Genomic DNA, 72,089 nt, shown 5'->3' on the forward strand with positions numbered 1-72,089 from the left:
GGAGAGGGTGGGATGATTTGGGAGAATGGGAATTCTAACATGTATACTATCATGTAAGAATTGAATCGCCAGTCCATGTCTGACGTAGGGTGCAGCATGCTTGGGGCTGGTGCATGGGGATGACCCAGAGAGATGTTGTGGGGAGGGAGGTGGGAGGGGGGTCATGTTTGGGAATGCATGTAAGAATTAAAGATTTTAAAATTAAAAAAAATAAATAAATTTAATAATAAAAAAAGACATTTGTCAGGTATATGATTTGCAAATGTTTTCTCTCAATCTTCTTTTATCTACAGATTATTTGGAAGTGTGTTATTTAGTTTAAAAATGTCAGGATTTTCCAGCTATTTTTCTGCCAGTGACTTATAGTTTACTTCCTTTTTCTAGAAAAAGTCGTTCATTCATTTGTTTCTGGCGGTGCTGGGTCATTGCTGGTGCACAGGCTTTTCTCTCGTCTTGGTGAGAAGGGGCTGCTCTCCAGTTGCGGCGCAGTCTCATTGTGAGGGCGCCCCTTGTCGCAGAGCAGGGGCTCTAGGGCATGCAGCTTTCAGTAGGTGTGCTGGGTGGGCTCAGCAGTGGGCTCCTGGGCGCTAGGCACAGGCTCAGTAGTTGCAGGGCATGGGCTTCGTTACTCCAGGACATGTAGGGTCTTCCTGGATTAGGGATCGAACCTGTGTCTCCTGCACTGGCAGCTGGATTCTTTACCACTGAGCAACCAGAGAAGTCCCGTCGTTTACTTTCTTTCTGATCAGAGAATATACTTCCTTGTTCTTGTTGTTAAATGTACTGGGGCTTGTTTTAAGGTCTGGAATATGAGCTATATTTTGACTTTGCACTTGAAAAGAGTATGTTTTCTGCTATTGTTGGGTGGAGTGTCCTATAAATGTCAATTAGGACAAATTAGTTGACAGTTGTATTAGTTTCCTAGGGCTACTGTAACAAACTACCACAAACTGGGTGGCTTAAACCAATAGGAATTTATTCTCTGACGTTTTTGAAGCTAGAAATAAAAAACCAAGACGTCAACAAGGTCATGCTCTCTCTAAAGGCACTTGGGGAGGATTTCTTTGGCTTTTCCTAGCTTCTGGTGGTTGCTGGCAATCTTTGGTGTTCTTCTGGTTGAAGATGTATCACTCTAGTCTCTCAGGTCATTATCACATGGTTTTCTCCCTGTCTATGTCCTAGTTTCCCTTTTCTTATAAGGACACCAATAATCGGATTAGGACCCCCCTCATATAGTACATCTAGGACAACCTCATTTTAACTTGATTATATCTGCAAAAAATCCTATTTCTAAAATAAGGTCACATTCATGGGCATTAGAGGCTAGGGTGTGAACATATCTTTTTTGGGTCACAACCCACATCAATAACCTTCTTCCATGTTGTTATTGCTTTTTCTGTGTACTTGTTTTATCAATTTTTGAGAGAGGGATATTGAAATCTCTGAAGATAATTTGTGGATTTGTTTATTTATCCTTGCAGTTCTAACTGGCTTTGTTTCATGAATTTTGTTCTGTTATTTGGTGCATAAAATTTTGTGATTATTATGTTCATTGAATTAAATAACTCAATTATTACTATGAAATGACTCTGTCCTGATAACATTTTTTGCTCTGAATTCTACTTTGGTGTTAATATAGTCACTGAATCTTTCTTTCTTTGTGATAATACCATCCCATTTATTTATTTAAAAATTTTTGCTTTATATTGAAGAATGGTTGATTGACAATGTTGTCAATTTCAGGTGTATAGCAAAGTGATCACTGAATCTTTTGACTAGTGTTAGTATTGTATATTTCCCCCCCATCCTTTTATTTTTAACTGATTTATGTCTTTATATTTAAAGTGAATTTCTAGTAGGCAGTTTTTAATTGGTTGTAACTTTCTTATCCAATCTTCGAGTTTACTTGAAATTTTTATTCTAGAATGTCTAATTTGCTATTAATCTTAGCAGTGTATTTTTTTAGACATTGTGGTTTTCATTTTTGGAGTTATACACATATATCTGCGCTTCCAGGTGGCTCAGTGGGTAAAGAATCAGCCTGCAATGTAGGAGACTCGGGAGATGTGGGTTCCATCCCTCCGTCAGGAAGATCCCCTGAAGGACAAGGAAACCCACTCCAGTTTTCTTGCATGGAGAATCCCATGGACAGAGAGCCTGGTGGGCTACAGTCCACAGGGTTTCAAAGAGTCAAAAATGACTGAAGCGACTCAACGTGAACGCACACACATATTCACATAATCTAGAATAATCCCTTTATTTCAAAGTAATCTGGTTAGTAATTTTAAATCCATTTACAACTTTAATTCCCCTTTGCCATATATCCTAACATAGTCACAGGTTCCAAGAATTGGATGTGGATATTAACACCCATGTTCTTCCTTCCACAAGAAATTAAATCCTTCTTCCTGGGGCCTGTGGAATAGTCATGTATCTCCATGTATCGCCTATCCTAGGAGACTGTCTTTATAGGGTCAAATCTCACTATTCTGACCTTAAAGAATGCAGACTTGGACTTCCCTGGTGGTACAGTGGATAGGACTCTGCCTGGCAATGCAGGGGACATGGGTTCAATAGCTGGCCCAGGAAGATTCTGCATGCCATGGACCAAATAAACCTGTGTGCCACAACCACTGAGCCTGAGCACCAGAGCCTGCGAGCCACACTACTGAGTTCCTGCACCACAACTACTGAAGTCCACATGCTCTGGAGCCCACAGGCCACAACTACTGAGCCTGAATGCTGCATCTCCTGAAGCCCGTGAGCCCTACAGCCCATGCTCCACAACAAGAGCAGCCATCACAATGAGAAGCCCATGCACTGCAATGAAGGGTGGCTTCTGCTCACTGCAGCTAGAGAAAGCCTGCTTGCAGCAACAAAGACCCAGTGCAACCAAATGAATAAATAAAGTAAAAGAATTTAGACTTTATTAAGTGCCTATGTATAACATTCCACAGCAGCCACAGCAAACACTTTGCTACCATCACTCCTTTCAAACTCCACCAGAATCTTGCAGTGCAGCTATCATGCCCATTTTACATGAGATCCATATAGTCAAAGCTATGGTTTTTCCTGTAGTCATGCATGGATGCAAGAGTTGGACTATAAAGAAACCCGAGTGCCAAAGAATTGATGCTTTTGAACTGTGGTGTTGGAGAAGACTCTTGAGAGTCCCTTGGACTGCAAGGAGATCCAACCAGTCCATCCTAAAGGAGATCAGTCCTGGGTGTTCACTGGTAGGACTGATGCTGAAGCTGAAACTTCTTTGGCCATCTGATGCAAAGAACCGACTCATTGAAAAACACCCTGATGCTGGGAAAGATTGAAGGCAGGAGGAGAAGGGGACGACAGAGGATGAGATGGTTGAATGGCATCACTGACTCGACGGACATGAATTTGAGCAAGCTCTGGGAGTTGGTGATGGACAGGGAAGCCTGGCATGTTGCAGTCCATGGGGTCACAAAGAGTCAGACACGACTGAGCAATTGAATTGAACTGGACTTACATGTGAGGATACACAAGCTCAGCAGTTATGGAGTGGATCCAAGTTCATTTAGCTATTGTGTGTTAGTTCCCTTTGTGACATAGTAAATTGCCGCAAATTTAGCAGCTTAGAACAATGTCCATTTATTAGCTTATTGTTCTGTAGGTCAGAAGCTTGGTCACAGTGAGGCTGGGTTTTCTGCTTATGTTCTCAAAGGCTGAAATCTCGGTGTTGGCCAGGATTTTTTTTTCCCTTGGAGTCTCTGGGGAAGAATCTGTTTACAAGTTCATTCTTGCTGGTGAAATTCAATTCCTTGTGGTTATAAGACTGAAATCCCTGTGTTCTTGCTAGCTTTCAGCTGGGCCAGTCTCTACCCCTAGAAGCCACTTGCATTCCTTGCCACGTCGTTCCTTCCCTCTTCAAAGCCAATAATAAAGAGTCTTCTTTGTGCTGAATTCTTTTCATGCCTTAAATCTCTTTAGCCAGGAAAAGCCCCATCCCTTTAAAGGGTTTACCTGATTAGATCAGGCCCACTAAAGCTCTTTTTAAAAGTCAGCTGTGTCATATAGTTAAAAACTAATGAAGAAACTAATATCCCTTCCTATTCACAAGTCAAGGGGGGAATTATAAAAGGGTGTGAGTCACTAAGAGTAGGTTAGAATTCTCCTACCTCAAATGGGTAAAGCTAGGCTTGAATCCATGTGTAGCAGATTCTAAAGCCTGTGCTCTTTTTTCTTTAAATTTTATTGAAGTATATTTGATTTACAATGTTGTGTTAATTTCTGATGTACAGCAAAGTGTCTCAGTTATACATACACATATATTTTTTTTCATATTCTTCTTCGTTATGGTTCACTGTGGCCTTCCCTGATAGCTCAGTTGGTAAAGAATCTGTCTGCAATGCAGGAGACCCTGGTTTGATTCCTGGGTCTGGAAGATTCACTGGAGAAGGGATAGGCTACCCATTCCAGTATTCTTGGAGGATATCGAATATAGTTCCCCACGCTATGCAGTAGTACCTTTTTATCTATCCATTTTATATTTGATAGTTTGCATCTGCTAACCTGTAACTCCCAGTCTATCCCTCTCCCACCTAACCCCAACCACGAGTCTATTCTTTGTTTGTGAGTTTGTTTTGTAGAAAAGTTCATTTGTGTCATATTTAAGGTTCCACATATGTGATATCATGTGATACTTCTTTCTCCTCTGACTTACTTCACTTAGCATGATATCTCTAGTTACGTCTATGTTGCTGCATGATATTATTTCATTCTTCTTAATGGCTTACTAGTATTCCATTCCATACACACACACACACACACACACACACACACACACACACACAAATCACATCTTCTTTATCCATTCATCTGTTGATGGACACAGGTTTTTTCCATCTTGGCTATTGTGAATAGTGCTTCTATGAACATAGGGGTTGCCTATTCTTTCAAATTATAGTTTTGTCTGAGTGTATGCCCAGGAGTGGGATTGCTGGATCATGTAGCAACTCTATTTTTAGTTTTTTAAGGAACCTCCATACTGTTTTCCATAGTGGCTGTACTAATTTACATTTCCATCAACAGTACAAGAGGATTTCCTTTTCTCCACACCCTCTCCAGCATTTATTATTTCTAGATTCTTTGATGATGACCATTTATTATAAAGTGGTACCTCACTGTAGTTTTGATTTGCATTTCTCTAATAATTAGAGATGTTGAGCATCTTTTTGGGTGCTCATTGTTCATCTGTATGTCTTTGGAGAAATGTCTGTTTAGGTCTTCTGTCCATTTTGGATTGAGTTGTTTTTTTGGGTTGTTGTTGTATTGTATGAGCTTCTTGTATATTTTGGAAATTAAGCCCTTGTCAGTTGCATCATTTTCAAATATTTTCTTCCAGTCTGTGGGCTTTTTGATTTTTTTAGAAAAAAAAATTATTTGGCTGTGCTGGGTCTTAGTTGCCTCATGTGGGGTCTCTGATCTTTGTTGCAGCATACAGGATCTTTAGTTGTGGCATGCAAACTCTTAGTTGGGGCGTGTGGGATTTATTTCCCTGACCAGGGACTGAACCCAGGCTCCTTGCATTGGGAGCACAGAATCTGAGCCACCGGGTTATCAAGGGTGTCCTGGTCTTTTCCTTTTGTTTATGGTTTCTCACCAGTGGGGTAGAGGGCAAAGAGAATTCCCTTAGCGGGGTGGGGGTAATCTAGGCTCCTTGTTCCCTTGGGATCCAGACTCCTCTGCCTTTCAGGAGCAGAAGGTGGTTCTGTTGGCTCCCAAGGCTTTGGCATCCAGTGTAGGACATCTGGTGCGAAAGCCTTCTGGTAGAGGTTGATGTGCTGTGTGTGGAAGGCTCCGCTGTTGGTGGAAGGTGGGGTCCTGAGACATGAATTGAGGCCAGAGAAAAACATTGCAGCTGTGGAAGTATGGTAATGACCCAGGTCCCCCAAGGCTGCTGTTCAGTTTTCGATAATTCTGGAATGGCTTTTAGTTCTACTGGGTGTCACTCTGCTTGCCCCAAGCTAGGGCCTTAGGGCACTAAAGGGCAGGTAAAGGCTGCAAACAAGTGGCATGAAAAAAAAATTTGTAAGTTTTATTAGATCCCATTTGTTTATTTTTGCTTTTATTTCTATTGTTAAGGCCTGTATTCTTTTTACTGGGCCAGTCGGCATGTGAAGACCAAGATCCTTGTTTTTCCAGCACCAGTGGTGGAGGTGAAGCATTGGGCTTCATGTTCAGAGGGCAGTGCAGGGTCCAGAGTGTTGCTGAAGGCCCTGTATATTGTCTGATGTGTTGGGTCCTCTAGTTGCTGTGGGACAGCGGGGCCCGCAGCTCTTCCAGCTCTTACCAGATCTCTTCCTTCAACTTCTCTGAGTCTTGGACCAGGAATACATGTGTTCCTTGGTGAAAGAGATCAGTTTCTTACACACAGTGCCTGTGTTGTGGGTTAGAGACAGATGCTGGTTCTGCTTTGTATGTTTCAGTCTTCCTTTCAGGTTCCTGTTTGTCTTCAGGTTCTGGATTGTTCTTGCTCTCCCATGATTTATGTCCAGGATTTTTCCCCTCATCTGTCAACTCTTTTGACTCACAGTGACTTTAGACTGACTACCAGACATAGAGGCAATTGCTTTCATTTCTTTCTTCACAAGCCCCCGTTTTCATGGTCTCTGCCAATTTTTTTCTTTGATTCCTCTCTTCCTCTTCCAGGCTTTTATTTTTCTAACTACAGTTGTGTAAGGTTTCATCTCTATGACAAATCATCAGTCACTGTGATTCTGCTTCCCTGATTGAGCCCTAACTGAGTGTGATAGAATGTCTCTAAACCTTCATATACGCTGGGTTACCATAGAGTTAAGAATATTCACCCTCCACATTATAATTTCCTTTGCGTATACCTAACTTCTTAGCAAAGTTTGATCTGTCAGTACAGTGGAGAATCAAAGGATGGGGCAGTGAAATGGTGTATGGCTTGCCCACAGTCACCTCTGTTCTGAGACCTACTAGAAGCTCAGCATCCTATTTAGGGGGCCTGAGATCCATCAGTGGTCCCACTGTGCCTAGAGCAGAGGGAAGGAACATGATTAATGAACACACATATTTCACACACATTTCAAGAACATTTCTTTAATGTAAGCCTCATGGCTCTAGATAGCGTGAATATGCTGCTGCTGCTGCTAAGTTACTTCAGTCGTGTCCGACTCTGTGTGACCCCTTAGATGGCAGCCCACCAGGCTTCCCTGTCCCTGGGATTCTCCAGGCAAGAACACTGGAATGGGTTGCCATTTCCTTCTCCAATGCATGAAAGTGAAAAGTAAAAGTGAAGTCGGTCAGTTGTGACCGACTCTTCGCGACCCCATGGACTGCAGCCTACCAGGCTCCTCTGTCCATGGGATTTTCCAGGCAAGAGTACTGGAGTGGGGCGCCATTGCCTTCTCTGTCGTGAATATGCTAATGACTCCTAAAGTCCAATTTCTAATCCAAATGTCTCCCCTGTATTTGACACTTGTATATCTACCACTTAGCAAATATTTTTGAGCTCCTATTAACTAATGGACACTAGGCTAGATCTTGGATAAACAGTGATAGGCAAAATCCCATCACTGATAGTGAGGTTCCTATCCTCAAGGGGTTAGTGATGGATAGAGTTAAACAAGTAAACTCACATAGGAACATATCTTTCAAAACAGTGGCCAGTGCTTTGGTGGAAAAGAGAGGGGGAGTGGCAAGAGAAAACAGTGTGAGAGATGGTTTCACATCCAGTGGACGGGAAAGGCCACTCTAAGGAAGTTAACACACCTGTAGTCTGGGCTAGAAGGATGCGGAGGCATCCGAGAATGAGGTGGAGAGAATGATGGCTTTGACATGGGAAAAAGCTGGAATGGTTGAGGGACCAGAAGAAAGGCAGTGTGGCTGGAATTTTTGAGTAAGTAAACTTTTTTTTTTAATGCTGGCAATAAATAAAAGCAGTCAATTTGTTGGGAAGCGGTGTTGGGAGAGAAGGCAAATTGGGGAACTTGGAGCTAGTTTAAGGAGCCAGATTTATATATATTTATATATTATTTATATATTTAGGCTTTCTCTAAAACATCATTTTTTCCCTTCCTGTAAATTCTGTCTGTACTATTATCTGTCATTTGATCAAGGAAATAGTTAAATACTTTCTCTAGGTAAGTATTCGAATATTATCTGAAAGTGAAAATGCTTTCTCTGAGTAATCTTGCTCAGTCATCTGATTGTAGGAGAACATTTTGTATCGCACAGTTATTTGTGTGCTAGCTAACTTCTGGCTTGGGTTATTTAGTATTCACAACAACTAATGAGATAGTTTGTGCGCTTGAAAAAGCAGAGTGGGGAAAACTATTACAATTTTATAATTAACTCTTGGTTCTTTGTAGTGTTCTCTTTGCTAAGATACTGTTATTAAAGAAATTAAGAGATTCTTATTTGTAAAGCCTAGTCTGATTTTTCCTAATTATTTAAAACCTTACTATGACTCATTAATGTGTTGCACCATCATTAATTCAATTCATCCGTAGTTATAACATTTTGCATTGCTATGTCTATCTTAACTGTCATCAAATTTCTTTGACCAAAGGATTTTGTTTTTATTTATTTACCAAGATTTATCCTTTTCTCAGTTTTGGTGCCTTCTATTTGAAGCTATGTTTTTCACTATTTCAAGAGCATTAATTGGTAGAGCCCAGTATTTTTTCATTTTTTTAAATTGGAACATAACTGCTTTGCAATGTCGTGTTAGAAGGGAGGTCCAAGAGGGAAGGGATATATGTAAACATAGAGCCCAGTTTTTAAGATCAATGTAGTATGACTTAGCAATAGAGTGGAAATAGCTTTGGCCTTAGTGTTGGACAGACCTGGATGTGAATCCCAACCCCACTATTTACTTAGCTATGTCATCTTTGGTTAGTTCCGTAAGTTTTAAAAGTAATTAATTAATTGATATTTCATTGTGCTGGGTCTTCGTTGTGTGCACAGCTTTCTCTAGTTGTGGTGAGTCGAGGGTGCTCTTGATTGCGGTGCATAAGCTTCTCATTGCAGTGGCCTCTCTTGTGCAGAGCACATGCTCTCAGTGCAGTGGCTTCCGTAGTTGCAGCTTGAGGGCTCAGTAGTTGCAATACACAGGTTTAGTTGCCCTGCGGTATGTGGAATCTTCCCAGACCAGGGATCAAATCTGTGTACCCTGCATTGGCAGGCAGATTCTTACCCAATAGACCACCAGGGAAGTCCTAGTTACATAAACTTTTGAATCTTACTTTTTCATGTATAGAATGGACATAATGATCTCTTCCTCTCACAGCTGACAGGATTAAATGAGAGGATGACTGTGACACATAGCATATACCTATCACTTGGTAGGTACTCAACTGTGTATGTGGTCTTTGGCAGATCAGATCAGATAGACTACTTAGAATTGTATTTCAATTAACAGATCGATTTGCATTGGTTCTTCTACCTTTGCATTCAAGGATACTTTTATTTCTCACTTGAAAAGTGTTAGTCTCTGCTATTCCCCTCATAGTGGTAGAGAACATAGTGTTAGTCACTCAGTCCTGTCTGAATCTGTGCAACCCCATGGACTGTAGCCCGCAGGCTCCTCTGTCCATGGGATTCTACAGGCAAGAATACAGGAGTGGGTAGCCATTCCCTTCTCCAAGGGATCTTCCTGAATCGGGTTTCCTGCATTGTAGGCAGATTCTTTACCATCTGAGCCACTGTGTTAGATTTCTCACTTGGGACAGAGAAAAAGTTGCTGGTGGCACAAGGCTGGCTATGGCCAGGAGGGAGCAGCAGGCTGTTTTGATCAGAATGCTCTACAACTGGTTGGGCTCCTAAGGGAAGGCCAGGCCAGAATTTAAGTAAAAGGTCCAAACCATGGGGAAGAAATTGTGGTTGGACGCTAAATTCAAAAGTGCAATTCAGGGTTATAACCAAGAAACCAGATCATTCATTCAAAAAACACTGACTAGAAACTGCCATGTGTCAGGCACTATGCTAAGCAGTGAATTCATTGCAGTGATCCAAACACAGTGTCAGGGGCTTCTGGTGTAGAGGGGAGCCCCACAGTGATACTGCAGTGAGGTAAGTGCTATCATAATGGTGCTAAGCAGGAAAAGGGTGCAAGGGTCTGGGAGTTTGAAGGAGACAGGACCAGTTATACTTCTGGGAGAGGCATAGGAAACAAAGAATTTAAGAAACTCACACCTGAGCCAAGAATTAAATCAGTAGTTTAACAATGATGAGGATGGGAAGGTATGTTGTGGGTGAGGCAGTGAGGAATAGTTCCAAATGATGTTTCTGGTTCTTAAAGGGACCAGGCAAGGAAGCAAGGAAACAAAAGACTTTGGTTCTGATAGTATCTGTGGGATGTCCTCTAGAGGGTTGAACACTGCTCAGAGAACAGAGATGCTGCCTGATCCAACAGGGGGCTGAAAACTTGACCTTGTCTTCATTAACTTGAAGTAGAAATGATATAAATGACTCTAGTGACCTGAAATGGTTCATATGTAATTTCTGTTGGGTGTGGTCCCAAGCAGGATAAGATTTACCTAGTGAGTAATCAAAATTTTTGCTGATTTTATGAAACAGAAGAAATGGCAGTGAGCCACTTACTTTTTACCCCAGAAATTCCAGTGGACTGCTGTGCTAGGGAATATTTTTGCAAGTTGGTTAAGTATTCTAAATCTTAGCTGGAAATCTCACCAAAGATTTTTTTTGTGGTAGTTCTAGGGGCTCAGAATTTATACAAATTGGGTTCTTCTGTTCACCGTGTCTGGCAATTTCTAACAGTACACATACAGCATAAATGTGCCTCCAGATGCTGACATGTCTGTCAGAGAGCACAGAGCTCATCTAAGGAGCTGGAGACAGTCATTTGTTCAGTTCTGCTTATTGTGTTTTGTGTGTTTGTGTCTATGTGCTCAGTTGTGTCCAACTCTTTGTGGCTGCATGTGCTGTAGCCTGCCAGGCTACTCTGTCCATGGAATTTTCCAGGCAAGAATACTGGAGTGAGTTGCCATTGCCTACTCCAGGGGATCTTCCTAACCCAGAGTTCCTAACCCAGAGATCGAACCGACATCTCTTGTGTCTCCTTCATTGGCAGGCAGATTCTTTACCACTAGTGCCACTGGGAAGCCCTGATTATTGGAGTTGCATTAATTCCCTTTTCTTTAAAATGCACTCTCAGAAGACCCATTTCTGTGACTGTCTGGGAAAAGATGCAGCTGAGAGAGTTATGCTGGAGAGACTAGAAGTATTTGCCATCTTTTGCTGCAGCCAAGGTTTGCAAGCCAAGATTGATTTCCTAGTAAGGATTCATTTGAGAATAAGCAGCAACAATGTCTTTTGTTAACAATATGATTTCAGAGTAATGATGTTCCAAAATTTTCTCAAGTATTGTACTATGGGAAAGTGAGGATTTATATAGGACATATTTTACCTAATTCACACTATAGTGTATTCCTATTGTTCCTACAGTTTCCCATTCCTACAGTTCATAGACATAACTGTTTAAGTCAACAGAAGTCTGGAAATTATTTGCAGAGTGAGGCAGAAAGTTCTCACTGGTTCAGTTCAGTTCAGTTCAGTTTAGTCGTTCAGTTGTGTCTGACTCTTTGAAACCCCATGAATCGCAGCATGCCAGGCCTCCCTGTCCATCACCAACTCCCAGAGTTCACTCAGACTCACGTCCTTTGAGTCAGTGATGCCATCCAGCCATCTCATCCTCTGTCGTCCCCTTCTCCTCCTGCCCCCAATCCCTCCCAGCATCAGAGTCTTTTCCAATGAGTCAACTCTTTGCATGAGGTGGCCAAAGTACTGGAGTTTCAGCTTTAGCATCACTCCTTCCAAAGAACACCCAGGACTGATCTCCTTTATTTATTTATTTATTTTTTAAAAAAAATTTTAAATTTTAATATCTTTAATTCTTACATGCGTTCCCAAACATGAACCCCCCTCCCACCTCCCTCCCCATAACATCTCTCTGGGTCATCCCCATGCACCAGCCCCAAGCATGCTGCATCCTGCGTCAGACATAGACTGGCGATTCAATTCTTACATGATAGTATACATGTTAGAATGTCATTCTCCCAAATCATCCCACCCTCTCCCTCTCCCTCTGAGTCCAAAAGTCCGTTATACACGTCTGTGTCTCTTTCCCTGTCTTGCATACAGGGTTGTCATTGCCATCTTCCTAAATTCCATATATATGTGTTAGTATCTCCTTTAGAATGGACTGGTTGGATCTCCTTGCAGTCCAAGGGACTCTCAAGAGTCTTCTCCAACACCACAGTTCAAAAGTTACTAAAATCTGTGACTGTCTTAAAAATCATCAGGGGATTTAAAAATCATTTGAGCATATTTCTCGTTTCTGATTGTTGCATAGTAAACTCTGTTAATCTAGGTTCCTGTCTTAAGCCAGTGTGTTCTGGGGTAATTTGTTTTGCAGCAATAGGTACCGTTAACAGTGGATCCAACAGATGATGATGGGTAGTGAGGTCTTGCTGAACATTTAGTCTCAACTGGCCCAGGAGTAAGCTAGGAGATGTTATTTTTAAAAAGGTGAGTAGTTAGCAACAGATGAGGACCCTAAGGGTCTTTGCTGTTATTCTTTTACTAGGGCTTACCAGTGACTCCATACCATTTCTCTATTTATCCTGGAGCTCCCTGAATTTACTGATGATGAGCAGTGCGTGGAAGGTGGCAGTGCATAAAAACCTGGACCTTCTGCAGAGAGGAGGTCTTTTCATTTAGCTATAGTCACCATGTTGAACATTAACATCCCGACTTATTTATTTTATAACTGAAAGTTTGAACCTTTTGTACACAATATCCCTTGTCTCTGGCAACCACCTGTTTGTATGAGTTTGTTTTTGTTTTTTACATTCCGCATATAAGTTAGATCATGCAATATTTGTTTTCTGTCTGATCTATTTCACTTAGCATAAAATCCATTCATGTTGTCACAAACAACAAGATTTCATTCTTTTCTTATGGTGGAGTAGTATTCATATGTATACATATATCTCACATCTTTATTCATTCATCTGCTGCTGCTGCTGCTAAGTTGCATCAGTCACGTCTGACTCTGTGCGACCCCACAGACAGCAGCCCACCAGGCTCTGCCGTCCTTGGGATTCTCCAGGCAAGAACACTGGAGTGGGTTGCCATTTCCTTCTCCAATGCATCAAAGTGAAAAGTGAAAAATGAAAGTGAAGTTGCTCAGTCATGTCCGACTCTTCGCAACCCATGGATTGCAGCGTACCAGGCTCCTCCATCCATGGGATTTTCCATGCAAGAGTACTGGAGTGGGGTGCCATTGCCTTCTCCGATTCATTCATCTATCCATAGGCAATTAGATTGCTTCCATAGCTTGGCTACTGTGAATAATGCTGCAGTGAACATGGGGGTACATAAACATTTTTGATTAGTGTTATTGTTTTCTTTGGATAAATACCCAGAAGTGGAATTACAGGTTCATAGAGTAGTTCTGTTTTTAATTTTTTGGATGAAACATCATACTATTTTCCATAGCAGTTGCTGCAGAGACTTCTTTAATTCTGGGCTCCCCTCAAACTAGTAGCCTAGGAGTTATTTGGTCAACGGGTCAGAGCAGCACACCCAAATGTGGTATGAGTTCTTCCAATCCAAAACAAAGCTGAACTGCTTTCCAGGGCTTATAATTTCTATCCCCACTGGCAGTTTATGAGAATCCTCATTCCTTTACATCCATACCTATGCTCATTATTGCCACACATTTTGGTGTTTACCAATCAGCCAGATATAAAATAAAATCTCACTATGGTATTAATGCAATTTTACTAATTACTAATGAGGTTAAACTTTTTTACATATTTATAATTTTTGTTTCTTCTCTTTTGAGACATTTGTTTGTGAATATCATCCATCTTTCTGTTAGGTTTTTAAATTTATCTTAAAACTCTTTTGATGTTATTTCTGTAGTTTGGGTAGAACCCTCCTTTGCTTGCTTTCTTTTGGCTAGAAGGAAAATGGTGAGCTTATGGCGAAGATTCTCATATCCAGGAATCCCCTGGATATTTCTCTGGCTGTTATTCTCCCTCTCCATGGACCTCTTGCATCACTGAAAACTGGTGCACTTTGCCCAGGCCTTTGTCACCTCACCTTGTATCACATAGGTTGCTTGAAGAGTGGGAGTAGGGGGTGGCTGAGGATGAGAGTGTGCAGGAGAGGAAACATACCTTGATCCCTGGAATCTTCTATTTCTCTATCATCCAGTCACTATTTCAAATGTTGTGTTGAAGCTGCGTTCCTTCCTTTGAGGGCTGCTGGTTCTTAATCTATGTCTGCTATTCTCTTTGTTAAGTTTGGAGTGGCCAAGGGCCTATGTTCTGGCTTCATTCTGCCATTTCACTCGGGGAGTCTCAAGGCAACTTTTAAAGGCTGCCCTTGCATTCATTTTTCAACTGATTTTCTCAGGGTAACAATGTTGGAGAAAAGATTTATCTACCCTTGACTCTGTGTTTCTCTACGAGGGCCCATTGTAGCAAGATGAGCCCTGCTGGAAATGGGCTTAACATGCCACAAAAATGAAACATTTCCCTCCCCCACAACTGAAAATTTCTAGCCTGAACCCCTACTATAAGGCAGATATCTTACTCCCAACATTTAGGAATAAATTCAGATACTTCTGACATTTTGCTTACACATGTCAGTAAAATTTAGCATTTTTATTTTTAAAATTTATATAAAAATTAAAACAATTTTATTTATTTAAAAATATTTATGTTTATTTTTATTCTTACAATTTTCTTAACATGTATGTTATAAATTTGGATATAATTTTCAGGGTTTTATATTGAATTTGTCATTTAGGTACACACAACTTTGAGTTCTTCTTTTGATTTCTTTGCTAACCTGAAAATTTAGGATTTTTAACTGCACCTTCCACAACTTTCTTGTCCCTGGAGTTACGACTAAGATTGACTTGTGGAGAGGTGCTAATGCTGTCCCCAATAGGTAGGAGAGTTCTGCACGTCTAGGTCTTTGTTGCCATCCCCTGAGAAAGGGCTTATCCTGTTGAGCCTCTGGCTCTCCCATCCTGGCCAGCATCCACAGAATTGTTACCCGGTTGTTACCCATCCAGTCTTTAGCCTCATGGTACAAGCCTGTATGCTCTCATACCTGGCTATGTGAATTAGATTTTTATTGCTGGATAACAAATGACCACACATCTAGTGGCATGTGGACTGCCCCCTGCAAGCCTGCAAGCCCTATAATTGCCCAGCTGTAAGATGGGAAAAAGAGCTGGGAGTTAGCAGGGGAGACGTCATGGTTTATTGGATGGGGCTCTTACATGCCTGAAGCAAGTTCCTGAAGCAACACTCCACCATCTATAGCAGATTACAGGCAGATCGTGGCAGCAGTCTCAGCCTTCTCTAGCTGGGGGAAAGAGAGGTTACCAGTTACAGGGAAGACTGACATCAGGATGGGGCTTCTCAGGTGGCTCAGATGGTAAAGAATCTACCTGTAATGCAGGGAATGCAGGTTTGACCCTTGGGTCAGGAAGATCTCCTGGAGAAGGTAATGGTAACCCTCTCCAGTATTCTTGCCTGGTAAATCCCACGGCCAGAGGATCCTGGCAGGCTCTGTCCCTGGGGTCGGAAAGAGTTGGACATGACTGAGTGACTAACACTTTCTTCTTTCTGGCTCATTGATTACCAGGGAAATCGGCAGAGGGGCATGTCCCTCACTGCCCCTTTGGTAAACTATGATGGTGGAGACGTTCTGATCAAAGATTAGAACAACCACCAGCAGGGGTAGGTGGTGGAGGGGAGTTACTGATGCGGCTCTATGATTAAGAAGGAAGGTCAGCTAGGAGAGTAGGGTGTAGGTGAAGCAGGAACTGGTTGAGCACAGGGTGTACAGAGGGCAAGAGAATAGCCATCTTGAGTGGCCTGTTCATACAAGATCCATGTATTATCCAACAATTTCTATGACTCAGAAGTCCAGGCAGTCTAGTTGGGTCTGCTGTTCCATGTCTTCCAAGGCTGAACTCAAGAGGTCAGCCAGGCTATATTCTCACCTGGAGGTTCTGGGGAAACATTTGCTTCTATGCTCATTCAGGCTGTTGGCAGAATTCATTTTCTTGTGGTGTATGACTGAAGTCTTCATTTTTTTGCTAGCTGCCAGCCAGGGACCACTCTCAGCATCTAGTGCTGCCCCTGAGTGTCCTTGCCTTGTGGCCCTCTCACAGGTCCTCCTCAAACATGGCTGTTTTCTTCCTCAAGGTGAATAGAAGAAGCTCTCACTTCCAATCTCTCCCTACAGGGAAGGCCTTTTAAAGGGCTCACCTGAATATGCCAAGCACATGCAGGTTAATCTCCTTCTTGATTAACTCAAAGTCAACAGATTAGGCACTTTAATTACATCTTCAAATTACCTTCACTTTTATGATATGAGATAGCATAATTCCAGTTGTAAAATTTCATTATATTCACAAATATTACTCACACTCAAGGGGAGGAGAGAATACAGGGCAGACACAAGGGGGTGTGAATCTTGAGATTAGTCAGATTCTGCCAGCTACACTGTGGGACCCTCAGGACTGTAGTTCTCTCTGCTAACTTCTGTGTCTCTCTTGGCATCTGAGGCATAGGAAGTTCAGATGCTTTGCTATGCTACTCAAGGACTGGGAGGAAACTCAGGGCTCTTTCCAGGCCTGCCAGACAGCCCACCATTTTTATCAGGCTTGGGGGGTTTCTTACTGAGGTCTGTCTCATATCCTTAGTCTTAAAGGAAGAACCACCTCCCTTTCATCCCACAGGTCCCTGGATGGGCAGGACAAAGAACAGAACTCTCATATAATTTCTAATTTTTTATTTTTTTGCTTTTCCTCCAAACTCTTGCCACCCTCTCCAATCCACAAAGGTTTATTTGCTCTCCTCATTGGTGAACGGGGAAGGGATGGGAGAGGTGGATGGTTAAATAGTTTCCGAATCTATTGCTTATGGCAGGACCTCAACTCTGTAAGTTTAAAAGCTAAAAATTAACTTCTTTTGTTCCTATTTGAATTTCAATGATGGTCTAAGATTTCCTAGGACAGCAGAGGCCAGGATTAGTTTAAAGAGGTGGTGGAAGCTATAGGGTAAACAAAGGGATTGCAAGGATGTCTCAAGGCTCCCCTTTCCCTGTTATATATGAATTAATACTTCATATACACAATAGTTCCCAAAACAGTCTAGATTTTCTGAATCATCTTGAGAACTGGATTAGTTCCATGTTAATTTTTATGCCTCATCTACTGTTTTCTTTATCTGTGAACATTTCCTCCTCTAAGCAGGTAGAAACCCCAGAGAAGGGAAAATTGAAATGGTTCTAGAAATTAACAAAATGTTAATTAAGTTCCCCTTGCTGAGGGGAAAACTGAATTTGGCAGTGTTTCAGAGAAAATAAAGGACTCATGCTTATACTAATTAAGGGTATTACTCAAGTGAAATAACTGGAAGTCAATATAAGCCCCAAAGCTTAGTAAACATAAAGAATGGTGCTGGATTGGAATAAAAGGAAATGGGTAATAGGATGTGTTCAAAAAGCAGTTGATAATTCTCACCAAAATAGTAGTGTTAGGATAATTTTACACTCAGCTACTAACCACCATTTCCCTCCATCCCCACCCCTCAATACCCAGGTTTGATTGTCATGTAAATAATATGTTAATTTGCTGCATTAATGCAACTGATGGAAAAATCTCAAAGGAGAACCTAGGCTGGCCTGCCTCCTCAAAGCCAGATGGGGGCACCTTGTCAGGCTACTAATTCACCAGGCAGAGCTTCTGGGGTATTGATTTTTCTTTCTCATTCTTTCTTCCTGACTGCCTTTTTCATGTTCTTTTATCTTGTTTCCAAAGGCATAGGACTATCTCAGACAAAGTCTGTCTCATTTTCACATAGCTCATATCAGAATGCTCATTTCCTACTTTTTAAATTACTTCTTTTTTTTTTTTTCTGAATTTATCTTTGCTTAACTTGGGTCATAATACTTTTTTTTTTTTTTTTTTTTGTGAAGAACAGACGCCTGGCATCTACCATGAACACCTAGAATGCAATAGCTGCTCATATTGTTGATACTATGAACATATCAAAGAAATATTTATTTACTTATCTGTCTAACTCCCACTAGACAGTGACCACTTTGAAGGTAAGGATCTATTTCATCCATTTTTTGGTCCCTAGTATCAACACAGTACCTGGCACATAGAAGTTCTGAAGCAAACTGTACCAAATAAATCAATAATAGCTAGAGGTTTACTGATGTGTCTTACCACACTGCAAAAGAATAATAAGCTCTGATGTTATAATTTAAGAGTAGAGTACCATAGACGTAGGTAAGGAAAGGTTGACGGGTTAGTTTTCCAATTACTGGGAAATTGAATGGAAAAAAGATGCAAAGAGGAATAATTTCGGAGATGGTCCACACTCTGTCTATGGATTGTGTATCTCTCTCAATCAACTTACTTCTTACCTAAAAAAGAAAGAAAGGAAAAAGAGACTAAGAAAAAAGAAAGAAAGAAAGAAAGGAACTACAGGCGAGTATTCTCACTATGTAGTCTTTATGAAGTCAAGCTTATTTCTTATTCGAAACAGAGAACAAACACATCCCCTCTTTCCTTAAGATAAAATACAAACTTGAAATGGTCTCTCAAAAATCATTATGAAATCTTTTCAACCAAATGGCTGCAGGGAATTGAAACTGAGATGATGTCTGAGTCAGACGGCTGGGATAATTTTCGTTAGCAGGACTACTTGTGCCACTGCTGATTTGGTAACAACCTCAGAGCAAATCTCATTTATTCCCAGGGTGGATGACCTTAATTTGTTTCAGCCAAAAACGAACAAAGAAATGATGAAGAACAGAGCCTGTCTCTTTCTCAGTGGGACGCTCAGGTTTGAAAATAAGATGAGATGATGTCTTTTTTTTTGTTTTCCTTCTATGTTTGCTTCAAACATTTCCAAGCTCTGTCCTCTTTCCTCCACCTTTGTCCGTAGTGTCTCACACATTTTAATTAACTGGATATAGTCACTTTTCCCCACCATGGTAACTTGATAAAGTCTAATTCTCTTGGATAATTCTAGATTAACTAATGTGGTAATTAGTTGGATTCCATAAGCACCATATTTTTCTTTTTGTTGGTCCATTCTTCCAAACTGAAGCAATATATCCAATTTGAAGAGTATCTCAATTTCTAGGAGGTAGTGTTATACCTTTTTAAGACAGTAAGTTTTAGACTCAGTCATAATCACATAGGGGACTTAAGTCCTAACTTTGTTAGTTACTCCAAGTTGTGGGGCTAGGAGTGTCTTTTTTAGTATCTCCTGATTTAGCAAAATGTAGGAAAGAAACTGCTATGTCACAGGAATTATTTGAGATTTAAATAAGTTAAGAGACCTCCCTTAGTAAATATTTTCTTCCAAGTAAACACTTTTAGCTAATACTGAAGTTTAATGTTGATTCTCTAATTTTACTTTTAAAGACCCTAGTTAATGATTCGGAGAAGGCAGTGGCACCCCACTCCAGTACTCTTGCCTGGAAAATCCCATGGATGGAGGAGCCTGGTAGGACATGACTGAGCGACTTCCCTTTCACTTTTCACTTTCATGCATTGGAGAAGGAAATTGCAACCCACTCCAGTGTTCGTGCCTGGAGAATCCCAGGGACGGGGGAGCCTGGTGGGCTGCCGTCTATGGGGTCACACAGAGTCGGACATGACTGAAGCGACTTAGCAGCAGCAGCAGCAGTTAATGATTAGTCTTCATTTTTTGGGGAATGGGGTGGCCATACCATGAGGCATGTGGGATCTTAGTTTCCTGACTAGGGATTGAACCTGCTTTTCCTGCAATGGAAGCTCAGAGTCTTAACCATTAGACTGCCAGGGAAGTCATTGTGACCAGTCTTAGCATCAATAAATGTGAGAATAGTTACCAATAAGGAATTTTGATTTTGTGACCTTTAAAGTTAATATTTTTGTGACATGATTCTACAATCTGCAGATTAAGAGAGTTGAAAGTGACAATCCATATTTATTACAATACTTTATTTTTCTGATAAAAAAATATAATTGAACAGGAGTTGATCGACTTGAGGAAGATCACACAGACAGTTAAGTCAGGAATAGATTCATGGATTTCCAGTTGGAGGATAATACACCACATCCAGTGATTTCTCACTTCCGGCTCCCCCTTTTCTACTAAGTTTATAGCAAACTCATTAGCCTGGCATTCAGCGTCTTTCATAATAAAGTCTCAGGTTCATGTGTTTACTCAATGAGCATTATTGAGTGCATACTATATGTCGGATCCAGATGCTGGGAATGTAACAGTGAACTAAACATAATCTCTGCCATCACTGAGTTTATATTCTAGTTCAGTGGTTCTCAAAGTTAGTCAGGGAACTTAAGGGGCTTTGGGGACTCTCTCAGAGTGTCTGCAAAGTAAAGATTCTTTCCATAATAAAACTAAAATGTTATTTGTCACTTTCACTCTTGTTTTCTTTTCTTATGTGTATATAGTGAAGTCTTCCAGAGGCTATCTGATATGTGATATCACAACAGATTGAATGTAGAAGCAGATGTGGGAGTCTAGCTGTCTTTCATTAGGCCAGATATTAAGGAAAATTGCAAAAATGTGAAACAATGCTATATTTTAATGACTTTATGTGAACAATTTTTTCCATAAAAACCTTTACATTAACATGAAATGGGTTTATTTTTGTTATTTTAAAGTGACTACATAAATGTTTAAAAATTTATCAATTAAAAAAATTAAAACATCTTTATTAGGGTATAATTGATATACAAAATATCACATATATTTCATATATATAATTTTATGAGCTTGGATATATGCATACACCCATAAAACTATCACCACAATCAAGGTAATAAACATCTGTGACCACCAAAAGTTTTCTAGGCGCTTGTCTTGTGGTACGAATACTTAACATTAAATCTATACTTTTTGCAAGAATTTTAAGTGCACAGTGTAGTGTTCTTAATAGTAGACATCATGTTATACAGCATATCTCTATAACTTATTTATCTTACATAACTAAAACTCTATACCCATTCTAATACAGTTTGTATTTATAGATATATCCTTCATAAAACAAAGCTCTTTGGGGCCTTAAATAGTTTTTAAGGATGTAAAGGAGTTGCTGAAACCAAAAGGTTGGAGAACTGAAATTCTGGTTATTCTAGAAAATAAGCAGATATCAGAGTCGACACAATCAGATCACGACAAAGTGAAGTGAAGTCGCTCAGTTGTGTCCGACTCTTTGCGACCCCATGGACGTTAGTGTACCAGGATCCTCCGTCCATGGGATTTTCCAAGCAAGAGTCCTGGAGTGGGTTGCTGTTTCCTTCTCCAGGGGCTCTTCCCAACCCAGAGATCAAACCCAGGTCTCTCGATCGTGACAAAGGTCATGAAAAAAAATGCAGCAAGGAAAGGAAATAGATCAATTGGGTGATGAGTAAGGATCACTGTCTACAACCTGTTCTCTGAATCACTTAAACTTCTTTGAACACAATCCATGCTTTTCTCCTTCTAGCCTTTGAAATGCTGTTCTTTCTGCCTGTTTTGTCTTTCTCCCCACTTTTATCTATCAAAATTCTATTCTTCTTTAAGGCCCATTTCAAATGCCACTTGAGCCACTATTCCTTTCCTCTTTATCTTCTAACAGAGATCACTTGTCTTCCTTTTATTGTTCCCAGCCTCAACGATAATATTTTGAACTTGTGACACTCTTAATTTTATAATAATTTTATGCTTTGTACAAATTTGCAGTTTAGTGTATACCACCTTCCCTCTATCAACAAGGCTTAAGTTCAGCAATAACAGAAAACCTCTAAATAATAGTGGTTTCATCAGGATAAAAATGCATTGTCTCTCATTTAAGTCAAAACATAGGCCATCCAGGGCTGGAGTAGTGACTCTTGCTCTAAAATTTTTCAGGATGCAGGCTTCAACCCAAGAATGTGGTCTTCAGCCTCCAAATGGCAGCATCTCTTTCAGGAGGAAGAAAGGAGAGAGAGGCAAAGATGAGATGGCTAACAATAAGCACCAGTCCTTTCTTAAGAAAGGTTCCTGGAAGCCCCTTTATAGAATTTAGTCATGTGCATGCCTAGCTGCAGAGGAGGGTGGGAAATGAAGTCTTTGTTTTTGGTGCTCCTGCGCTCAGCCATAGCTAGAAAGTAGAATAGATACTGGGGAACAACTCTGTGTCTATTCTACTCCCTAAAGTGGCTACCACAGGCATAATTCCAGGTAAAAGCTTAAAATGAACTTTCTGCAAGTAAGTAATACTGAGACAGTAAAGGACAGGGAAGCCTGGTGTGCTGCAGTCCATGGAGTTGCCAATAGTTGGACACAACTTGGTGACTGAATAACAACAGCAAATACTGAGATCCCATCTCAGAATTATTTGTTGTATAATGAATTCAGGAGGACTTTTACTCATCAAAAATTTGTTTTTTCTAAGGGAGGTGTTAAAAATGTTTAACAAATCACTGACTCAATGGACATGAATTTGAGCAAACTCTGGGAGATAGTGAAGGACAGAGAAGCCAGGAATGTTGTAGTCCATGGGGTCATAAAGAGTTGGACATGAGTTAGCAACTGAACAACAAAGAAACTCTACAATCTATCTTTTCAAACTTAATTGTTTTGGGGCTCACCAGTTCATCTGTAGGGACTTCCCTGGTGGCTCAGACGGTAAAGTGTCTGCTTACAATGCAGGAGACTGGGGTTCAATCCCTAGGTTGGGAAGATCTCTTGGAGAAGGCAATGGCAACCCACTCCAGTATTCTTGCCTGGAAAATCCCATGGACGGAGGAGCCTGGTAGCCTACAGTCCATGGGGTTGCAAAGAGTTGGACACGACTGAGCTACTTCACTTTCACTTTTTAGTTCATCTGTCACTGCTATTAGACTAGAAAACTACTTTTATTAGAACCTCCCAACTTGTTGTTTTCACCATTTCACCTTCTCCTGCTTGCTCTCCCCAGTGGTGATAAAGACTTCACCAAACCCTTCCTTGCCAAAAGTGTCGCCAGGCTTCCTGGTATAATGTGATGCTCTTGTACCCAAGTCTCTCCTGTAGTCCTATCACAGAGAAAATAACCTTCAGAAGAATCCCTTGACATTCTGCTCAAGTTGTTAGGTTAGCCTGCATATTTGTTTCACATAAAAGCAGATAAAAATTTTATAATTTCAAGGTACTAAAAATTTTGGGGCTTTGAAACAATGTACATTGGCTTTCCGATTTCTTCTCACTGCATGTAGGTCTTTGCAAATGATAGTGCTTACCTTTGTGTTTTGAGTCTTTGGATATTTACCTCCAAAAAGGTTTCACTGGGATCTACAGAAACATCCTCTGACACACTTCTGCCCCACTCCTCCTCACCTTCCCTCACATGTTTACTTCTGGTGATTAGTGCTTTCAGAAAATAGTCACTCCTCCACAAAAATATCTGGGATTTCTACACAATTGAATTTATACTTAAAATACAAAGCAGTCTATGGTTTTTAAATATAAAAACTTGTAGTTAAAAAAAATCTTTAAAACATTTATTTATTTTTAATTGAGGGATAACTGCTTTATAATATTGTGTTGATTTCTGCAGTACAGCAATATGAATCAGCCGTAGGTATTTGTATGTTCCCTCCCTCTTGAACCTCCTTCTCATCTCCCACTCCTTCCTACCCCTCTAGATTGTCACAGAGCCCTGGTTTGATTTCCTTGAGACATACAGCAAATTCCCACTGGCTATCTATTTTATATACGGTAGTGTACATGTTTCCATCCTCCCACTGCCCCTGTCCATAAGTCTGTTCTCTATGTCTGTGTCTCCACTGCTGCCCTTCAAATAGGTTCATCAGTATAGTCTTTCTAGATTCCATATATATGTACTAATATGTGATATTTGCTTTTCTCTTTCTGACTTTACTCTGTATGACAGTCTCTATGTCCATCCACCTCATTAGAACCAACTCAAATGCATTCTGTTTCATGGCTGAGTAATATTCCATTGTATATATGCATCACAGCTTCTTTATCCGTTCATTTGTCAATGGACATCTAGGTTGCTTCTATGTCCTAGCTATTGTAAATAGTGCTTCAGTGAGCATTGGGATGAAAATGAAAGTCACTCAGTTGTGCCTGTACAGTCCTGGACTTCCGTAGGCCCGAATACTGGAGTGGATAGCCTTTCCCTTCTCCATGGGATCTTCCCAACCCAGGGATCGGACCCAGGTCTCCTGCATTGCAGGCGGATTTTTTACCAGCTGAGCCACAAGGGAAGCCTGAACATTGGGGTACATATATCTTTTTCAGTTTTGGTTTCCTCAGGGTATATGCTTAATAATGAGATTGCTGGGTCATATGGTAGTTATATTCCTAGAGAAACTTGTAATTTCAAGATGTTTGGAATTATCCCAGAGGTTAGTTCTTTGAAAAGTTGAATTGAAAGTGAGAACCTATTAGAAATGGCATTTACTGTGTTTGTTCTTATTTGATTTTTCATTTATACATGTATTATTCTCTTTGGACTGTACACTTCTTGAGGACTACTTCTGTGTATGAAACAACAGCTATAAAGTGAAAAAAAAATAGTTGCCTGTAGCTAACAGTGATGGCGACATGGGATTTGTTTTACCATGTGGCACGGAGCTTCCACAAAATAAAGAACACTACATAGGACTACAATTATTCATTGTGCACGATTCATTCATCTCACCACAGGTATTTCTTGAGCAACAACCAAGCAGTCTGCACTGTGGTAGATTCTAGGAGCCAGTGTTGAGCAATATCGATACCATCCCTGTCCTGATGGAATTATACAAAATATAAGAGAAAGACAAGACAAAGAAGCAATAACTGTGAAATACAACGAGTGCTTGTTGGGGAAGCACAGATTGCTCTGGGAGCACTCGAGGGAGGCATTTACCCCAGTGACAGTCTTTATGGAGGTTTCGCATACAGATACCTCATCTGAGCCTCACAAAATTTTCTGCAATGAGTAGTGCAGGGATTACTCTTCTTATTTACAGATGCGGAATTAGCCTCAGAAAGATCAGCAAGACTCAAGGTCCCATGGACCCAGACCTGGGCTTGGAACTCCTTCAATGTGAGGCTCTCAGCACTGCTCATCACAGCAGCTGGAGTGCTGGGAATGTGAGCTTTGCGGTGTGAGGCAGATGCTCCCAGGCTTTGCAGTGCCCCTATCCCAAGCTCTCAACTCCCACTGGCATCAGTTAATTAATTCTTGGCCTCTATAGCAGTTGCCTGGAAGTCACGCAAATGTTTTGACCAGCATGGCTCTAAGTGCTCTTTAACTAGGGCTAGTAATCCAGTGTTCCTGCTGGGGACAGCCTTTACAATTAGGAAAGGGGCCAGAGGATCTTCCAAGCAGGCACAAACTACAGAAGCTCAGCCATAAAGCCTTACTAGAATGAGGCACCAAGCAGCAGTCAGCTAGGTGGGCTTTTTTCCTGTCCTATTAAGGAGAAGTTAGATTCCCCAAAGAGAAAACAATATTAAAATGCCCAGAGTTCATTTGGCTTAATGTTTAGTACCACTGAGTTGAATGGAGGAATGAACACAGTTGTTGGGCAGGACATTTTCCCTTAATGCTCTGTATTCCCACCTATACACTATTCCCTGACTATTCCGGAAAAGTTTCTTTCTTACAATCTTTTGAACTCCTCGAAAATTTTCAAGTGATATTAGAGTCTTACAGGAATAATGTGCTCTAGCAATAGCTCTGGTAAAATTGAGGAGTTGGTGATAATTATTTCCTTGGTTTGTAGTGTAGTAGACATACTATGGAAGAGGGGGTGGCAACCCACTCCAGTACTCTTGCCTGCAGAATCCCATGGACAGAGGAGACTGGCAGGCTACAGTCTGTAGGGTCGCAAAGAGTCGGACATGGCTGAGGCGACTTAGCACACATGTGTGCAGACATACCATGGGCTTTGGAGTCAACGTAAATTATCTCAACTCATTTACTTTCTGGCTGTGTCATCATGGGAAAGTTTGTGGACTTCCTTGAGCATCAAAGGTTTCTTCAAAGGATAGTTGTAAGGATTAGAAGAATGACATTTAATATATCTAGTACAGTGCCTGGTACACATGATTGGTCTTCAAGGAATGGAAAATATTACTATGATGGTTAAAAATCACTTTTTCCCTGGGAACTCAATGTGAACTCCAGCATCTCTTCTAAGCCTGACTTTTCTGGTAATGTAAGTTCCTCTGGTGCTTTACTTTTATTATAAATGTCTTATGTTGTGTCTTCCATAGTTAGGGCCCATGTGATTATTTAACCCACTAATACTTAGTAATATTAATTTATAATCTTGCTGGTGAGATAGGATGTTGGGAACAGATCTAGGTATAACAGGTGAAATGAATGATGCAGACAATTGGTGCTATGGGATTTCTTTTCTCTTTTTAACAACTGATTATCAGTTTATTTAAAAGGTTGACTTAGGCATCAGCAGTGGTGACTTCCACCTTGACTCCTGGCTCATTACTGATGGACGTGATCTGCTTGACAATCTCAGAAGGACTGTGCAGGTCAAGGAGTCGCTTGTGGATTCTCATCTGTAATTGATCCCAAGTCTTAGAACCTTCACCTCAAGGAGTTTTCCTTGTAGTTATTCTCAGTCTTGGCGGGCCTCATAGTCTGATCAGGTCCTTTCACTTTCAGATTCTTTTCCTTCCTACCGCCCATCAAGTCAGCACATACCTTCTTTAGAGACTTCACATTGCGGCTGGTGAGGGTGATCCTCCAACTTTTGCTCCAGTGGAGTATTACGGGTGTCTTTAAAGGGCATGGCTGTGGTGTGGTCTCCTGACTGACTTGTTCCTCTGCAAGAGCCAACACTGGGGAGGCAGGAGCAGGAGTGGGTGGCTCAGGGCTCCGCTACAGCAGTGTCTGAGTCTTCCTCAAAGAGTATGGGATTTCTAATAAAGCAAATATGACCATGGCCTGGGATTTCTGAGAACTTACCCAGACAGTCAATAATTATCACTTGCATAGACTAGGTGGGGAATTCTGGAATCTGGAGCCAAACCTGGCTAGCTAATGACAGCAGATAGAGAGGTGAGAGATTGACTTTCAGGTATTGATGGACAAAACATGGTGTTTCAGGGGTAATGGAAATAGATCAGAGTTCAAGCATGTAACTGGCCAGGAGGTCAAGATAAAGCATCTAGGCTGTCCCAATAGGTAGGCAGTGCCCAGTGATGGGGACTTTGGGGAAGATAATATTCAAAAGTCAAAGAACATAGTCATGCACAGTAAGTCTTCTGCTGACTGAATTCCACTTCCTTTGGCAGAAGAATTGGGGAATTATCCCAGTCCTTGAAGGTTTGCAGGGTCCAAATTGTGATGGTGGGGTGAGATAGAGACAGTGTAAATAATTCTAAAATTTAAGTGAATATGTGAACCTTACGACAATGCTTCTCAAAGTCTCTGGACCATCTGTTTTAAAATTGCCTGGGAGGCTTGTAATAAATACAGACAACTAGAACATCTGGGGGAATGGATCCTGAGGATATCCATTCTAAATAAGATCACAGAGAATTATGTACTGTAATCCTAAAAGGACTGGATAATTCATATTAGATGCCAGACTTGCGAGCCAGGTCAGAGAGTCCTGAAACAAAGAATCAGGACCCTGTGAAGAAGTCAGACTTTTCTCACTCAGTGAAAAGTGGTGTGCAGAGGGGCTGGGTATATGGAAAAGAAAACTGTGCACAAGTCTTTTGTCCTGGCGGTAGGATTGCAAGTAGGATTTCAATTTCCAGTCTGGAGAGTTGGGGTTTCTGGAACAAGAATGAAGACAGAGAATACCAAGAAAAAGAAATTATACTGGAGATTAGGCAAAATATGATAGAGGATCTGCAACAGGGTTACCTGTTTAATGTCCCCCCTGCCCCTCAACCAACTAGCTGTGGGCTCCCTGAGGGCCCAGCTCATAACATCTTCATCTTTATTTCTTTTGCACTTAATATAGGGCCTGGGCTTCCCAGGTGGCTCAGTGATGAATAATCTGCCTGCAATTCAGGAGATGCTGGTTCCATCTGTGGGTTGCGAAGATCCCCTGGAGAAGGAAATGGCAATCCACTCCAGTATTCTTGCCTGGGAAATCCCATGGACAGAGGAGCCTGGCAGGTTAAAGTTAACGGTGTCACAAAAGAGTCAGACGTGACTTTGGGATTAAACAACAATAACAGCATAGGGCCTGGCACCAAGTTGGCTTTTAAATGTTTATTAAAGAAACAAATAAATGGATGATTGGACTAGTGGCAAGGGTGATTTAATGCTGAGCTCTGGAATATGGACTAGTTACTCAAAGGTCTCCTGGCTCAGTTTATACATGGTCCTGGGAGTTGAGTTGGGGCTGCACTTGAAGTTTTGGAGTTGGATAGAGGAAGCAACTATGTTGACTCAAGACATAGACTGAACATACAGTTAGGATAGTTTAGGACATATTCTGGAAGAAAAGTGTGATTTGAATCTGCTTTGAAGGCAAGACAGACATCATATGACTCAGTTCAATCCAACTCACTAAACATTAATTTGGCATCTACTCTGTGCAATAGATGAAAATGCAATTGTGAGTAAAATATAGTCCTTATGCTGAAAGAGACTGAGATAAGAAAGGACCAAAATGTAGTGTTATAGAGGATACTGAATTCCTTTTAGGGGTGATAAAGGTCAACAGCTGCAGCAGCATAGGATTCAATCTCCGCAGAAGCAGATGGCAAATGCCCTCGGCGGGTGCCAACTTGTAGTTGACATACATATATGCAATAGAATATTACTCAGGAATGAATCTGAGTCAGTTGAACTGAGGTGGATGAACTCAGAGCCTGTTATACAGAGTGTGCCAGAAAGAGAAAAATATTGTATATTAATGCATTTGTGTGGAATCTAGAAAAAGCATACTGATGAATCTATCTTCAGGGCAGGAAAAGAGATGCAGATGTAGAGAATGGACTTGCAGACGCACCTGGGGAAGGAGAGGGTGGGACAAATTGAGAGAGTGGCATTGAAATACATACATTACCATATGTAAAACAGATAGGTAATGGGGAGTTGCGGTGTAACACAGGGAGCTCAACCCAGTTCTCTGTGATGACCTAGAGTGGTGGGATGGGGGCAGGGGTTTGGAGGGAGATTCAAGAAGGAGGGGATATATGTGTAATGTATTTATGGCTGATTCATGTTGTTGTAGTTGTAAAGCAATTATCCTCCAATCAAAGAAAACAAACAACTAATTGCTGCAGAGATACTAGTGATAAATAAGGGTTTAAGATAAGTACCATCTGAATAAACTGTTTGCCTTTGAGTAGGCTCTCCATATCCAGAGGGTGTGTGAATACTAATGAAGAGATTCTCCAGGCTCAGGGAGGGTATTTTTGGTTGTCTCTTGTCTATTCTTCCTTCACCCACAGCTGGCCATTGCTAGCTGGTCTGCCCTGAAAATGCAATGCAATTCTGTGACCTGGAGGAAAGTTCACAGGTCCTAGAGCACAGGTGGCTCTGTGATGTTTGTCTACTGACTAGCATGAACTTTTTCTCTACTCTGAAAAGTTCTTCCTCAGATCAAAAGCATTATAAATGTGCATTATTTGGTAGGTCTCAAACACACCAATTGTTGACAGCAGAGCCCGGAATTTGTCTTTTCACCAAATGGTGTTCAGCCCTGGGATCAGGACTTAGAAGTCTTACTGTGTAGATTCTTATTATCAAAGTCCTAGCATCATATTTTCTCAGTCAATAAATGTGTTAGAAATTTGTGTGAATTAAAATTAAAAAGACATCAAAACTGTTCTGTTTTTCCATTCTTTCACTCTTTCCTACCTACCCTTACACAAACCCAACAAAAAATATTCTCTGCCAATAAACTCAACGTTTATAGAATAACAGAAATGACTTATCATATGGTATGATTTTGTTGTGTTGTAATGACACTCAAGAAGAATGTTAGAACAAAAATAAAAACATCTGAGTTATGTTCTTTTTGATGGTACTCACTAAATTGTGTAACTTGGGGGCAAATTACTTCAATCTTCCCAGCCTTAATTACTATAACAGGAAGGGTTAGATTGGACTCTATGTGTAATTCCTTTTAATCCTAAGAATCAAGGATTCTATAAGCTACCCAGCAGTGATGACATATTTCTTTATGTGAGGTGGAGAACCTGGCTTCCCTGGTGGCTCAGTTGGTAAAGAATATGCCTGCAATGCAGGAGATCTAGGTTCGATCCCTGGGTGGGGAAGGAAATGGCTACCCACTCCAGTATTCTTGCCCGGAAAATCCCATGGACAGAGGAGACTGCCAGGCTACAGTCCATGGGGTTGCAAAGGGTCAAACATTTCTGAGCATTATATAGAGAAACTGGAACACTGCTCTGGAAAACTCTGTAAACCTTGTAATTCCCTGGCTGTGAGACCTAGGAAAGAACTCAGAACAACAGCAGAGACATCAGTGGTTTATTGGACACGGGATCTTATGCGTCTGAAGCAAAAGATTCTGAAGGAATATCCCACCATGTACAGCAGATGGCAGGCAGGACATAGCAGCAGTCTTCACTACTAGGGGGAGAAGGAGGCTACCAGTTGTCAGGTTGGTTTCTCAGTTGCCAAGGAAATCAGCAGCCAGGGCAGTGGGCAAGCACATAGGCAGTTAGCTATTAGGCTCTATGATTAAGAGGGAAGGTCGATCAGGTGAGTAGGGTATAGGTGAAGCAGGTACTGGTTGATCAGGGGATGTACAGAGAGCAAGAGAACAGCCATCTTGGGTGGCCCGACCACATACCTGTGTAATGAACACTTGTTGACTGCTTCATCCATGTCTGTTTCTTCATTTCTCTAACAGTCTTCAAATTTTTTTTCCCTTTAGGGATATGTTTTCCTTTGCTCAGCTACACACCTGGTGTGGAATGGACACCATATTTGGTAGATCCTGTAGGGCTGAAACCAACCAGTGTATCTCATTCCCTGGGTGAGGCAATTGGTTCTGGGATGGGCTTATGGCCAGATTCAAGACAGTGATGGGGAGGAAATTCCCCTGTTTGCTGGAGGCTCATGGGAAGCAGGCTTCCATTTTTCATTTGTGGGAAATGGGTGAGGAGCTCCTTTTCTTTTGGCAAGGTGGAAGAGGTGAGATGTTGGAATAACTGCTACTACAAGGGAAGCTGAGAAGGGCAAGCTGTCATTCAGAGGGTAGGGCCCAGAGAATCATAAAGGAGCCAAAGCCTAGGGACTCTGTGAAGTTCTGGAGAAAAAACCTGCCTTAAACTTCTGGCCTTTAAAAGACTTGTGGGCCAATGAAGTCATGGATTTAAGCCAATTCACACTAGTTTTTGTGTTGCCAACAACTCAATACTAAATGTATTTCTGACTATTAAGCTTTTTACCCCCTGAAATTAAGGTCTTGCTTATTTCTGAATTTTTATTATAGCCAACTCCTAAATCGCTACCTGTGAAAATTTGAAAACAACAAAAATGTAGGAAGAGTCAGTGCTTTGCACACTGAAGTTGCTTTATAAATGTTGAATGAATGAAGTGAGAATAAATTAAGAGGAAAGATAATATTTCCTGGACTGGGAAGGGGGTAAAATTATTTTATAAAATTACTTTTCTGGATAGGGGGCACATGCTAATGAAGAAAGGTATGCCTGATCATAAAGCTAAGCTGCTGGGCCACCACAGGCAAGAACTATCCTTTCTCTTCTTTGAGATGTTGCTTAATGTTGTGTTTTTGTTTTTGTTTTTGTTTTTTTTTTTTTCCCTTGCAATTTACAATTCAGGGAGAAAGAAGGACCTAAAGTCCCCTAATAAATTTTGCTTCAATTGAATCTATTGATTAATTTAATGGGTGTTTTATGGTACTTGCAATAATCTCTGCACTCATGAAGTTTACTATTTAGTAGCAAAGACTCATAATCAATAATGATTACAAAGTTGATGAATATTATGAGAGAGGAAATATTGGGAATTATGTGAACAGAGCAAAGGGACCTAACCTCAACCAGGGTAAGGAAAGCTTTTTTGTGTAAATGGTATTTAAGCTGAGCTCTGAAGAATAAGTAGGTGGCAGTCTGATGAAGATGGACAGGGGAAAAGTGTTCCATGTGATGACCTAATGGAAGTCGGGATTGAAACACCTGGGAAGACTTGAGGGCAGTTCAGAATAGATGAAGGGAAGAGGGGAATGGTGAGATGAAGCCAAGGGAAGCATCACGTTTTGCAAGTCTTTGAAGGAGTTGGTGAAGGACGGGTCAGGTGAAGGAGCTGGGGCTCTGTTTAAAGGAGAGTGGGAGGCTTCTGGTGGGTTTAAGCAGAGAAGCAAGAGAGCTAGATTGGCATCCAACTTGGACCACGTGTGGCGCAGGGTCCTAAGGCCCCTCCTTTTAGACCTGCTCCTCTGTGCCCCTGCACTGGTACCTCTACTTCCTCCCTAATTGTTGTCTCTTTCCTTTTAAAACACTGGAAAAAAATAAACTGGGCACTGTTTGTTCCCAGAACTGCTTACAGCACTACATTCGTAGGCAATTTGTTTTTCCTGGTAAATCCAATTCTCCCTTTCTTAATTATGGTTTGGGTGTTTGGTCGCATGACCTGTAATTCAGCACTGATTTTCAGCTTTAACTCTTCACAGTGGGGTCCAGCAGGGCAGGCACAGACTCTTCTGGCCTTGTCAGTGACTGGCTTTCCTCAGAAAGAAGCTGCCCATGTGCTCATCTGTGGCCCTGTTTTGGGTCTTTGGTGTAGCCAAAGCACACCTCGCTTGTCTCTCTGAGGCGTGTGACCACCCTTTCTGACTCACAGTTATCTCTGTCCTTGCTTCTTCCAATGGTTCTCCATACCAGAAATCAGAATTAGCCTCCGAAGGTATAAATCAAAGTCTTCAGTCCCCTCTTACACCTGTTGTGTGCACCCCAGGGCAAACACATTGCTTTGCTTTGTTTCATTCTGCTAAAGCAGTGGCCCCCAATTTTTTTGATACCAGGAACTGGTTTCCTCTGACTGCAGGTGGGGGTGATGGTTTTGGGGTGATTCAGTACATTTCATTTATTGTGTACTTTATTTCTATTACTATTACATCAGCTCCACCTCACATCTTCAGGCATTAGATCCCGGAGGTTGGGGGACCACTGCTCTATGGGGTTGAGCCTTCTTTCAGGATCTGATTATAGATTCCTGGAGGGAAGGGACCTCTGACTGCATCTCAAGCTTTGTATATAGTGAGTGCTGGATAACACCAGTAGAATGACTGAAAGAGAAAAGACATTAAAAAGTTCTAGTCTGGACTGGATGGTTATCAGAAACAGTGAGTTGCTGAGAAGACACGGGCAGCTGGGTTGGCAAATGGGAATACCTGTGTTTAATAATTTGATAATCCTTATTGATTGATAATCATAATCATTGCTCTGAAGTCTACTTAGGACCTGACTTATTGACTAAGAAGGATTTGCACTTCTCAGCAGGAAGGACACTACTCAACAGAGATGGTATCCACAGGCCTGTACTGGGCAATTCCTCCCCTGAATCTCCAGTATCGTTGAAAGGTTCCAATGAGATAATCCATATAAAGTGCTTGGGAGAATACCAAGGATTAGTGAGCAATCAGGCTCATGTTTTTGTTGTTTATTATGGAGGTTGTGATCATTACAGAGAGCAGCCTGGCTCTGTGGATGGAGCTGGAGTCATCCTTCCTGAAAGGTGGTAATCCTTCCATTTATTTGCTGAGCTACTGATTTCTGCAACAATGATTTACTGTTTAAATGTGCCAGATACTAATTCTACCCAGTTGAAACAGGTGTGTAAAGGTTGCTTTATTTTCAAAGATTTTGGTTTCCTCTTGAGGCATATCCTTTTTCAGAAAATAGTTGCTGAGTATTAATTAATGAAGTGGTCACCTTTCACGTGTGGATTTAGGGCAAAGGGAGATGACACTGAGGGGGTAATGCATAGGTGTTTCTGCTTCACTATGACTAACTATTACCTACCCTGGTTCTGCTTATCCCTATTTTTTGTAGCGCCACATTTACTTTATTTTGGCCACACTGTGGGGCTTGTGGGATCTTAGTTCTCCCTCAGCAGTGCAAGTGCAGAGTCCTGACCACTTGTTCCTTAAGGAAGTCCCTATTCCTATTTTTTGCTTGATTTTTCTCAAAGCACATTTCACTATCAGACATAGTGTACATTTTATTAATTGAGTTATTGTGTGCTTCCCTGCACTAGAGTATGAACCCCACAAGGGAAAAGCTTTTGTTTGTTTTGTTCTATGCTGTATTCTCAGCTTGGAACTGCGCCTGACACGTGTCCTAGAACTATTTTGTTGAGTGAATCTGCCCCACCTTTGAAAGCTTCATCTTATACACTGGTTTTGCCATGCTTTCCCTAGACTCTTCTCTAGGGCTGGAGTAGTCTGGTAGAATATCTGACTCTTTTGCCTTGTTTGTCCTGCTCTTTGGTGCTTTGCAAAAGACACTTTTGAGATTTCTAGATATCTGGAAAAGAGGAAAGATAGCATCTGGCCAGTAGTTCACTAACCATCTTGAAGATTTTATTCAGATGAGAGCTGTCTGCTTTATTTGAGAATCCATCAGGAATAATTCTCATTTGGAAATGATAACTGTTCTAACATGCTTATTATGTACTATACCAAGTGCCTTACCTACCTTTTTCTCACTTCATTCTTGTAACAAATCTATGAGGTCAGTATTATTATCTAAAATTTTACAGGTGAGAAAACCAAAACAGACATTAAGAAAAGTAAAGGTCACACAGCTAGTTAGTATCCTTCCTGGAATTTAAACCCTAGTCTCACTGACTGAAAAGCTCATCCAGCAACAACTAGGCTACCCCTAGGCTGTTGGGACTTCCTGTTACAGGCTTTGTTTTATATTTATGCCAATCCTTTTATCTTAAAGGAAGAAAACTGACTTGATTTCATTTATTCCTGAGACCAGTGGCTGTCCTGCCTTGCAGATGTTTTTTACCCTTGCCATAGCAAGAGCATATTTTAAATAACAAAGGATGGAATACAAAGTTTTATGTTAAGAGTGTAACTGGTCAGATAAATACATAATGCTTGTTTCAAAACAATGTGTATTTCAAAATGATGTAGAACAGAAGTTCTCAAACTTTATTTAGAGTGCATAGAAGGAACAGCTTGTGGAACTTTAAGCATTTGAGTCTTCCTCCAAGAGACCCTGGCTCAGCTGATGTGGGGAAATTGTTTTTAATAAGTCAGATGACTTTGATGTCAATGGTCCTTGACCACAGTTTAAGAAACACTAACATGGAAACATCAGGAAAGAAAAAGAGTTGAGGAAACCTAATATATAGCCTTAGAAAGGGGCTAATATATAATACCAACCAATCTATAATATCAAGAGCCTCAGCATGCACCAAACATGCTTCAGATCTCTTTTGCATGTGAACTTGATCGGTTCCCTGAGAATATTGTAAAGAGAATTTGTTGATCAGTCCTTAGAAAGTGAAAGTGAAGTAGCTCAGTCGTGTCCGACTCTTTGTGACCCTGTGGACTGTAGCCTACCAGGCTCCTCCATCCATGGGATTCTCCAGGCAAGAATACTGGAGTGGGTTACCATTTCCTTCAGGGGATCTTCCCAACCCAGGGACTGAACCCAGGTCTCCCACATTGCAGGCAGATGCTTTAACCTCTGAGCCACCAGGGAAGACCTAAAAATATCCAATAAGGTATGATGCAAGACTCTGTGTGTGTGTATGTGTGTGTGTGTGTGTGTGTGTGTGTGCGCGTGCATGCGTGTGTGTGTATTGCTGTGGGGCAGCAAACATAAAGTGTAATGATACTGACATTTAGGCACAGACCAAGATGATTTAACTCCTTGCTTGGAACAGTATTTTGTAATCACTGGGAAGGAACTTTTTGAATAGGTTATTGGAGTTGTCACCCAAATGTTTTCTGACAACTCAGGGGGTAACTTTTATCATGTTATTTGAAAGACTGTCCTACAGGAGACTAAAAAGGTGAAACTACCCTTTATAGGAGATTTACTAAAAAAAGAGAGCAGGGTCACATTCAGCAATCTGGTAGAGATGTAACAAGAGTGGAGAGAGAATCTTTCCTTATATTTGTGAGAACAACAGGGTCAGCCCAGGAGAGTGGTGGGACAGCGCTGAGAGGCTGGGGAGGACGGTGGTGAAGGACGTTTATGTCACTGCGGTGGCACTGCTGGACCTGGTGAAAAAGGTAGGGGATGACTCGGCCACTTCAGTAGGAGGAAGGCTAGGCCTTGATCCCTAATCATTCCTCTTGATGGTGACCGAGCCTGGTTAAAGCCAGAGTCCTAAAAATTATTAACATTTAGTATAGTATTTACCACATACTATTGCACTCATCTCACATGCTAGTAAAGTAATGCTCAAAATTCTCCAAGCCAGCCTTCAGCAATACGTGAACCATGAACTCCCTGATGTTCAAGCTGGTTTTAGAAAAGGCAGAGGAACCAGAGATCAAATTGCCAACATTCGCTGGATCATGGAAAAAGCAAGAGAATTCCAGAAAAACATCTACTTCTGCTTTATTGACCATGCCAAAGCCTTTGACTATGTGGATCACAATAAACTGTGGAAAATTCTGAAAGAGATGGGAATACCAGACCACCTAACCTGCCTCTTGAGAAATCTGTATGCAGGTCAGGAAGCAACAGTTAGAACTGGATGTGGAACAACAGACTGGTTCCAAATAGGAAAAGGAGTACGTCAAGGCTGTATATTGTCACCCTGCTTATTTAACTTCTATGCAGAGTACATCATGAGAAACGCTGGACTGGAAGAAACACAAGCTGGAATCAAGATTGCCAGGAGAAATATCAATAACCTCAGACATGCAGATGACACCACCCTTATGGCAGAAAGTGAAGAGGAACTAAAGAGCCTCTTGATGAAAGTGAAAGAGGAGAGTGAAAAAGTTGGCCTAAAGCTCAACATTCAGAAAACGAAGATCATGGCCTCTGGTCCCATCACTCCATGGGAAATAGATGGGGAAACAGTGGAAACAGTGTCAGACTTTATCTTTTTGAGCTCCAAAATCACTGTAGATGGTGACTGCAGCCATGAAATTAAAAGATGCTTACTCCTTGGAAGAAAAGTTATGACCAACCTAGATAGCATATTCAAAAGCAGAGACATTACTTTGCTGACTAATGTCCGTCTAGTCAAGGCTATGGTTTTTCCTGTGGTCATGTATGGATGTGAGAGTTGGACTGTGAAGAAGGCTGAGTGCCAAAGAATTGATGCTTTTGAAGTGTGGTGTTGGAGAAGACTCTTGAGAGTCCCTTGGACTGCAAGGAGATCCAACCAGTCCATTCTGAAGGAGATCAGCCCTGGGAGTTCTTTGGAAGGACTGATGCTAAAGCTGAAACTCCAGTACTTTGGCCACCTCATGAGAAGAGTTGACTCATTGGAAAAGACTCTGATGCTGAGAGAGATTGAGGGCAGGAGGAGAAGGGGATGACCGAGGATGAGATGGCTGGATGGCATCACTGACTCGATGGACGTGAGTCTGAGTGAACTCCAGGAGATGGTGTTGGACAGGGAGGCCTGGCGTGCTGCGATTCATGGGGTTGCAAAGAGTTGAACATGACTGAGCGACTGAACTGAACTGAAGTCCTCATCTAAGTCCTTCGTATTTATTACTCTCAGGTTAAGCTGTTTATCCTATTTGACCTAAAAGGTGGCAGATGTGGGAACTGAACCCAGACCAAGTTCAGCATCACTGTGTATAAATGCTGTGCTTTATGGTTTCTCCCACATGCCTTAATGCCAGTTAGCTTTCCCTGTTATAGATCATATAGGTGAGACCCTGGCCAGCTGTGTCTCTAGCCTGTGATATTATTAATAGGTAGGGTAAGAAGAGGAGATTAGCACCCATCTCGACTTGGAATATGACTCTAATGACTCTTGTCCATGCCAGAACTCATAGAAGTTATCCAAGACATGTTTACTCGAATGAAGAATAAAAGAACTTGGCTTAAATGGCTTGAGGACATTATCTTTGAGTACCTTACACTTGAACAATTCATCCTAATGACAAAAGCCAGAGACTGTTTATAGTCATAAGCTGAACTGCTTAATGCAGTCTGGTAAAATGGAGCATTACATGTCACAGCCAGGAAAATCATGTCTCCTTGAAACACACACATACAAAACCAAACCAAAACAAGGTTCTGTTGGAAAAACAAAAAAGTCCAGACCCCTCATATCTTCTTTCTCAACAAAGACAGAATCTGATTCGATAAGAAACCTTACACTCCTCTGATTGGTAATACACTGATAAGATACAATGAATTACCTGTACTCTTCTTCTTCTTTTGAAGAACTTATATTCCACTGAAGGAAAAATAAAAATGCTATTTACTCACTTCCTCTGAATCTTAGAGCTTTCCAGTGGTGACTCCTTTTTGCTAAAGAAAAGAAGATGCAAAAGTAGAAGTTGATTCAGGAAGCTTGGAGAAGGGGGGTACTTTCTGAAAGTTAAGCCAGCAGCCAAGAACTACGCCCTCAGAAGATGAAGAAAGAGCAGTTACCTGAATGATGGTCACAGTGTGTGGATCCACAGGGCTCCAGCCGCTCTCTCCTGCCTCCAGCCTGTTCTCTTACCTACACTGAGGAAATGTCCATCTCTCGGGCCTCTTTGGCACACCTCCCCCTGCTTTGCACTGGACTTCACTGGGAAGGCAGCTGCAGTGTGTCTGTTTGAAAGACAAGAAAACAGCATAGTTAAATTAGAGATTTAGATTGCAGCAGGATATGATGTGGGCAATTTATTTGTGCAGTTCTCAGTATCAAAAACAGATCTGGGTACAACTGTCAGGAAGATTAAAGAAAGTGTTCGCTGTCATCAAACTGTTCTTTTAAAAGATGTCAGGAAACAAAACATATTTGTAGCAAGATAAATACTGCGTACTGGATTCATAACAGAATGATTTATTAAACCCACACAATGTTATTTACTGTTTGAAGGGTACATGTGGTTTCTTACCTCATTGGCCTTTATTGGCCTTGGTGTTTTCCACAGAGGGGCATCTGACTGTCTGCACCACAGCCCTGAGTCTAAGCAAAAGCCCAAGTGTTGACCAACTGGTATTCCTGCTGTCCTTGGGAGTGGACGTTTTGGTGGAGTGGAGGAATCAGGCAAGACTTTCAAGAACACTTGATTCATTTTCAGAAGTCAAACATGAATGCAGCCTCTAATCATGAAAAGAGGATTGCTTTATGACAGGTTAGAAAGAATGAGTGTGTGTGTGTGTGTGTGTGTGTGTGTGCAAGCACAGGTGGGTGGGAGGAGCATACTCTCACACACATGCTATTGCTGCCTTGTATCATTTGCTCCTTCAGTCTGAAAATAGGAAGTGTCAGGGTTTGCTGAATCCTGCTGCTGCTGAGGTACTTGATGCCATAAGCAGGTGAAGGGCTTCTAGGTATGTGGTGACTCAGCCTTTTCCTTTTTCAGATATTTTTTCCCTCTACACCTTAATTTTGAAAAGTCTGGCAAGGAGTTTGTGAGAGTCAAAAATCTTTAAAGGCTCCATGTGCTCAGTGATAATGATTTGTAAATAATCCTCTTAGAGGTGCTAAGCTTCTAATTAGACAGTGGAGAAAAAAGTAAATCTCAACCTAATAAGCTTTGTTGCATTATGTATCAGGAAACAGTGAAGGACTCAGATAGTCATAACTCTTTTATTTCAGGAAAATATTAATAAAAAAAGTCTCATTATGAACAGAAAACAAGAAATAGGGTGGAGCTATTTCCTATTCACTGGGTAAAATGCATCACCTGGTGGCCCCTCTGGCTTTACCCACCAAAATCATTAGTCTGCTTCTCTTTCTCTGTCCTGCGCTGGGATTCGGGAGGCTGCCTTCTATGGATTACCTTCCCAGTTCCCTTGCTGTCTGGCTTGTCATTGGATGTGGCCTTTGATAGGCACTGGTAGGGTGCTGGAAGGTGACAGCAGAGGGAGATGAAGTGCCTGGATATTTATTCCTCCCCTCTCTTCCTGTACATCCCTGATTTTGACAGTGACTAAATCCCATTCCTCTACTTAGGCCAAGACTCAAATCAAGGCACCCCGCCACCTCCCTTTCATAGGATTCTGTTAACTCCACTTCTTTTTCTGTTGTGCCTGTGGAACTGCAGCCTGCTCTTGTTAGGCCCTGTAGGCTTTATCATTCCATGAGGGATACATTACCTTGCCTACTCCTCTTTTTTTTAAAAAAAAATATTTATTTATTTAAGGCTTCACTGGATCTTCACTACTGTGTATGGTTTCCCTCCATTTGCAGTGAGCGGGGGCCACTCTTTAGCTGCATTGCTTGGACTTCTCATTGCAATGGTATCTCTTGTTGTGGAGCACGGGCTCTAGGGCACAAGGGCTTCAGTAGCTGTGGTGTTAATTGTTCAGTTCAGTTCAGTAATTAATTGCACTGTGGCATGTGGGATCTTGCTCAATCCGAAATTTAACCTGTGTCTTCCTCATTGACAGGTGAATTCTTAACCTCTGGACCACCAGGGAAGTCTCCCCACTCCTCTTAAACAGTACCCCTATTAAATGATGTTCCTTTGCCATTTGGGGTGTATCACTTTTTTTTTCACTACAGTCCTATCTCCATCCTGTCCTCTTTTGCCCAAACTGAGCCACTTGCTGTTCCCCAAATATACATCTGCTCCTTCTCTGTGCTTTTGTGATTCTCAGTTTTCTTCACCTCACCCCAAGGACTTGAGGATCCTGTTTAGTAGTTAGCTGGTTCAGTATCAAATGCTTCAATCGTTTCTGCACATTTTTGCTAAACAAATGTCTCTTCTTTGCTTAAATATACCTGGTGGCAGGAGTTCGCAGCCTCTTAAGGTATCAGTATTCATTCATTCAATTCATTCAAAGAACAGTTCTCTTTTTGCTGTCTATTATGTGCCAAGTTCTGTGTATGGTCTCATCTCTCAAGAGGCTCATAAAGAGGAGATAAATGTATGAATAAGCAATTTTGGTATAACTTGATATATGTTACTTTAGAGATATTCAGAGTGCTGTAAGAGTATGGACAAGTGATCATTCACTTCTGGCTTGTGCAGTCAGGATAACCTTCCCCCATGGGGCAACACATGAATTGAGACTTAAAGGATGAAAAGAAGCTCTTCAAGCAAACAAAGGTGGGTAAACCATGCCAGAAGAAAGGACTGAGATGTGCAAATGCCCAGCATTTAAGAGTTCTTTGTGTTTGGGCTGCGACAAGTAGGTATGGCTGGTGAGTCTGAAAGCATGGCCAGAGAGGAGTTCTTGAATGCATTTACAATCTATCAGCACTGTGCTGTATACCTATGCTTCTTCCACCGCAAGACACCTGTATAGTCCCTCTGTTTTCTTTAAAAAAGCCATCCTCTTTGGACTCAGAGGGAGAGGGAGAGGGTGGGATGATTTGGGAGAATGGCATTCTAACATGTATACTATCATGTAAGAATTGAATCGCCAGTCTATGTCTGACGCAGGATACAGCATGCTTGGGGCTGGTGCACGCAGATGACCCAGAGAGATGTTATGGGGAGGGAGGTGGGAGGGGGGTTCATGTTTGGGAACGCATGTAAGAATTAAAGATTTTAAAATTAAAAAAAAATAAAAATAAAATAAAATGAGCATTAAAAAAAAAAAAGCCATCCTCTAAAGATTTCTTCACTGTAGCAATACTGCCCCTACTTTAGAGTTGATGAAGTGGAGGCTTACAGACAGTAAATGACCATGGTCATGTGGCTGGTGGTGGAGACGGGATGACAATTCAGGCAGTCTGATTCTAGAGCCTGAGCCAGAAGCCACTGTGCATTCTGCTGTATTCCTTTGCACATGGACTCAGGCTCCTGTGTCAATGTGGTGGTTATTTTTCAAGTCACTCTATCTTGTCAATGTTCATTTTATGGAAGAATATCCAGAGCACAAAATGTCATAGCAAGAAGGCAATTGCTTGACCAGTGCAGTTTAGAGCAGGACTGGTGTTTCCATTCACCTTGAGACCATTCTCACAACATTGGAGAGGCAGACCACGTGGCCTTTCTTAGTCACATCTTACAGGTAAGTAATGATCAGTTCACAGTCAACCAAAGTCACTATGTTAACTGTTACTCCCTTATTTGCCTGCCTAATTCAGGTCTCCATTTAAAAGTCATTTTTGGAGCCCTTAAACTATTTAGGTCCCCCGGCCATATGCTTTCAGAGGACCTCCCACTTCCCCCAGTGTGATGTTTATCGCAATTTATGGTAGATATTTCTCTAATGGTCTCTGTCTTCCCTGATAGATTTTTAAAGCTCCATGAAGACAGAGGCTTATTTTGATTGCCACAGAACCCCCTTAACTTAGCCTCTGGCAGGTGTGTTCAATGTGTAGTTATTGAATGAGTAAGTCTTTCTTCCGCTGTGCTATTATTTCCATCCCTCCTTGACCATAAGGGTCACCACTATCTTGATTTCTGGCAGCACAGGCTAGTTTTTCCTATTATGAATTTCATAAAAATGGAATCAAACAGCATGTACTCTTCCGTGTTGGTTTCTTTTGTTCAATGTATCATGTGGGCCATCTACTTTCAATCTATATCACTTCCCACCAGAGTGCTAGGATAGCCTCCAAGATTTCCTACCGCCTCCTCTGCTTAGTTCCCCAGACTGGGAGTTTGATGGATTTTACTCCTGTGGTTAGGTCATGTTAGGTCATGCTATATGATGCATGTGACTGGAAAGAGATTATTCAGGTGGCCCTGACCTAATCACATAACCATTTCATTTTCCTAATTAACAGTTTTATTGAAATATAATCCACATACTATAAAATTCATCCAAGTTTTGTCCTGCATTCATTCTGATTGCCTGTGGGCTTGGACTTAACTCTGCCCTCTCACTCTGCATCCTCCGAGAACTAATCCTCGGTTAGTTCTAGGTTTTACTCTTCCTCTCTTCTAGACTGATACCGTCCATCCCACTCCATTTTTCTTCATTGTTTGGTAACATTGTTTCTGTCTTGTAGTAGTTATCTTAGGACATTTTTAATGTGTATGCTTGTCTTAAATTTTAATTTTTACCCAACTTACAGATAAATGTGGTTCTGTTGTATGTTGTGTTTTAATCACTAAATTGCTCCAACTCTTTTGCGACCCCATGGACTGTGGCCCATCAGACTCCTCTGTCCCTGGAATTCTCTAGGCAAAAATACTGGAGTGGGTAGCCATTACCTTCTCCAGGGGATCTTCCCAACCCAGGGGTTGAAACCAGGCTTCCTGCATTGCTCCTGTATTGGCAGGTGGATTCTTTACCACTGAGCCACTAGGAAAGCCCGCAAATAGAATAATTCACTTCCAGGCACACCTGAGGATGGTCCTACCTACTTACAGTTACCCACCGGTCAATTCCATCTTCAGCTCTGCCTTATAGGAGTTGATTTTTGTCCTTTCCAACCGAGTTTTGGACTGACACAGCAGTCACAAAGGCTGCTGGTCCTGTGGACACGGGAGAGGAAAGCCGTCCAGGGAAGTGCCTCCCACATGCCCACTCTCTCCTCACTGCTTCCTGCCCCCACCCCGCAACCTTCAGGGAGCCTTCCACCTCACCAGAGAAGGCTGGAAGCCGGATCTGGGTCACCCCTCCCCCAGATCTGAAGGTGCTTTTACACGTGCAGCCTGAGCCCTCTACACAAGTGGGAGAGGCAAGCAGGACAAATGCCCACTTTTGGCCTGGGTCAGGGCTGGGGTCGTGGAGGGACGGGGTCTGGCTGCCTGGCCCTCACGCCAGGCTGGTCTCCTCCAGGACAGGATCCGGCCTTTCTTGGGGGCCTTGTCTAGGCGTTGCCCCACCTCTGCCCATCCTGGCCACGTGGCATCTTCTCCACGGTGCTTTGCCCTCGTGCACCTGACGCCTTGGGGCTCCAGTAGCAGGTGTTTGGCGTCGCGGATCTTCTTTTTACCGCTTTTCCCCTTGAATTCCCCGGCCTTGCCCATGTCCAGGTCCCACATCCCGGCCCATGGCGCCAGCGGGCGCTGCCAGTAGCTCCTGCTCATCAGCGGCGTGAGTTTTGGTTTTTGCTCTACTTCCGGCCCTGCTTCTTGCTGGCGGGCTGCTCCTCGGTCACCTCCACCTTATTGAAGAGCAACCCAGGCACAGGTGTCTCTGTGGCCTCAGTTCCCGTCGAGGCCTGGGCTGCCTTCGCCTTTGCTCTCCTTCCTTTTGCTCCTCTTCGGGTCCTGCTCCTGCTTTCTCCACCATCTTTTCTTCAAAGCCAGGGAGACAGCTCTTTGGCGCTGCCCTGGCCCTCAGACTTCTGTATCTTCTCATGCAGGACATCCAAGGCAGACTGAGTCTGGCTCCTGGGCCAGGCCATCTGCAGTGGCTGAGGCAGTCTTCCTGGTCTGAGACTTCTCTGCAGGGGCCGGTGTTGCCGGCTCCACAGCCTTCTCCTCCCACGCTTTCTCCTGTCCTTTCTTCCTTTTTTGGGGGCCTAACAGTTTCTGAGACTCGAGTTTTGCCAGCAGACTTGTGCTTCTGTGGCTTGGGTTGAGCTGGGAGCAGACCTTCCTGGCCAGGCTCTGCAGGTAGGCATCATTTGCAAGCAGAGAACCCATGGCTTGAAGGCCCTGAGGTCGCTGGGGGCTTGCTTGGACTCTTATTTGAGGGGAGAAGAGCTGGGGTCCAGAGTCCCAGGCCAGCATCCGCACACCTCCCCCCCAGGCTGAAAACCACCTCATGTAGCCACTTTAAATGCAGAGTCTTCCCAGGTTGGCATCCACTACCTAGAAAATAGGGACTTCAGTCCTACAACTGCAAGGAACTGAATTCTGGCAATGACAATGGGTTTGGAACCGAATTTGCTCCTGGAAAAGGTGGCCAACATCTTGATCACAGCCTTGTAATACTGAAAATAGAAAACCTAGCCATGCTATGCTGGACTTTTACAAAACTGTGCACTGGTAAGTGGTACTTCTGAAAAATTATTAATGTTTTTTAATTGAAAAAATGTGTTTCTGCTGTACAACAAAGTGAATCAGCTATATGAATACATATATCCCCTCCCTCATATAAGTGGTATTTTTTTAAAGCCGTTGAATTTGTAGCAGTTTGCTACTTAGCTATAGGAAAGTATTGAGAGTATGGTACTCAACTCTTAGCTCCTTTGTAGGTAGTAATCTCATAAGACAAGTTGCCTCATTATGTAAACATTTTGTAGCTACTTTATTACAGAGGACTCATCATGAAGTTATGTTTCTTAAAAGTAGAAATTTTATAGATGCTTTCCTAAGCTTGCTTTCTGGTGGAGATAAGTTTTTGTTGTTTTAACATGTATCTGTTTTGGCTATTCAGTTCAGTTCAGTCGCTCAGTCATGTCCAACTCTTTGTGACCCCATGGACTGCAGCATGGCAGGCTTCACTGTCCATCACCAACTCCCAGAACCTACTCAAACTTATGTCTTATGAGTTGGTGATGCCATCCAACCACCTCATCCTCTGTTGTCCCCTTCTCCTTCTGCCTTCAGTCTGTCTTTCCCAACATCAGGGTCTTTTCAAATGAGTCAGTTCTTTGAATCAGGTGGCCATAGCGTTGGAGCTTCAGCTTCAGCATCAGTCCTTCCGATGAATTTTCAGGACTGATTTCCTTTAGGATGGACTAGTTGGATCTCCTTGCAGTCCAAGAGTCTTCTCTAACACCACAGTTCAAAAGCATCAATTCACTGGCTCTCAGCTTTCTTTATAGTCCAACTCTTACATCATACATACATAACTCATACATACGCAACGGATACATAACTACTGGAAAAACCATAACTTTGACTAGACAGACCTTTGTTGGCAAAGTAATGTCTCTGCTTTTTATTTTTTATTTTTATTTTTTTTTATTTTTTTAATTTTTTAAATTTTAAAATCTTTAATTCTTACATGCATTCCCAAACATGAACCCCCCCTCCCACCTCCCTCCCCATAACATCTTTCTGGGTCATCCCCATGCACCAGCCCCAAGCATGCTGCATCCTGCGTCAGACATAGACTGGCGATTCAATTCACATGATAGTATACATGTTAGAATGTCATTCTCCCAAATCATCCCACCCTCTCCCTCTCCCTCTGAGTCCAAAAGTCCGTTATACACATCTGTGTCTCTTTCCCTGTCTTGCATACAGGGTCGTCATTGCCATCTTCCTAAATTCCATATATATGTGTTAGTATACTGTATTGGTGTTTTTCTTTCTGGCTTACTTCACTCTGTATAATCGGCTCCAGTTTCATCCATCTCATCAGAACTGATTCAAATGAATTCTTTTTAACGGCTGAGTAATACTCCATTGTGTATATGTACCACAGCTTTCTTATCCATTCATCTGCTGATGGACATCTAGGTTGTTTCCATGTCCTGGCTATTATAAACAGTGCTGCGATGAACATTGGGGTACATGTGTCTCTTTCAATTCTGGCTTCCTCGGTGTGTATGCCCAGAAGTGGGATTGCTGGGTCATAAGGTAGTTCTATTTGCAATTTTTTAAGGAATCTCCACACTGTTCTCCATAGTGGCTGTACTAGTTTGCATTCCCACCAACAGTGTAGGAGGGTTCCCTTTTCTCCACACCCTCTCCAGCATTTATTGCTTGCAGATTTTTGGATCGCAGCCATTCTGACTGGTGTGAAGTGGTACCTCATTGTGGTTTTGATTTGCATTTCTCTAATAATGAGTGATGTTGAGCATCTTTTCATGTGTTTGTTAGCCATCCGTATGTCTTCTTTGGAGAAATGTCTATTTAGTTCTTTGGCCCATTTTTTGATTGGGTCGTTTATTTTTCTGGAGTTGAGCTGCATAAGTTGCTTGTATATTTTTGATATTAGTTGTTTGTCAGTTGCTTCATTTGCTATTATTTTCTCCCATTCAGAAGGCTGTCTTTTCACCTTGCTTATAATTTCCTTTGTTGTGCAGAAGCTTTTAATTTTAATTAGATCCCATTTGTTTATTTTTGCTTTTATTTCCAGCATTCTGGGAGGTGGATCATAGAGGATCCTGCTGTGATTTATGTCTGAGAGTGTTTTGCCTATGTTCTCCTCTAGGAGTTTTATAGTTTCTGATCTTACATTTAGATCTTTAATCCATTTTGAGTTTATTTTTGTGTGCGGTGTTAGAAAGTGATCTAGTTTCATTCTTTTACAAGTGGTTGACCAGTTTTCCCAGCACCACTTGTTAAAGAGATTGTCTTTACTCCATTGTATATTCTTGCCTCCTTTGTCAAAGATAAGGTGTCCATATGTGTGTGGATTTATCTCTGGGCTTTCTATTTTGTTCCATTGATCTATATGTCTGTCTTTGTGCCAGTACCATACTGTCTTGATGACTGTGGCTTTGTAGTAGAGCCTGAAGTCAGGCAAGTTGATTCCTCCAGTTCCATTCTTCTTTCTCAAGATTGCTTTGGCTATTCGAGGTTTTTTGTATTTCCATACAAATCTTGAAATTATTTGTTCTAGTTCTGTGAAAAATGTGCCTGGTAGCTTGATAGGGATTGCATTGAATTTGTAAATTGCTTTGGGTAGTATACTCATTTTCACTATATTGATTCTTCCAATCCATGAACATGGTATATTTCTCCATCTATTAGTGTCCTCTTTGATTTCTTTCATCAGTGTTTTATAGTTTTCTATATATAGGTCTTTAGTTTCTTTAGGTAGATATATTCCTAAGTATTTTATTCTTTTCGTTGCAATGGTGAATGGAATTGTTTCCTTAATTTCTTTTTCTACTTTCTCATTATTCGTGTATAGGAATGCAAGGGATTTCTGTGTGTTGATTTTATATCCTGCAACTTTACTATATTCATTGATTAGCTCTAGTAATTTTCTGGTGGAGTCTTTAGGGTTTTCCATGTAGAGGATCATGTCATCTGCAAACAGTGAGAGTTTTACTTCTTCTTTTCCAATTTGGATTCCTTTTATTTCTTTTTCTGCTCTGATTGCTGTGGCCAAAACTTCCAGAACTATGTTGAATAGTAGCGGTGAAAGTGGACACCCTTGTCTTGTTCCTGACTTTAGGGGAAATGCTTTCAATTTTTCACCATTGAGGATAATGTTTGCTGTGGGTTTGTCATAGATAGCTTTTATTATGTTGAGATATGTTCCTTCTATTCCTGCTTTCTGGAGAGTTTTTATCATAAATGGATGTTGAATTTTGTCAAAGGCCTTCTCTGCATCTATTGAGATAATCATATGGTTTTTATTTTTCAATTTGTTAATGTGGTGAATTACATTGATTGATTTGCGGATATTGAAGAATCCTTGCATCCCTGGGATAAAGCCCACTTGGTCATGGTGTATGATCTTTTTAATGTGTTGTTGGATTCTGATTGCTAGAATTTTGTTGAGGATTTTTGCATCTATGTTCATCAGAGATATTGGCCTGTAGTTTTCTTTTTTTGTGACATCTTTGTCAGGTTTTGGTATTAGGGTGATGGTGGCCTCATAGAATGAGTTTGGAAGTTTACCTTCCTCTGCAATTTTCTGGAAGAGTTTGAGGAGGATAGGTGTTAGCTCTTCTCGAAATTTTTGGTAGAATTCAGCTGTGAAGCCATCTGGACCTGGGCTTTTGTTTGCTGGAAGATTTCTGATTACAGTATCAATTTCCGTGCTTGTGATGGGTCTGTTAAGATTTTCGATTTCTTCCTGGTTCAGTTTTGGAAAATTGTACTTTTCTAAGAATTTGTCCATTTCTTCCACGTTGTCCATTTTATTGGCATACAACTGCTGATAGTAGTCTCTTATGATCCTTTGTATTTCTGTGTTGTCTGTTGTGATCTCTCCATTTTCATTTCTAATTTTATTGATTTGATTTTTCTCTCTTTGCTTCTTGATGAGTCTGGCTAATGGTTTGTCAATTTTATTTATCCTTTCAAAGAACCAGCTTTTGGCTTTGTTGATTTTTGCTATGGTCTCTTTTGTTTCTTTTGCATTTATTTCTGCCCTAATTTTTAAGATTTCTTTCCTTCTACTCACTCTGGGGTTCTCCAACTCTTCCTTTTCTAGTTGCTTTAGTTGTAGAGTTAGGTTATTTATTTGACTTTTTTCTTGTTTCTTGAGGTATGCCTGTATTGCTATGAACTTTCCTCTTAGCACTGCTTTTATAGTGTCCCACAGGTTTTGGGTTGTTGTGTTTTCATTTTCATTAGTTTCTATGCATATTTTGATTTCTTTTTGGATTTCTTCTGTGATTTGTTGGTTATTCAGAAGTGTGTTGTTCAACCTCCATATGTTGGAATTTTTAATAGTTTTTCTCCTGTAATTGAGATCTAATCTTAATGCATTATGGTCAGAAAAGATGCTTGGAATGATTTCGATTTTTTTGAATTTATCAAGTTTAGATTTATGGCCCAGGATGTGATCTATCCTGGAGAAGGTTCCATGAGCACTTGAAAAAAAGGTGAAATTCGTTGTTTTGGGGTGAAATGTCCTATAGGTATCAGTTAGGTCTAACTGATCTAATGTATCATTTAAAGTTTGCGTTTCTTTGTTAATTTTCTGTTTAGTTGATCTGTCCATAGGTGTGAGTGGGGTATTAAAGTCTCCCACTATTATTGTGTTATTGTTGATTTCCCCTTTCATACTTGTTAGCATTTGTCTTACATATTGTGGTGCTCCTATATTGGGTGCATATATATTTATAATTGTTATATCTTCTTCTTGGATTGTTCCTTTGATCATTATGTAGTGGCCTTCTTTGTCTCTTTTCACAGCCTTTGTTTTAAAGTCTATTTTATCGGATATGAGTATTGCCACTCCTGCTTTCTTTTGGTCTCTATTCGCGTGGTATATCTTTTTCCAGCCCTTCACTTTCAGTCTGTATGTGTCCCTTGTTTTGAGGTGGGTCTCTTGTAAGCAGCATATAGAGGGGTCTTGTTTTTGTATCCATTCGGCCAGTCTTTGTCTTTTGGTTGGGGCGTTCAACCCATTTACGTTTAAGGTAATTATTGATAAGTATGATCCCGTTGCCATTTACTTTATTGTTTTGGGTTCGGGTTTATACACCCTTTTCGTGTTTCCTGTCTAGAGGATATCCTTTAGAATTTGTTGGAGAGCTGGTTTGGTGGTGCTGAATTCTCTCAGCTTTTGCTTGTCTGTAAAGCTTTTGATTTCTCCTTCGTATTTGAATGAGATCCTTGCTGGGTACAGTAATCTGGGCTGTAGGTTATTGTCTTTCATCACTTTAAGTATGTCTTGCCATTCCCTCCTGGCCTGAAGAGTTTCTATTGACAGATCAGCTGTTATCCTTATGGGAATCCCCTTGTGTGTTATTTGTTGTTTTTCCCTTGCTGCTTTTAATATTTGTTCTTTGTGTTTGATCTTTGTTAATTTGATTAATATGTGTCTTGGGGTGTTTCGCCTTGGGTTTATCCTATTTGGGACTCTCTGTGTTTCTTGGACTTGGGTGATTATTTCCTTCCCCATTTTAGGGACGTTTTCAACTATTATCTCCTCAAGGATTTTCTCATGATCTTTCTTTCTGTCTTCTTCTTCTGGGACTCCTGATTTTGAAGACAATGGTCTGCTTTTCTGGTTGCCTGATGTCCTCTGCCAGCCTACAGAAGTTGTTTTGTGGAGTTTGCTCGGCGTTGAAATGTTCTTTTGAGGAGTTTGTGAGGGAGAACGTGATCTTCCCGTCCTATTCCTCCGCCATCTTTCCCTCCCTCTGTCTCTGCTTTTTAATATTCTGTCTGGGTTGGTCATAACTTTTCTTCCAAGGAGCAAGCATCTTTTAATTTCATGGCTTCAGTCACCATCTGCAGTGATTTTGGAGTCCCCCCCCCCCCCGCCCCAAATAAAGTCTGACACTGTTTTCATTGTTTCCCCATCTATTTGCCATGAAGTGATGGGAACAGATGCCATGATCTTAGTTTTCTAAGTTTCTTTAGTTTTCTGAATGGGCTTCTCATTTGCAGCATTTAGACTCTTAGTTGGACATGGGGGATCTAATTCCCTAACCAGGCATTGATCCCAAGCCCTCTGCATTGGGAGTGCAGAGTCTTACCTATTGGACTACCAGGGAAGTCCCCAAGATAAATTTTTTAACTTTACTGGTTTTTTGTCAGATTTTAGGATCATGGTAGTGTGGTTTTTTTTTGTTCAGACTCTTAGCTCAACTGATTATCAAACGTTCTGTGCTTACCTGGCAGTACGCAAACGCTGAGTTCTGGGTACTCATCAGAGCTTGAAACATGGCTCTGCCAACTATTAGTTGTATGGTATGGCAAGTTACATACCACCTTATGAACTTCAAGTTCTTCGTTTGAGATGGGTGTAATAGTGCCCATCTTGTGGGCTGTCTTTGAAGTTGGCAGATGTGTATATAAGGTGCTACACTACTCCTTTAAGCTTTCTCTTTCACTTATCCTTACTCCTTTATCCTTTCCTTTTTAAAAATTTGGTTTTACATAGAGACAAAAAATAAACAATGGAGAGTAAAGAGTAAGAAAAGCCTCTTGGGTTTCATCCTCAGTTTCTTTTATAAATTCATTTGTCTATAGAGGACACTTGGTTCTGTAAGGAGCCCCAAGAAGAAATGTTTCCTGCCCTCGGGGCTGGCATTCAAAAGGAGACAGGATGAGCTCACATATATCATTTTCTCATGTTTGTGTTTCCCTAGTATTCTCTCTTTTGTGACAAGCAGGGTGTGGTTCCTTTAGCAAGTGGGATTGCTCTAGTGTGTTTTTAAGACCAGTGAAGTAATCTTTCCATTGTGAGCTACCCTTGGAAGACAGAATGGGAATACAAGGGAGGGATATGTATTTTTTCAAGGTAGTGGCACATGACTGACAGCCCCTGCTGCCTGTGGTCTACAGGAATGCTTCTGCAACAGTGCCTGTAAACATAACAGTCATGACTAAGTGTTTTGTAGAATGGAAAAATCAATGACTAGACCAGGAAAGAAACCGTCATCATAGACAAATAGCAGGCTAGCATCAGTGGGACAGGAGGATCATAGGCTTGAGGTAGGGACTGTTGAACATACTCAGCTTATTTTAAAAAAAAAAACAGTTTTAATTTTCCTAATTGTTCCCCCAAACACACATGAAGGATACAGTCTTGTATAGTTGAATTTGGTTGCTGTTATATAAAATTTTTACAAAGTTTAGGAGATCTTTCTTTTTTCTTCCCATAAAAACCAGTGAAATTCTTACACTTCACTTGGGAATTGTGTTTGAATTCTGAATACAGATGTGTGTGTGTCTTCATTTCCCATCAACAAAGATGTTTATTTCAGAGGGACAATCACTGTAGATGTTTCCTGGGTTGTTGTTTCCCAAGTTTTGTCATAAGAATATTGTCTTATGAAATAGAGCAGCTGCTGGTATCTTTTATACTTATTGGAAAATTCTTTAACCTTTTAAAAATAGTTTTTATTGAGGTATAATTGATATACTGCATTGTATTAGTTTCAGGTGTACAGCATAGTGATTTGATATTTGTATGCATTGCAAAATGATCGCCACCATGTGTCATTACCATTAGTCACCATACAAAGTTAATGCAATATTACTGACTATAACTTTAAAAAAAAGGGGTTCTACAGAGGTGAGATAATTTTGTTGTTAGAATATCTTCTTTTTGAGGGGAACCCAGTTAACTCCTATGGGCTGGGATCCAGGAAAAAGAAAGTAGAACTAGTATAGGTAATATGGCTGATATAGATTGCTATTATGATAAAGGGAAGATGAAAATTTAAATAATGAATTTTCCTTATTTTACAGTAAAGAGAATGTTAGACTCCTGACAATGGACCTAGTTTCCAGTATCAGATGACTATTTTTTTAAAACCGTATCTAATCCACAATAAATGGGACACAGTTATACTCCTTACTGTGTAGCATTTTCTAAACTCGAGGTGAATCAGTCAACTGCGTGCTCTATGGGCATGGGCTTTTGTGCTCAGTCATGTCAGACTCTTTGTGACCCCATGGATTGTAGCCCACCAGGCCCCTCTGTCCAGGGAATTTTCCAGGCAAGAATACTGGAGTGGTCTGTCATAAGGCAGAAATCCATTTGCATATATCTGTAAACAACTTTTCAAAAAAATAAATGATAATTGCTTTATGACAAAAAAAAAAAAAAAAAGAATACTGGAGTGGGTTGCCATTTCCTTTCCCAGGGGATCTTCCTAACCCAGGGTTGGAACCTGCATCTCCTGCATTGACAGGAGGATTCTTTACCACTGGCATGCCTTAAAGCATTGATTAAAGAATTCACCTAGCAATGTGGAGAAGGAAATGGCAACCCACTGCAGTATTCTTGCCTGGGAAATCCCATGGGGAGAGGAGCCTGGTGTGCTGTACAGTCCATGGGGTCACAAGAGTCAGACATGACTTAGCGAATAAACAACAACAGGAAAGTATAGTTCATAGATATTGTTACATTCTAATTCATCCATTCCTCTCTTTGCATCAAGTTAGAATGAGAGAAAAGATGTCTGTTTCAAAGTCAGAGTCTTGGAGGTGGTCCTAAGATGGTGGAGGAATAGGATAGGGAGACCACTTTCTCCCCCACAAATTCATCAAAAGAACATTTGAGCACCAAGAAAATTCCACAGAACAACTTCTGAATGCTGGCAGAGGATATCAGGCACCCAGAAAAGCAGCCCATTGTCTTCAAAAGGATGTAGGACAAAATATAAAAAAGAGAGACAAAAGAGGTAGGGACAGAGATCCATCTCAGGAAGGGAGTCTTAAAAAAGAGAGAAGTTTCCAAACACTAGGAAACACTCTCTCCGGTGGGTCTGTGGGGAGCCTTGGAATCTCAGAGGGCAAAATAACTGGGAGGAAAAATAAATAAATAATTAAACCCCACAGATTACATGCTTGACAGCAACTCCCAGAGGTGCAACAGCCCAGAGGCTCTCATTCCTCACTAGCAAGTAGGGGAGGGACAGGGAGGAGCAGGCAGCATTGCTTAGGATAAGGACTGGGCCTGAATGCCCTGAGGGCAATCTGAGGGAACTAGCTTGAGATAGCAACCCAGACTGTGATCCCGTGGAAAGCCCTAACCACCTCCAGGCATGCTCACAGAATAAAGGACTGCGCAGAGCTAGCCGGCTGTGGACCGGCCCATCCCCCACCAGAGACAGGCAGGCGAGGGCAGCCAGGGCTGGAAGGGGGCAATCGCGGCCCCAGAGAGGCATCCTATACCAAACTCCAAGCAGACTTCGTTGCTAACCAAGACTTCTTGGGATTCTGGATGTTTGACATCTGCTAGGAGGGTCATGGCCAGAGATCAGCTTCCCAGAAGAGACCCATGGCACATCTGAGAAGGCATGCCTGTTGTAAACCCAGAAAAATGAGAGGCTGGGACAATGGAGGGGATAAGTCACAGCCTTCAGCTGGAGGTGACTACGCACGCTAAGGACATGGTCACCTGAGCTGCTTGGACCTGGGATGGGTGCAAAATGCAGGCCTAACCAAGTCTATGCCTTCGTGGACCTGAGAACCTGAACCTGAGTGGCTTAGACCTGGGAAGTGCATGCAAACCAGGGCCTGCACCAGACAGTCCCTGGCAGAGCAACCTGGAGTCTGAGCAGTGTAGACTGGGAAAGCACACATGCTGTGAGCGGGGGCAAACCCAGTGTGGCTGAATCACTGTGAACACACACCAGTGATATTTTTTGCAGTGTTCCTCCCTCCCCAAAGCATGACTGAACAAGTGAGCCTAAAAAAAAATTGACCACCACTGCACCCCTTGTGGCAGGGCGGAAATTAGACACTGAAGAGACAAGCAAACAGAAGCAGCTAAATTAAGCAGAGGGAACCGCTTTGGAAGTGACAGATGCAATAGATTAAAACCCTGTAGATAGCACCGACTACATAAGAAGGGGCCTATAGACCTTGAGAAGTACAAGCCAGACCAAGGAACTATCTGAAAATGAACTGACCCCACACTGTCCACAACAGCTCCAGAGAAAGTCTCAGATATATTTTTACTACTATAATTTTTTAAATTAAAAAAAATGTATATTTTTGTTGTTTTTAAGTCCCATTACTCCTTTAATTTTCATTTTTATAACCTACTATTACCTTGCAAAAAAAATACACTATTTTAAAAGCAAACTTCATATATATATATATATTATAATTTCTGTGACTTTGTGTGTTTTTTTTTAAATATTTGAGAATCTAACTTCTACTCAAGATTTTTAATCTTTGCTTTTTAGTATTTGTTATCAACTTTGTACCTTTAAGAACCCAATCTTCAATACCCATTTTTACTTGGGAGCGAGATCACTAGTCTGATTGCTCTCTCCCCCTTTTGACTCTCCTTTTTTTCCACCAGGTTGCCTCTATCTCCCTCCTCCCCCTTTTCTTCTCTACCCAACTCGGTGAATCTCTTTGGGTGTTCCAGGCTGTGGGGAACACTTAGGGAACTGATTACTGGCTGGATCTGTCTCTCTCCTTTTGATTCCGCATTTTATCCTCCTGGCCACCTCTGTCTCCTCCCTCCCTCTTCTCTTCTCTGTGTAACTCCGTGAACATCTCTGAGGGATCCAGACTGTGGAGAGCACATAGGGAAGTGATTACCGGCTAGCTTGCGGTCTCCCCTTTTGATTCCCTCTGTTCTCCTCCTGGTCACCTCTATCTCCCTCCTCCCTATTCTCTTCTCCATGTAACTCTGGGTACCTCTCTGGGTGTCCCTCACTGTGGAGAAACTTTTCATCATTAACCTAGATGTTTTATCATTGGTGCTGTATAGATGGAGAAGTCTTGAGGCTACTGTAAGAATAAGACTGAAAACTAGAGGCAGGAGGCTTAAGTCCAAATCCTGAACACAATAGAACTCCTGAATCCAGGGAACATTAATTGATTGGAGCTCATCAAATGCCTCTATACCTACACTGAAACCAAGCACTACCCAAAGGCCAACAAGTTCCAGAGCAAGACATACCATGCAAATTCTCCAGCAACACAGGAACATAACCCTGAGCCTCAATATACAGGCTGACCAAAGTCACACCAAACCCACTGACATTTCAAAACTTATTACTAGACACTTCATTACACTCCAGAAAGAAGAAATCCAGCTCCACCCACCAGAACACTGACACAAGCTTCCCTAACCAGAAAACCTTGACAGGCCGTGCGTCCAACCTCACCCACAGTGAAGAACCTTCACAATAAAGAGGAAACACCAACTGCCAGAATACAGAAAGGCCACCCCAAACACAGCAATATAAACAGGATGAAAAGGCAGAGAAATACCCAGCAGGTAAAGGAACAGGATAAATGCCCACCAAACCAAACAAAAGAGGAAGAGATAGGGAATCTACCTGATAAAGAATTCCAAATAATGATAGTGAAAATGAGCCAAAATCTTGAAAACAAAATGGAGTCACAGATAAAATAGCCTGGAGACAAAGATCAAGAAGATGCAAGAAAGGTTTAACAAGGACCTTGAAGAAATAAAAAAGAGTCAATCAATAATGAACCCTGCAATAACTGATATCAAAGACACTCTGAAGGGAACCAACAGTAGAATAACGGAGGCAGAAGATAGGATAAGTGAGTTAGAAGATAGAATGGTAGAAATACATTAAACAGAGAGAAAAAAAGAAAAAGGAATTAAAAGAAATGAGGACAAACTCAGAGACTTCTGGGACACTGTTAAATGCCCCAACATTTAAATCATAGGAGTCCCAGAAGAAGAAGACAAAAAGAAAGACCATGAGAAAATACCGGAGGAGATAATAGTTGAGAACTTCTCTAAAATGTGGAAGGAAATAATTACTCAAGTCCAAGAAACCCAGGGAGTCCCAAACAGGATAAACCCAAGGTGAAACACCCCAAGACACATATTAATCAAATTAACAAAGATCAAACACAAAGAACAAATATTAAATGCAGCAAGGGAAAAACAACAAATAACAGTAATAACACACAAGGGGATTCCCATAAGGATAACAGCTGATCTTTCAATAGAAACACTTCAGGCCAGAAGGGAATGGCAGGACATACTTAAAATGATGAAAGAAAATAACCTACAGTCCAGATTACTGTACTCAGCAAGGATCTCATTCAAATATAAAGGAGAAATCAAAAGCTTTACAGACGAGCAAAAGCTGAGAGAATTCAGCACCACCAAACCAGCTCTCCAACAAATGCCAAAGGATCTTCTCTAGACAGGAAATGCAGAAAGGGTGTATAAACTTGAACCAAAAACAATAAATAGCAACGGGATCATATTTATCAATAATTACCTTAAATGTAATGGGTTGAATGCCCCAGCCAAAAGACAAAGACTGGCTGAATGGATACAAAAACAAGACCCCTATATATGTTGTCTACAAGAGACCCACCTCAAAACAAGGGACACATACAGACTGGAAGTGAAGAGCTGGAAAAAGATATTCCATGCAAATACAGACCAAAATAAAGCAGGAGTAGCAATACTCATATCAGATAAAATAGACTTTAAAACGAAGGCTGTGAAAAGAGACAAAGATGGACACTACATAATGATCAAAGGATCAATCCAAGAAGAGATAACAATCATAAATATATATACACCCAACATAGGAGCACCACAATATATAAGACAAATGTTAACAAGTATGAAAGGGGAAATTAACAATAACACAATAATAGTGGGAGACTTTAATACCCCACTCACACCTATGAATAGATCAACTAAATAGAAAATTAACAAGGAAACACAAACTTTAAATGATACAATAGACCAGTTAGACCTAATTGATATCTATAGGACATTTCACCCCAAAACAATGAATTTCACCTTTTTCTCAAGTGCTCATGGAACCTTCTCCAGGATAGATCACATCCTAGGCCATAAATCTAGCCTTGATAAATTAAAAAAAATTGAAATCATTCCAAGCATCTTTTCTGACCACAATGCAGTAAGATTAGATGTCAATTACAGGAGAAAAACTATTAAAAATCCCAACATATGGAGGCTGAACAACACGCTATTGAATAACCAAGTCACAGAAGAAATAAAAAATCAAAATATGCATAGAAATGAATGAAAGTGAAAGCACAACACCCCAAAACCTATGGGACACTGTAAAAGCAGTACTAAGGGGAAGGTTCATAGCAATACAGGCTTACCTCAAGAAACAGGAAAAAAGTCAAATAAATAACCTAACTCTACACCTAAAGCAGCTTGAAAAGGAAGAAATTATGAACCTCAGGTTTAGTAGAAGGAAAGAAATCTTAAAAATTAGGGCAGAAATAAATGCAAAGGAAACAAAAGAGACCATAGCAAAACCCAACAAAACCAAAAGCTTGTTCTTTGAGAAGATAAATAAAATTGACAAACCATTAGCCAGACTCATCAAGAAAGAAAGGGGGAAAAGTCAAATCAACAAAATTAGAAATGAAAATGGAGAGATCACAACAGACAAAACAGAAATACAAAGGATCATAAGAGACTATTACCAGCAACTATATGCAAATAAAATGGACAACTTGGAAGAAATGGACAAATTCTTAGAAAAGTACAACTTTCCAAAACTGAACCAGGAAGAAATAGGAAATCTTAACAGACCCATCACAAGCATGGAAATTGAAACTATAATCAGAAATCTTAAAACAAACAAAAGCCCAGGACCAGACGGCTTCACAGCTGAATTCTACCAAAAATTTAGAGACGAGCTAACACCTATCCTACTCAAGCTCTTCCAGAAAATTGCAGAGGAAGGTAAACTTCCAAACTCATTCTGTGAGGCCACCATCACCCTAATACCAAAACCTGACAAAGATGCCACCAAAACAGAAAACTACAGGCCAATATCACTGATGAACATAGATGCAAAAATCCTTAACAAAATTCTAGAAAATAGAATTCAAACATATTAAAAAGATCATACATCATGACCAAGTGGGCTTTATCCCTGGGATTCAAGGATTCTTCAATATCTGCAAATCAATCAATGTAATTCACCATATTAACAAATTGAAAAATAAAAACCATATGATTATCTCAATAGATGCAGAGAAAGCCTTTGACAAATTTCAACATCCATTTATGATAAAAAAAAAACCCTCCAGAAAGCAGGAATAGAAGGAACATACCTCAACATAATAAAAGCTATATATGACAAACCATCAGCAAACATTATCCTCAATGGTGAAAAATTGAAAGTATCTCCCCTAAAGTCAGGAACAAGACAAGGGTGCCCACTGTCACCACTACTATTCAACATAGTTTTGGAAATTTTGGCCACAGCAATCAGAGCAGAAAAAGCAATAAAAGGAATCCAGACTGGAAAAGAGGAAGTAAAACTCTCACTGTTTGCAGATGACATGATCCTCTATGCAGAAAACCCTAAAGACTCCACCAGAAAATTACTAGAGCTAATCAATGAATATAGTAAAGTTGTGGGATATAAAATTAACACAGAAATTCCTTGCATTCCTATACACTAACAATGAGAAAACAGAAAGAGAAATTAAGGAAACAATTCCATTCACCATTGCACAGAAAAGAATAAAATACTTAGGAATATATCTACCTAAAGAAACAAAAGACCTATATATAGAAAACTATAAAACACTGGTGAAAGAAATCAAAGAAGACACAAATAGATGGAGAAATATACCGTGTTCATGGATCAGAAGAATAGATATAGTGAAAATGAGTATACTACCCAGAGCAATCTATAGATTCAATGCAATCCCTATCAAACTACCAAAGGTATTTCTCACAGAGCTAGAACAAATAATTTCACAATTTTTATGGAAATACAAAAAACCTCTAATAGCCAAAGCAATCTTGAGAAAGAAGAATGGAACTGGAGGAATCAACCTGCCTGACTTCAGGCTCTACTACAAAGTCACAGTCATCAAGACAGTATGGTACTGGCACAAAGACAGAAATATAGATCAATGGAACCAGATAGAAAGCCCAGAGATAAATCCACACACCTATCTTTGACAAAGGAGGCAAGAATACACAATGGATTAAAGATAATCTCTTTAACAAGTGATGCTGGGAAAACTGGTCAACCACTTGTAAAAGGATGAAACTAGAACACTTTCTAACACCATACACAAAAATAAACTCAAAATGTATTAAAGATCTAAATGTAAGACTAGAAACTATTAAACTCCTAGAGGAAAACATAGGCAAAACACTCTCTGACATAAATCACAGCAGGATCCTCTATGACCCATCTCCCAGCATATTGGAAATAAAAGCAAAAATAAACAAATGGGACCTAATTAAACTTAAAATCTTCTGCACAACAAAGGAAACTATAAGCAAGGTGAAAAGACAGCCGTCAGAATGGGAGAAAACAATAGCAAACAAAGCAGTGGACAAAGAATTAATCTCAAAAATATACAAGCAACTCCTGCAGCTCAATTACAGAAAAATAAAAGACCCAATAAAAAAGTAGACCAAAGAACTAAACAGACATTTCTCCAAAGAAAACATACAGATGGCTAACAACATCACTCATTATCAGAGAAATGCAAGTCAAAACCACAATGAGGTACCATTTCACACCAGTCAGAATGGCTGCCATCCACAAGTCTACAAGCAATAAATGCTGGAGAGGGTGTGGAGAAAAGGGAACCCTCTTACACTGTTGGTGGGAATGCAAACTAGTACAGCCACTATGGAGAACAGTGTGGAGATTCCTTAAAAAACTGGAAAGAGAACTGCCTTATGACCCAGCAATCCCACTGCTGGGCATACATACCAAGGAAACCAGAATTGAAGGAGGCACGTGTACCCCAATGTTCATCATAGCACTGTTTATAATAGCCAGGACATGGAAGCAACCTAGATGTCCATCGGCAGATGAACAGATAAGAAAGCTGTGGTACATATACACAAGGGACTATTACTCAGCCATTAAAAAGAATACATTTGAATCAGTTCTAATGAGGTGGATGAAACTGGAACCTATTACACAGAATGAAGTAAGCCAGAAAAAAAAAAAACACCAATACAGTATACTAATGCATATATATGGAATTTAGAAAGAAGGTAACAATAATCTTGTATGCGAGATGGCAAAAGAGACACTGATGTATAGAACAATCTTTTGGACTCTGTGGGAGAGGGCGAGGGTGGGATGATATGGGAGAATGGCATTGAAACATGTGAAATATCATATGTGAAATGAATCGTCAGTCCAGGTTTGATGCATGATACAGGGTGCTCGGGGCTGGTGCACTGGGATGACCCAGAGGGATGGGATGGCGAGGGAGGTGGGAGGGGGGTTCAGGATGGGAACACACGTACACTCATGGTGGATTCAAGTCAACCTATGGCAAAACCAATACAATATTGTAAAGTAAAGTTAATTAATTAATTAAAAAAAAAACAAAGAGTCATAGTGATTTGGTAGACTTTTTTGAGAAAGGTTTTTATAAAGATTTGGAACAACATGAATGATTTTTGGTAAATTCATCAAGAATACTTGATTTGCTCCTCTTTCCCATTTATACATTTTTCTGTAATGAGTTTTGTGGCTGCTAAGTCACTTCGGTTGTGTCCGACTCTATGTGACCCCATAGATGGCAGCCCACCAGCCTCCCCTGTCCCTGGGATTCTCCAGGCAAGAACACAGAATTCCAATATAAAGTTGACTAGATAATGTATCTGTATGCCATTTGTGGTAAGCAGTTTAAGAAGCAACATAGATGTGCCTGGCAGGGTATATTATAATGATAATTTCTTTTGGTTGATGACTCCAGGAAGATTAAAGCTAAGGTTGAAATTTGAAGTAATGGTTAACGTAATATATAGACTTTTCCTCCAATACTCTTGACACTGAACAAAAAGAAACCTTTTATATATAGCTTGGAAAAAATTATTTAGGGATAATGCTGCTCATTCAATGAATAATTGTAGAAGTCATTATTTCAAAATTGAATATATGAATATAGCTGAGAGGCCCTAATAAGGTTATTGAGGGAGGCCAATGATTTGGGTCCCAAAGCTTCTGAGACTGGTAATGTGAAGGACAATCTGTAGAGTATAACAGGGTATCACTGTCAGCTGAAGCCTTCCAGGACAGACCACTGGTCTTAGGCACCAAGGAAGTTTTAAAACATAGCAGCTTTGTGACTTGTGGTACTTTCATGCTGATAAGTGTAGGTGGGAAACAAGACTGTGAAGCAGTGGGTAGAATGCTTGTCCTTATAGCAGCATTTTTGAAGAACCGAAGCTTATTGTTTCTTTCTCCACTCAAGTGTACCAAATTACAGTTAACATCATGGATTTTGATGGATTTTTTCTGTCTCTGAATGATTGTGTTAATGAAGTTTGCAGAGGAAGAAACCTTATCTAACTCTCGATTCTGTGCAGCTTATGTGAAGTGAAGTCGCTCAGTTGTGTCCAACTCTTTCTGACCCCATGAACTGTAGCCTACCAGGCTCCTCTGTCCATGGGATTTCCAGGCAATAGTACTGGAGTGGATTGCCATTTCCTTCTCCAAGGGATCTTCCCCACCCAGGGATCGAACCCAGGTCTTCCACATTGTAGACAGACGCTTTACCGCCCAAGCCACCAGGGAAGCACAGCTTATAGTGACTCCATAATGATCCATTCATAGAGGCCTCTTTTTCATATGAATATTTCTAAAATTTTATTATTTTATTACCTTGCTTCAGCAACTTTTAGATTTTAGACACTAAAAATTATTAGGAGTGTAACCAATAGTGGTTAGGAGCCAGTGCTTTTACTGCTGTAGACAAGTGTTGTTGGCTGGTCACAGATGCAGTAATCTTAAAGGCAGCTGGATGTAGTGAGAAGAGTAATGACTGAAATCTAGCAGTCCTGGGGTGAAATCTTGCTTTGCTGCTTAGTGTTTGTATTAGTCAGGTTTTCCTGAGAAACAGAACTAGAACAATCTGTCTGTCTGTCTTTCTGTCTATCAATCATCCACCTATGAGATTAATTACCATGAACTGGCTCATGATCTTCCATCTGCAAGCTGGAGGCCCAGGAGAGCTGGTGGTATAATTCCAATCTGAGTCCAAAGGACTGAGAATGAGGGGAGTCAGTGGTGAAAAGTCAGTCCAAGGGCAGGGGAAGACAGATGTCCCAGTTTAAGAAGGCAGGCAGGAAGGGGGCAAATCTTTCTTTCCTCCTCATTTTGTTCTGTTCAGCTCTGCCAGGGGTTGGATTGTATCTACCCTCATGAGAGAGGGCAATTCATTTTATCAGTTCAGTTTAGTTCAGTCGCTCATTTATGGTCTGACTCTTTGTGACCCCATGGACTGCAGCATGGCAGGCTTCCCTGTCCATCACCAACTCCCAGAGCCTACTCAAACTCATGTTCTATGAGTTGGTGATGCCATCCAACCACCTCATCCTCTGTTGTCCCCTTCTCCTTTTGCCTTCAGTCTTTCCCAACATCAGGGTCTTTTCAAATGAGTCAGTTCTTTGAATCAGGTGGCCATAGTGTTGGAGCTTCAGCTTCAGCATCAGTCCTTCCGATGAACATTCGGGACTGATTTCCTTTAGGGTGGACTGGTTGGATCTCCTTGCAGTCCAAGGGACTCTCAAGAGTCTTCTCTAACACCACAGTTCAAAAACATCAATTCTTTGGCACTTAGCTTTCTTTACAGTCCAACTCTCACATCCATATATGACTACTGGAAAAACTATAGCTTTAACTAGATGGACCTCTGTTGGCAAAGAAATGTCTCTGCTTTTTAATGCGCTGTCTCAGTTGGTCATAACTTTTCTTCCAAGGAGAAAGTGTCTTTTAATTTCATGGCTGCAGTCACCATCTGCAGTGATTTTGGAGCCCCCCAAATAAAGTCCCTCACTGTTTCCATTGTTTTCATATATATTTTCCATGAAGTGATGGGACCAGATGCCATGATCTTAGTTTTCTGAGTGTTGAGCTTTAAGCCAACTTTTTTACTCTCCTCTTTCACTTTCATCAAGAAGCTTTTCAGTTCTTCTTCACTTTCTTCTATAAGGGTGGTGTCATCTGCATATCTGAGGTGATTGATATTTCTCCCAGCAATCTTGATTCCATCTTATGCTTCATCCAGCCTGGCATTTCTCATGATGTACTCTGCATATAAGTTAAATAAGCAGGGTGACAATATACAGCCTTGACGTACTCCTTCCCCAATTTGAAGCCAGTCTGTTGTTCCATGTCCAGTTCTAACTGTTGCTTCTTGACCTGCATACAGATTTCTCAGGAGGCAGGTCATGTGGTCTGGTATTCCTACCTCTTTAAGAATTTTCCACAGTTTATTGTGATCACACATCAAAGGCTTTGGCATAGTCAATAAAGCAGAAATAGATGATTTTCTAGAACTCTCTTGCTTTTTTGATGATCCAACGGATGTTGGCAATTTGATCTCTGGTTCCTCTGCCTTTTCTAAATCCAGCTTAAACATCTGGAAGTTCATGGTTCACATACTGTTGAAGCCTGGCTTGGAGAATTTTGAGCATTACATTACTAGCGTGTGAGATAAGTGCAATTGTACGGTAGTTTGAGCATTCTTTGGCATTGCCTTTCTTTGGGATTGGAATGAAAACTGACCTTTTCCAGTCCTGTGGCCTCTGCTGAGTCTTCCAAATTTGCTGGCATATTGAGTGCAGCACTTTCACAGCATCATCTTTCAGGATTTGAAATAGCTCAACTGGAATTCCGTCACCTCCACTAGCTTTGTTCACCTTCCTAAGGCCCACTTGACTTCACATTCAAGGATTCCTGGTTCTACGTGAGTGATCATACCATTGTGATTATCTGGGTCTCATTACCTCATTATCTGCCAGATAATGAATGAAGATCTTTTATTCTTGCCACTTCTTAATAACTTCTGCTTCTTTTATGTCCATACCATTTCTGTCCTTTATTGCACCCATCTTCGCATGAAATGTTCCCTTGGTGTCTCTAATTTTCTTGAAGAGATCGCTAGTCTTTCCCATTCTATTGTTTTCCTCTATTTCTCTGCATTGATCACTGAAGAAGGATTTCTTACCTTTCCTTCCTATTCTTTGGAACTCATTTTGTTCTGTTCAGCTCTTCAAGGGATTCGATGGTGTCTACCCTCATGGATGAGGGCAGTCCATATTATGGAGACCATAAATTCAAACACTAATCTCATCTTGAACCACATTTACAGACTCCCCCAGAAATAATGTTTAATCTGGACACCCCATGGCTTAACCATCATTGTTATCAACCATCAGTGACTTTGGTAAAGTTACTACTGCTTTGTGCTTCATTTTCCTCACTGAAAATACAGATGTAATAGCTACTTTGTTATAGTAAAGGTACTGCTTCTCTTCCCTGATGGCTCAGATGGTAAAGCGTTTGCCTACAGTGCGGGAGACTGAGGTTCAATCCCTGGGTTGGGAAGATTTCCTGGAGAAGGGAATGGCAACCCACTCCAGTATTCTTACCTGGAAAATCCCATGGACAGAGGAGCCTGGTAGGCTACAGTTCATGGGGTCGCAAAGAGTCGGAGAGAGGCTTCACTTTCCTTTCCTTTCCTTTCCTAACACAGGGTAGGAATTCTTTTCAACTCTTTTTTGTGAGAGTGGGTCAAACAGTGAGGATGTTTTCATTCAAAAGCAGCACATGCTTATTGTAGAAAATTTATGAAATACAGATATACTCGAAGAAAATAAACCTGTCATAATTACAGTCCTGTTAACCTTTTAGTAATATCTTTCCCATTTATAGCTTCAGTGTGAATTTCAATTATTTTCTTCCAGCGCAGCAATTTTAAGGATTTTATAGTATTTTATTGTACAGGTGTACTATAATTTATTTAATCATTTAAGTGTATGTACACATTTTGCTCCCTGGGTCGGGAAGATCCCCTGGAGAAGGGCATGGCAACCCCCTCTAGTATTTTTTGCCTGGAGAATCCTGTGGACAGAGGAGCCTGGTTGGCTGTAGTCCATAGGATTGCAAAGAGTCAGACTCATTTGAAGCGACTGAGCACACATTTTTCTACTACTAATATCCTTGTATATGCATTTATGTACATAAGCATAATAATTGACTTAGGATCAATTTTTAAAAATAAAATCACTGGGTCAAAAAGTGTGGAGTTACGAAGGTTTTTGGTTTGACTTGCTTAATTATCTTGCCCCATGTTGCATCGATATACACTTTCACTAGGAATGGATGGAAATGTTCATTTCCCCTTACCTTTCATCCTCTGGGAGGCAACAGTGACTTATTATTTGACTTTGCCTTTGAAAACTATTGGTGAAGTTGAAATAAAACAGATTTATTGATCACATTGCATTTATTTTAGAACTGTTTTCAGTTCACAGTAAAACTGAGTGCAGATGCAAAGAGTTCCCTCTACTGCCTTCCCCCACATGTGCATAACCTCCATTATCAATATCTCTCATGACAGTGGTTGTTGTTGTTATTGTACATTTGTTAAAACTGATGAACCTACACATCATATTCACCCAAAGTCCATAATTAACATAGGGTTTACTATTGGTATTATATTTTCTGTAGTTTTTGACAAATATAATGATGTGTCCATCATTATGATGTCATGCAGAGTATTTTCACTGCCTTAAAAATTCCTGTGTTCCACCTATTGGTCCTTCCACACCCCTCCCCCCTTCCCCCCCACCTCCCGCCCCAATCCTTTGCAACCTCTGATCATTTTACTGTCTCCACAGATTTGCCTTTTCCAGGATGTCATATGGTTGAAGTCATAAATTAGGTAGTTTTTTCAGATCAACTTCTTTCACTTAACAATATACATTTAAGGTTTTTTCATGCTTTTTTGTGACTTGATAACTTATTTTTTAGTACTGAATCACTGTCTGGATGTATCAGTTTATTTATCCATTCAGTTACTGAAGGATATATTTTTTGCTTCAAGGATTTGGCAATTATTAATATGAATAAAGCTGTTATAAATATCCTTGTGCAGACTTTTGTGTGGACATAAGGTTTTAACTCCTTTGAGTAAGTCTAAGGAGCACAAATATCAGATTGTATGGTAAGACTATACTTAGTTTAGTAAGAAACCTCCAAACTATCTTCCAAAATGGCTATACCATTTTGCATTCCCACCAGCAATTCCCACAAGAGTTCCTGTTGCTCTTCATCCTTACCAGCCTTTGTTGTTGTCGTCACTGTTCCAGATGTTGGTCATTCTAATAGATGTGTAGTGATAGCGCATCAATATTTTAGTATATATATCCCTGGTAACATATGATATTAAATCTCTTTCATATACTTTATTTGCCACCTGTATATCTTTTTTTGGTGGTGGTGGTGTTCAGTTGCTAAGTTGTGTCCAACTCTTTGCGACCTCATATGACCCCACTGCAGCACACCAGGCTTTCCTGCCTTTGACTATTACCTGGAGTTTGATCAAACTCATGTTCATTGTTAGTGATGCCATCCAATCATCTCATCTTCTGTTGTCCCCTTCTCCTCCTGCCCTCAATCTTTCCCAACATCAGCATCTTTTCCAATGAGTCAGTTCTTCACATCAAGTAGCCAAATTATTGGACCTTCAGCTTCAGCATCGGTCCTTCCGATGAATATCCAGGGTTGATTTCATTTAAGATTGACTGGTTTGATCTCCTTGCAGTCCAAGGGACTCTCAAGAATTTTCTCCAATATGACCGTTCAAAAGCATCAATTCTTTGGTGCTCAGCCTTCTTTATGGCCCAACTCTAACATCTGTACATGACTACTGGAAAAACCATAGCTTTAGACTAATACTTTTCACTTGACTATACAACCCTTTGTTGACAAAGGGATATCTCTGCTTTTTAATATACTGTCTAGATTTGTCATAGCTTTCCTTCCAAGGAGCAAGAGACTTTTAGTCCAAGGATGCTTTTAAGGAGCAGTTATCTATAGTAGATGGTACCAGAGCAGAGAAGAGGTTAAGAGTGTGGCTCTTACAAAGATGAACCTCTCTCATGTGTAAAATGAGACTCATTATCACACCTGTGTTCTAACTGTGAAGATTAACTGACATGAATATCTGTCAAGATTTCAGCACTTTATCTGGGGCATAGTACTACTACTAATTGTAATGACTGTTATTATTTTCATTTAATAAACATTATTGAACTTAACTGATTTGTATTAGTATTTCTCCTTTGAAAATGGATGTTTGGAGGTGGGGACAGAGAGTGGTTTTGAATTTCTGCTCGAGGCCAACACACAGCAGGCCACTTTTGCCTCTGTCTCGGGCCTCTCTGAATGTCTTGTAGACTCTGTTGTAGTCTGTGTGGTGAGCACCCTCATTATTAGCGCCTCCAAACTCTTTCTGTCTTTGCCCCTTTAGAATGAGCCATTTTGTCTTGCATCCTGTACACTGTGCATGAACATGAGTAATACTTGCATTTGATGATATTAATATTTATTGAGAATGTGCCAAATACTATGTATATGTCTTATATTCTGCAGTTTTTGTATAACCATCTGAAGTAGATACCCTCATGTTCACCTTTTTACATGTTACTACAATTGGTCCACCCATTAGATCTCAAAATTTTTTTTCACTTGGAACACAGTTTATGGATCCTTATATTCCCAGGACTTACATAGCATGAGGAGTAGGATAATTTCTCCATAATGGTGGATCTATGATACTCTCAAGGCTATGGTTTTTCCAGTGGTCATGTATGGATGTAAGAGTTGGACTGTGAAGAAAGCTGAGCACAGAAGAATTGAAGCTTTTGAACTGTGGTGCTGGAGAAGACTCTTGAGAGTCCCTTGGACTGCAAGGAGATCCAACCAGTCCATCCTAAAGGAGACCAGTCCTGGGTGTTCATTGGAAGGACTGATGCTGAGGCTGAAACTCCAATACTTTGGCCACCTCATGCAAAGAGCTGACTCATTGGAAAAGACTCTGATGCTGGGAGGGATTGGGGGCTGGAGGAGAAGGGAATGACCCAGGATGAGATGGCTGGATGGCATCACTGACTCAATGCACATGAGTTTGGGTGAACTCCAGGTATTGGTGATGGACAGGGAGGCTTGGCATGCTGCGATTCACGGGGTTGCAAAGAGTCAGACACGACTCAGCGACTGAACTGAACTGATGATAGTCTCTCTCCCAAAGTATCTCATTCCTGTTTCCTGGAGATGTTGCATTTCTCTTAGCCCTTCCCTGCCTGCTCCATGCCTTCTGGCAGTTGCTTTGAGTCCTTACCCTCCTAAGTGGTTCCTCTTCTGCTAGAAATCTTGCCTTAGCCCAGCAGAGCCCCCATAGACGGCTCAAAGCCTCATGGGCTACAGGCCATGTGAGCAAGAAGTGGTAACAACTCTAGGGGAGATGTATTAATATGACCCAACTTTAAGCTTCGAGTGGGCTTTGCTGCCATACTTTTGCAGAGCCCTTTCATCTACCTCAAAGAGCCTTTCTTCCTTCAGATGTCAGCACTGGGTGTCCCCACCTTACCATCTCCATTACCCACACCCATGCTTCCTCCACCCTATCCGCGCTATTGTCACAGCACTGACTGCTTTCTTCTGGATCTGATGTTCTTCTTGTTTGTACCATTCCTGTGAGCATCTCAGGGGCAAGGACCCTGTTCCTTGTGTTCTGCAACTCTGAACCCCAGTAAAGCAAGATGCCTGGTACATAACAAGTGTTCCAAAAATACCCTTTAAATCAACAGAAACAAGGTTCTCATGTTGGTAGGTCTCAGAGTACTGTTTATAGTGTTTTAGAAACTCTGTAGATTAAACAAACATTTGTGGGCTCATCTAACCTCCAGGTACAATGTGTTCCAAGCTAAAAGAATGCTGGGATGCTCATATTTATTCTCAGCACTAAAATGTTAGTTCTGCTTTTAAATTCTGAAAGATCCAATGTATTCTTCTCAGATTGGCACAGTTTCTTCTGGACTCGGTGGGAGTCATATGCCTATGGGAAATAATTTGGCTGCCTTTGAATAGAAGATGTTGGAGCAATGGTAATAAATTTCAGAGTGAATACAATTTGCATATGCAATAGCTTATTCCCATAATTTGGAGTTTCCTGAGTGACTGAGAGGTTCCAAAAGTAGAGTCTGCCCCTCCATCATTTCCCCTTAGTACCAAGCTGTTGCCAAGCTCTGACCTATTAAATGTCAGAGTCATAGGACTCCCAGAGAGTTCTAGAAGCAGCCCTGTTCAGTTGCTGGTATCATTTCACGATATTAATAGCTTGTGATTCCTGATGTAGGGGGCATATTGAGCATGTGCACTTGGCTAATAGTTTCATGAAGAACACTCTTAATTTTCCTTCCTCCCAAGTGTGAATTTTTCAGCAATGATGTGGCATGAATGGATTCAGTTTTATAAAAGTTTTCCAAGACCTTTCTTGCTGAGGAGTGAATCACTGGGTTTTCTGATTAATTATGAGAGGAACATGGGTGCATCTGCATGTCTGTAGTGTGCAGTGCACTGGGCTGTAAGACAATCAAGTGAGATTTTTCAAAGTAGCTTAATTTCTTTTCTAGCTCTTTACAGTCTGTCTTCATCTTATGTTTTGCAGTTTATTTCTTGCTCTCACTTTTGCACTTTGCACTTCAGTGGCATATGGTTTGATATGCCCCTCAAAGGATCATAACAGTGGTTGCACTAGCATTACTAAATAGAAGACATTTAGGATAGGCAATCTGGTTGAAGGACTAGACCTTACCTTGAGATTTCATTTGTATGGCAAACCCAATGTTTATGCATAGAAGGGGTACTGCTTCCTGATGACTAGTAGGCTTCTAGTAACTTTGATTAAGATCCTTGAAATCATCTTTGGTTTGTCATTTTCTTACTCTGTATTTAATCCTTCAACTATCTTTATGACTCCACTTTCAAGCATATCAGTAATTACATCCCTTCATCTCAATGGGTTCCAAATCAGGAAAGGAGTACGTCAAGGCTGTATATTGTCACCCTGCTTGTTTAACTTATATGCAGAGTACATCATGAGAAATGCTGGACTGGAGGAAGAACACGCTGGAGTCAAGATTGCTGGGAGAAATATCAATAACCCAATATATGCAGATGGCACCACCCCTATGGCAAAGGAAAGGAGAGCTAAAGACCCTCTTGATGAAAGTGAAAGAGGAGAGTGAAAAAGTTGGCTTAAAACTCAACATTCAGAAAACTAAGATGATGGCATCTAGTCCCATCACTTCATGGAAAATATATGGGAAAACAGTGGAAACAGTGAGAGACTTTATTTTGGGGGGCTCCAAAATCACTGCAGATGGTGACTGCAGCCATGAAATTAAAAGATGCTTGCTCCTTGAAAGAAAAGTTATGACCAACCTGCTGCTGATGCTGCTAAATCGCTTCAGTCGTGTCCGACTCTATGCGACCCCATAGACGGCAGCCCACCAGGCTCCCCCGTCCCTGGGATTCTCCAGGCAAGAACACTGGAGTGGGTTGCCATTTCCTTCTCCAATGCATGAAAGTGAAAAGCGAAAGTGAAGTCACTCAGTCGTGTCCGACTCTTAGCGACCCCATGGACTGCAGCCTACCAGGCTCCTCCGTCCATGGGATTTTCCAGGCAAGAGTACTGGAGTGGGTTGTCATTGCCTTCTCTGATGGCCAACCTAGACAGCATATTAAAAAGCAGAGACATTACTTTGCTAACAAAATTCCATCTAGTCAAATCTATGGTTTTTCCAGTAGTCTTGTACAGATGTGAGAGTTGTACTATAAAGAAAGCTGAGCACTGAAGAATTGATGCTTTTGAACTGTGGTGTTGGAGAAGACTCTTGAGAGTCCTTTGGACTTCAAGGAGATCCAACCAGTCCACACTAAAGGAACTCAGTCCCAAATATTCATTGGAAGGACTGATGCTGAAGCTGAAACTCCAATACTTTGGCCACCTGATGTGAGGAACTGACTCATTTGAAGAGACTCTGATGCTGGAAAAGATTGAGGGCAGGACGAGAAGGGGATGACAGAAGATGAGAATGAGATGGTTGAATGGCATCACTGATTCTATGGACATGAGTTAGAGTAAACTCCAGGAGTTGGTGATGGATCGGAAAGCCTGGCATGCTGCAGCCCATGGGGTCACAAAG

General features: G+C 41.1%; 2 pseudogenes; both read right to left on the reverse strand.

The window, feature by feature from the left end:
- Positions 1-26,513: 26,513 nt before the first annotated feature.
- LOC138429246 (small ribosomal subunit protein uS10-like) lies at positions 26,514-26,863 on the reverse strand (annotated as a pseudogene).
- A 17,291-nt stretch (positions 26,864-44,154) lies between these two features.
- LOC138429254 (surfeit locus protein 6 pseudogene) lies at positions 44,155-44,689 on the reverse strand (annotated as a pseudogene).
- Positions 44,690-72,089: the final 27,400 nt, after the last annotated feature.

The sequence above is a fragment of the Ovis canadensis genome, chromosome 1 (genome assembly GCF_042477335.2).
Source record: "Ovis canadensis isolate MfBH-ARS-UI-01 breed Bighorn chromosome 1, ARS-UI_OviCan_v2, whole genome shotgun sequence".
Taxonomy (NCBI): Eukaryota; Metazoa; Chordata; class Mammalia; order Artiodactyla; family Bovidae; genus Ovis; species Ovis canadensis.